The sequence below is a fragment of the Haliotis cracherodii genome, unplaced genomic scaffold (assembly GCF_022045235.1).
Source record: "Haliotis cracherodii isolate W230 unplaced genomic scaffold, xgHalCrac1.p SCAF_17, whole genome shotgun sequence".
Taxonomy (NCBI): Eukaryota; Metazoa; Mollusca; class Gastropoda; order Lepetellida; family Haliotidae; genus Haliotis; species Haliotis cracherodii.
In genome coordinates, this window is record NW_027266272.1 from 16,131,585 (window position 1) to 16,203,673 (window position 72,089).

At 40.2% G+C, this 72,089-nt stretch overlaps 1 protein-coding gene and 1 pseudogene across 1 annotated transcript; both read right to left on the reverse strand.

The window, feature by feature from the left end:
- Positions 1-12,110: 12,110 nt before the first annotated feature.
- On the reverse strand, positions 12,111-40,878 carry LOC139464643 (uncharacterized). Its single transcript, XM_071246167.1, has 14 exons — positions 40,624-40,878; positions 32,935-33,082; positions 28,815-28,948; positions 24,714-24,849; positions 22,084-22,179; positions 21,439-21,569; positions 19,607-19,704; positions 19,121-19,205; positions 18,257-18,328; positions 17,222-17,317; positions 16,361-16,519; positions 15,428-15,523; positions 14,541-14,749; positions 12,111-12,225 (listed from the first exon to the last, which is right to left on the reverse strand). The coding sequence occupies exons 1-14, from the start codon at positions 40,876-40,878 to the stop codon at positions 12,111-12,113; spliced, it is 1,830 nt and encodes a 609-aa protein (XP_071102268.1).
- A 23,393-nt stretch (positions 40,879-64,271) lies between these two features.
- Positions 64,272-69,235, reverse strand: LOC139464644 (uncharacterized; annotated as a pseudogene).
- Positions 69,236-72,089: the final 2,854 nt, after the last annotated feature.

The following is a 72,089-nucleotide window of genomic DNA, read 5'->3' on the forward strand; positions in this document are numbered from 1 at the left end:
TTTTATAAAGGAAGTCTTTGGTACAACAGGATGAAGACGCAAAGAGTTGAAGAGGGAGTTTAACGCCAGTTTGAACAGTTTTTCAGTTATATCAAGATGTGTCAGCTTGATGTGGGATGAAAGTATTCCATACAAGATTGACAAGCCTAGGATCACAATGAATACGAATCTAATATTTTAAGAAAGACGAAGAATTTTCTTATAGTCATTTATTGGAGACACCAGTAAGATTGAGCTCACACTAACACACCAGGGATCGAGAACAATCGGAATCTGGGATTCTAACCCACATAATCTGGCAGCTGGTGTCAAGTTACTTTTTCTAGGCCCTCATCAGGAGATTGTTACATATGTTTCTTAGTTATGTTCCAGCAGGGTTCGATCCCCGGTCGCGTCATACCACAACGCGTTAAAACACGGTACGTGTTGTTACCCTGCCTGGTGCTCGGCATTAAGGGGCTAAATCAAGGACTGGTCGGTCCGGGGTTAGTATACGGCGTCAGAGTCGGGTATATATGTTAAAGCTGCGGCATGGTATCTATGTGAGCACTATAAAATCGCCATTAGTCCGGACCAGTACACAGAGCCACAAACACACACGTGCATGCGCGTCGCTATAAAATTGCAATAATCTTTTTCACCTCACCTCATAGCCATCAGAACTTTCTACCGCCGTCATATAGCTTGAATAGTACTGAGTGCGGCGGTGAACAACAAACAAACAAACAAACAAACAAACATTAGAAATGTTTATATTGACCACAAGTTTTTTTCAATACTGAAATCCCATAAGCCCACAGTACATACAATACAATGCATATGCAACGTATATGACAATACGTGTGCTATAATTACACTCTTCAAAAAAAGAAACGCACGGGTAGTATGTTGTTCATTGAACCTGACTACACAAAAAATCCGGTATATAAATTGAATATATGTTTTTGGAAAATTTTGGTGGTCTGATATTCGACAAACGGAATTGTTTTACTTTAATTTGAAAATTTAAGCTGTGTTGCTTGAGTTACAGTGGCAAATGGACCTGGGTATGCGATGACCATATATTAAGTAGAGACGAACAGAAGTGACTTCGCTTGATTTAATTTGTTAAACGTAAATATGTAAAATATAAGAAAGCTGGTTCATTCAGTGCAATATGTGAGTTTTCATAACTCCATTGTTAAAATCCGACCTGCGACACATACATGTTACAATGTTCGTCACAATATAATGTGCGTATGCATTCTTCGAAAAAGAAACGCACAGGTAGTATGTAGTTCATTGAACCTGACTACACAAAAATTCGGCAAATAAATTGAAGATATATTATTGGAAAATGTTGGTGGCCTGATATTCGACAAACGGTTCGTCAAAACAAGGCAATTGTCGATTTGCGATGTCTTAAACGGCATTGTCTTCACACTTGTTCAAAAATGTCATGGAGGAAAACAGTAAAGCAAAATGCACGTGCAAGTTATGGCATTCGTAACTCGTGGTAGTGGCTATAAAAAGGCAAGCATAAGCCAATAATTTGTCATTCAATTGTCAACATTTTTCATGTTCGAAAATGCCGAGACTGGGAACATCGACATAGGACGTATCCAAGGAGGGAAATCACAGTCTTCTGTTGCACGCCACATCAACGTCCACCACAGCACTATTTGCCGCCTTTGTAACCGATACACACAGTTCAATTCCACTACAGACCGTCCGAGAACCGGCCGACCAAGAGTTATTACCCCTGCACAGGATCGCTACATTCGACTCTTCCACCTACGTCATCGCAATGCCTAAGCTACGGAGACTGCAGGACGCATCCCTGGTTTGAGGAGGATATCGGACCAGACTGTCAGGAACCATCTTCGCGAGGCTGGAATCCGATCCAGAAGACCAGTTATCGTCCCTGTTTTACATCCATCGACAGCGACGCTTGCGTTGGTGCCATACCTTACTGCCTTGGTATTTGAGAAACTGGAGACGAGTGTGGTATAGCGATGAATCACGATTTCTGTCTTCGAGGTGGAAGAACGTGTTTATCGTCGTCGATATGAGCGTTTTGCCCCACTTTGTGTGCGTGAATTTGACAAATTCGATGACGGTCGTGTCATGGTGTTGGGGGCAATATCCTACACCACATGATCTGACTTGGTTGTGGTTCGGTGAAATTAGACAGCAAATAGCTACATGAATAACATTTGTCAACCTCACCTTCCTCCAATCATTGAGATACCTCGAGATAGTGAGTTCAGCGCAACCTTGTGGCCTTATTCGACATGATAATTAACAGTTTTCAATGCCTTTGTACAACGAGAACATGTGACTATGGAGCTCGAAAATTTCATATTTGAATCTATGATATTAAATGAAATATGTCGACTTTATTAAGTACAATAAATTTACTAAATTCTACATGTGCGTTTCTTTTTTTGAAGAGTGTATATGTATTAAGTACATTGTTATTTCCAGTTTCTTTGACTTTTCATGCGAAATGTTTGTCTGCTCTTGTATTAGATAATGTTTTTTTGCGCTTCATTTATCTAACAAATGTGTTGTTTTACGACCCCCTAGACATAATCTTTGTGAAGGAGGAACGCATTATCGCTATCTTGACATTGGGGTCGTCTACGTTGAAACAAACGTCACTAATCCTGCCTTTTGACGTAATTCAGTCATTAACAAACAATCCTGTGATGAAACATTGCAACAGCTCATTCATACTTTCATTACTTACAGACGCTTATACATGCAGCACATGTGTCTGTGACGTTCACTCTTACGGGCGTTAGTTTAGATTAAATGTCTCAATGAGAGCATTACCTGGAAGCTGATAAAACAGATTTTGCTCAGCGGGAGGAAGCTATACAAAAACCCTCGGCTAACATTCACGATTACGTTAAAAGATGATTCAGCAAAACGTCGGATTCCAATACTAATTTTGATAAGATAGCACAGCACAGGATGCACTCCACACCAAAAGCACAATCCGTGAAGATCCGGGGTGGAATAGGCCTTCAGCAGCCCATGCTTGCCGTAAAAGCATCATACAGCTGGAATATTGCTGAGTGCGGCGTTAAACAACAAACGAACACACAAACCAAAAGCACATTTCCTTGTTTCCTGATTTTATATAATTATTTAACTGGGACACTCATCGCATGTTCCAACTATGCTGGTAATAGTTGAATTAACAGTTTATTCAAACAATGTTATATGACATGCTGTTGGTATAAATACGGGATTGCATGAACTGAAAGGAAAATTGATGGTCATGGTTTGTATATTTAACAGCTGTGTAACGTCTTGGATGTGACGCACATGCACACAGTTAGTTTGGTTAACTCTCACTCCAGCACAGTACAACATTGATAGACCCGTGAAGATTCCGGGTTAATTTTGGCTTTTAGCAACCCATGCTTGTCGTAAGAGACGACTAACGGGATCGGGTGGTCGGGTGGTCAGGGTCGCATGTCATCGTGTCCCAATGGCATCCAATGTCACATTTAAATATCAGGTAAAGCCTATCTTGCAGGTGTATAAGACTTTTTTACTTTTTTTTGTGTGAAATATCATGTGACAGCTGTCGGATCTCCCATCCTGAAGGGCTGCAAGAGGTTGGCCCACACGACGCCCATGTTACAAGCACAGATGTTCTTTTTGTTGTTGTACCCGGATGTTCCTATTTCTGGAAATAATCCATGACACCACGAGCTGTGTGGGGGCTGGCATTATCCTATTGGCCATCACGACGGATGGGTTCTGTCCTATAGCTGTAGGTGATGCCGGCACAAATCTGACTGAGCTATCACCACTTCGCTATCTCTTTACCGTTACGCACTGCTGTTACCGTCCATAAGCGCGTCTTCTCTAACGACTTCTGTAAAGTCGTGTGAAATGAGACGAATTGCGGTTCAAGATTATTACACGCATATAGCGTCGTGGATGCACGGGACATAAATAATAAACTATATTGTAGACGAGACAATTGTCCCTTGGGATGGAATTGTGTTCTTGAAAATACACAAATACACTTTTGCCTCCGATGTCCTATTGTTATTTGGACATGCTGAATGTCCTGGCTTAAGTGTATTCTATCATGACAACGGAGAGTGCTTAATTCTAATTGGTTAAAAGAGGTCTCCTATTTGCTACGGAAATCCCTTTTAAGTATATTAAGCCTTTTTACACAAAAAAACGTGTGCCTGAATACATCGATAGCCTACATACCGATTCATTAAAAAAAATGACTGCTGATCGATCACCCATCGGAACTGTAAAACGTATGGATATTTCCTCTGTGTGTGTGTGTGTGTGTGTGTGTGTGTGTGTGTGTGTGTGTGTGTGTGTGTGTGTCAGCTTGTACCGGTCAATGCCGATTTTATTGTGCTAGCCCACTGAGGTACCGTGCCGCAGTTTATCAAGAATACCCCATTCAGACATAGTATACTTGACCTTGTTTTCGCCCCTTACTGCCGAGCGCCATGCAGGATAACAACAAGTACCATGTTTTTAATGTGTTGTGGTTTGACGCGGCCGGAGGTCGAACCCGCTTTCCGGGCAGACGCTCCATCCATTGGACCACGAAGGCAGTCGTTAGGTCCCATTTCGCCATTACTACAACGCTAATTGATTTGCGTAGATTATTAGCAACCTGTTCTCGCCTAATCTTGCCTATTGCTTGTCATTTCTGCGCTTTCATGTGCATCATGAATTGTCTCGTTATGATCATTATGACTACAATCACTATGATAATCTTTCTCTTCTTCCATTGTACGATTCTGACTATCTTACAACCCTGTGTTTATGAATCACTATGTGTTCCAGAAAACATTTTCATGTGAGCTTTGACCTGCTAATTCTTGACCAAAGCAAATACGTTGCGTTTGGGTACATTCAAATGAGTATTATTAACCGCAGTATCCTTGACCACTTTGTGCACTATTCCTCATCCCTCCTGATGCGATTGTCTTAATTTCACAAATTTGTTATTGTAGTTCACGAGGGTAGCCCCCCCTGTAAAGATCCGGGATAGAATTGGCCCCCTCAACCCTGCTTGCCGTAAGAGGTGACTAACAGGATCGAGTGGTCAGACTTGGTTGGTGCATGTCATCGTGTTGCTTAGATCGATGCTCATAATACGAATCGACCCGTGAAGATTCCGGGGTAGAATAGGTCTTCAGCAACCGATGCTTGCCGTAAAAGGTGACTAAGCTTGTCGTAAAAGGCGACTAACGGGATCGGGTGGTCAGGGTCGCTGACTTAGTTGATGCATGTCATTGATCCCAATTGCGTGGGGCGATGCTCGTGATATTAATCACTGGATTGTCTGGTCCAGACTCGATTATTTCCAGACCGCCGTCATATAGCTGAAATATTGCTGAGTGTGGCGTTAAACAACAACCAACCAACCAACCTATCTTTTTTCGGCACAAATATTTTAATTAAATGTACTGAGTTGTGTCCCTTTGACGTGCCAGGCTCCGATGATCGATTCAAATACAGGTTCGCAATAATTATGTTACCTAGCGTGGCAGCACCATACCCGTATAACCAAAGGTAACTTTGGGGCTTTCGTCTCACGACAAACTGACACGCCGTGATATAACTGAAAAAGTGAAAGCGGCGTTAAACCAGACTCACTAACTCACTCACAAGACAGAGGCGAAAAGTCACAGTATTTGGCTAAACACGTTATATGTGTTATATTACAAGGCATCTTGAAAAATGGACTCATACACCGACCTCTGAACCATTTCCATTATAAAGATTATGCAAAATAGCATTTTTTGTTTTAATGCCATGGCATTCATTGACAAGTGCTGTCAACATACATGTAACGATAAGCAAAACATTAAATACTTCTTAATTTTGAGCACAAAATAATTTGGAAACAAATAAACAGGGGAGAATGTAACTGTGTTGAGTAAACAGCGTCCTCTTGACTTTGACTTAACGTCATACAAGTGCATTATGCGTTTTCCAGTTCTACCCTACACCGTGAGTGTAGGGGCCCAGCTCTTGATCCACTGTAAGTGCGTCTTTAACAAATGTAGCCACACTTACTGATAAAATCACTTGACTGTCATTGATCACTTGGCAATGGGTTATTGATCGGTTTAACCTGTTAACGCGGTGTTGATTGGACGAGATGTGTTTTTAACTGTACACTGAGTAGGCCGACCTCAGACCAGACCTCGGCGCAAGTCAACATCAGTCTGGGCGTACAAGGAAGTTAGATTAGATTTAACAAATCATTCGCAGGCCATGCTGTAATTAATGTGTTGATACGTATCGCGAACGGTTTATGTGTGTGTTTATTTATGATATTGTTTCTGTTTTTTTGTTCCAAGACTTTAGATTTATGTCCAAAAAAGACCTCAAATAATACCTGTGTATTACTCCCTCGATCACATCCTCCGCGGGATATAGAGACAATAATGAACACGTGTTGGCGGCGATTTAACATAGCAAATAACTCGAAATAACTGACATACTATGTGTCTGTTGTATGAGTCTGTAGTGTTTGCGTGTGTGTGTGTGTTTGTGTGTTATGTGTGTGTGTGTGTGTGTGATGTATATTTGGGTGTATGTATTTGTGTGTATGTGATGTGTATTTGTGTGTATGTATTTGTGTGTGAGTCTGTGTGTGTGGTGTGCGTGTGTGTGTTTAGTGTGATATTTTTCAGAATATCTGGCATGTTTTGCGACTGAATATTGTCATAAAACCCGAGGCAAAATATCTCTCAAGTGTTTTCTAGAAACAAAGCCTAACACATATAGGCGGCGATCTAATACAGGAAAGAAGATTAATGTCGAGTTCGAATCATTTTTCGGAATTTGAATCAATGCTTTACGTTATCGTTCTAATCTAAAAACATAATGGGCGTGTATGTTTGTGTGGCTAGTGTGTGTGTGTGTGTGTGTGTGTGTGTGTGTGTGTGTGTGTGTGTGTGTGTGTGTGTGTGTGTGTGAGAGAGAGTGTGAGTGTGAGAGAGAGTGATTGTGTGTGTGTGTGACTGTGTGTGATTGTGTGTGTGTGTGTGATTGTGTGTGTGTGTGTTTGTGTTTGATTATGTGTGTGTGTGTTTGCTTGTTTGGGCTTATATGTCACATTATGCCGTTATTGCAAACATTATGAAATGGCCCTGAGGGTGTATTGTTCCAAATGTTGGAACATGCTCCCTCATTATCCAAGTTCGACATCAGTGCTCAATGACCCAGGCTGGCGGGTACACATGACCCCCAACCCAGCAGTGTCCCCGTTTCAATGAGGGCCTTATCACTAGGATTTAGAGTGTTATTCCCGGAGCTGTACACAAAACACACTCTTTCAACGCCCACGAGGTACTTGTTTGTCTTCATTATGGGGACAGACTTAGACAGGCTGATACAACTGAACACATGTATGTTAATGTGTTTGGTCGCGTCGTGTGTGACATGATTTAGAAACGTGTTTATTCAGTTAAATAATAATACAGAGTTCAATCGTATTGGAGAGTCCGGGGATTATTTAAAGAAGAGATAGGGTTTGGGTTCATAGTTCCTATGATTTATTATAGAAATAGTTATCAAAATGAGGAAGATCACGAGTGTATTAAGTATATTTGTAGTTGGGAAACAGTTTCAAGTAATGAATTGGAGAGTAATATATATATAAATTCCAGGGTTTGTTTGTTTGTTTGTTTGAAATGTACCCGGCTTACCCAAGGATGAGAGAGGTGGGTTTAAGGTCGCTAACAGACACGTTAGACATTAGAACAGAAGCTTGATATATATATACGCATAAACAAAATTAACTTTTGTTGTATACTTATCGCCTTGTTTTACAGTGAGTGAGTGGGTGGGTTGTTGAGGGAGTGGTTGAGTGAGTGAGTGGTTGAGTGAGTGAGTGAGTGAATGAGTGAGTGAATGAGTGAGTGAGTGAGTGAGTGAGTGAGTGAGTGAGTGAGTGAGTGAGTGAGTGAGTGAGTGAGGTGATTTGAGAGGAAAAACAAAAGTTACTTACGTTTGGACACTTTCGGGAAACATGCAGGTGTTGAATATCATGGCTTGTAATCAGTACGAATTAGGGATTCGAAACAATGATTATCGAAACACTGCTGAGTTAAGGTAGGCAACTCTGCACACAGAATCACGGCTCTTCACATCGCTTGACCACTTGGGTGCCACACCGTAAGGAGTTCGGATTAGAACAGGTCCTTAGCAAACCTTAGCGGGTTGTAAGAGTCGACTAAATGGATCGGGTGACCAGGCCCGTGACGTGGTTGATTGCGACTCACCGTACCCCGACAGTGTGGGTCCCTGCTCACACTAACAAGCACTGGATTGCCTAGTCCGGAATATTTACAGACCTTCATATAGTGGTGAGAGCGGCTTTAAACAAACAAACAAACAAACAAACACACCTAAGTATGTATCGAAGATTATCAGGAGTATGGTGATGGATGGAACTGCCGATGCCTGTATCGCATGCATCCCCCCCCCCCCCCCCCCCCCCCCCCCCTCCCTACTCGGACACTGCAGTCATGGCAAGTGAATCAATGGTAGCTGTTATCAATGGTAATTAATTCGTTTGCTAAACATGGATTACCATTGAGACCGATATCTTCTGTAGATGAGTTGGGTTTAACGCCGCTTTGAACAGTATATCATTTAGCTCTGTCCATGTGTAATAGGGGGCGGTGGGGAAGCCTTGTGGTTAAAGCGTTCGCTCGTCAAGCCGAAGACCCGGGTTCAATTCTCGACATGGGTACAATGTGTGAAGCCCATTTCTGGTGTCCCTCGCCGGGATATTGATGGAATATTGCTAAAAGCGGTGTAAAACCATACTCACTCACTCATGTGTAACCGAATGTGTTCAAGAAAAGCCCAGTATGATGCTGGTCGTGGACTTTCACCAATTTAAAACAAAAATCGTGTTATTGACAAACCAAGGATCATAATCAGGGATTTCCGGCGCTCGAAAGGCGACTGGTGCGAATGTAAAATAAAATACAGTCATGTACGTGCTCTTCAAGAACTGCAACAAGCTGCTTTGATAATATCAGCAAGCACGTGATTTGTGTCCATACCTTGAGGGTTATCAACGAACAATTTATTTAACACTTTCAGATATAATTTGAAAAAGAGCACATGTCAGTCACCATTGTCTTATGACTAAATGAAGCTCAAATAACGTAGTTCATCAATGCCCGACGATGCGAACATGGTCAAAGGGAGACAACTGGACATGCTACATTATTTGGACACTTGATGTATCGCTTCACAGATAAACAGAAGCTTGAGAGCAAATTCGTGGGTGCTGATAAGATAGTCGTTTCAACATGTCGTTTCGACATTTTCGTGATCTAGGGTATATGGGCACAAATAGAGGTTCAACAAGTTTTACATGAAGGTAAACACAGCGATAGAGGCTGTGTGACAAGTATGAATCTCAGTGTGTGCATTATCATAGCGTAAGGGCGTTGCAAGTTGACATCAGCACCCGCTTCACTGAGCCGGTTCCTGATCAACGAGTCGATCTCTGTGACACTTGGCTGTGTAAAACTACAGCCCTGACTTTGACTTTGTAGCTAGGGCAGGGCATTGCTTACCCTTTTCGTGAAGAATCCGGGGTAGAATACGTCTTCAACAACCCATGCTGGCCGTAAAAGGCGACTATGCTTGTCGTAAAAGGCCACTAACGGGATCGGGTGGTCAGGCTCAGTGACTTGTTTGATCCATGTCATCGATCCCAATTGCGTGGATCGATGCTCATGATATCAATCACTGGATTGTCTTGTCCAGACTCGATTATTTACAGACTGCCGTCATATAGCTGGAATATTGCTGAGTGCGGCGTTAAACAACAAACCAACCAAACCAAGCGAAGACCTGGGCCCACTTGTACAAAGCGATCTTAACGCTAAGATGATCGTAACTCCTTATCTAAATCTTAAGAATCAACACTATCAATCCGACGCCAATTCAAAATTTTCGCTAAGTAATGAATGCTGTTGGTATGTCACATTTTCATTCAAAACTAAGTCATCATCACACTCATCAGCTTCCCGACGCAAGGGAGTTGACTGACTACAAAAGTCCAGTTCCACCCTTCCCGATCTCGCCTTTAACCTCTGGGCTCGATCGTAGCGCCTATAGTGGCTATTACGAGTTATGCCCAGTCGATAATCAACATCTATATTGTAAACAATACCCGGGTCTTACGTCGCGAAGTGCATCAAATCGCGTTAGCAGCTTGATAAGAAACATGAGAGGATTTGGAAAATATCTGTTGACAACGAGTTGACAGTACACGTGCTTTACAATTCCTGCAATCGACCGAAATATGCACGGCAGTTGACGAACCGGATGTCGATGTTGTCACGCGATTTTGATTGGACTATGTAGTTAGTCCAGCCAAAACATAAATCCATAATTCCAGCCAAGTTCGGCAAGGGTGCAAACTGGAATTTGATACTCAGTTAGCTCCCTTGCCTCAGGAGGGAGGTGAGTTGAAATGGGGTTTAACGTCGCGTCCAAGATTATTGCACTTATATAGCGACGTGCATGCATGTGTGTGTGTGCGTGGCTGCTTGTACTAGTCCGGACTGATGCCGATTTATAGTGCTAGCACACTGAGATACCATGCCGCAGTTTTAACATGAATACCCCACTCAGACACAGTATACTGACTCCGAGCCGACCAGTCCTTGTTTTAGCCCCTTAATGCCGAGCGCCAGACAGGGTAACAACAAGTACCTTTGCCTCAGGAAGATGAACAGTCATAAACTACATATCTTCCTGGACTTCAAACTAACTGAGGTATGCATTGCAGCCATCTTGAGGTGTTTCACCATTAATATTGACACGTCACCTGACAGACAGATTTTGTTTAAGTCCATCACTTAAAGGGGTACTGACCTGAATCAATTCCTGGGACTGGTCCTTGCCTTTGTTATTGTTTTCCCCGTGAGAACCCGGATGATATAGCAGAAATCTAGAATGTTCGCGATCTGTGCTGCGCAACTCGTAAGCGCATTGGTCACTTTTATTGATAGTATGAGGGCGTATGGTCACATTGATAAAAAAATGAAATACAGTTTTGGAAATAATAAGGAAATGTAGGTATCTTTTGGGGTAGCATCGGTAATGGTGACGACATTTTTGATAAGTCACTTGCTTGGTAATTGTGCGATTTTCCTTTACACTATTTTGACTTGCAACACAAAGTAAATATTTCACCTGAGCATTGCTTATTTCATCGTGTTTATATTTTCACTTAAGAAAAGACATTTATTAAACGCTTAAATATTCAGTTATTGTACTGAAAATATGTCCATCTGTTTTATTATCATCAGTCAGTCTGTTAAATAAATGGACAGATTTTTTTGTAATTTTTTTTTTTTTTATAATTTGCCTGAGTGAATCACATTTTACACATTGACTGCAACACGCTTATAAAGGAAAAGACACGTGAAAACAACGTCTGTCTCACATCGAAGAACTCCCCAGCGAGGGCGTAGAGGAACAAGAATAATTCTGTTCAATGCTACAGCAAATGAATGAAAACAAAATGAAAATATCATAATTATAGTCTACCAAAGTTATATGTATAATTTTAGGCAGCTTCCTTGTTCGAGGAATGTATCCGTGAATATCCATTTCTCAACTGATCACTTAGTTTGTTTCAATTGTTTCACATACATGTAGGTGTCAAGACTCAAAGGTCAGCTGAGAAAGCCCACGTGACAGCGATTTGCATAATGTCCACGGTTCTTCAAAAAGAATTCATTGAGTAAGATAACAATGAGCAATCAATCACGGTGTTATCGGTTAACCCTTTGAACAATGGATGTTGTTTTAACATCGGCACTTAACACCATGATATGAGTGATCGTTAAATAGACATAATGAAGTTCAACAACAGTTCTTTCAATTTTCAATTTTAAAGAAAAACAAACTCGGTATACTTTCTTTTACCCCTCAGTATATGTACACAATACATTCATAATGACGCTGGACGCAGCACCATTGTACAATCTCCTCTAAACTAGTTAAATATTATTTTATATATACTATAAATATTTTTCCTTCTGTCCTGTGTAAAGCATAAAGTTAAGAATAGTCCATAATCACATATCAGCAAATATAATCTCGATCACACCACCACCACACCGCGAAGTACAATCTCCATTGGTCACATTCCTCACTGCAACGGCCAGTTTTCTGCTGAGGTTAAAGAGTTTCCTGAAAACAGAAACAAAACTGTAAATCACCTTGTTAAATTCCTTCTTGAGATCGTTGTGTTCAAGGATATATTAGGCATGGGGTGTATTTGGTATGGGATATGTTGGTACAGGGCGTGTTGGGTGTAGGGATATGTTGGGTATGGGACATGTGTCGGGTGTGGGGATGTGTTTGGTATGGGATGTGTTGGGTGTGGGGATGTGTTGGGTATGGGACATGTGTTGGGTATGGGACATGTGTTGGGTGTGGGGATGTGTTTGGTATGGGATGTGTTGGGTGTGGGGATGTGTTGGGTATGGGATGTGTTGGGTATGGGGATGTGTTCGGTATTGGGATGTGTTGGGTGTGGGGATGTGTTGGGTGTGGGGATGTGTTGGGTATGGGTGTGTGTTGGGTATAGGATGTGTTGCGTGTGGGATGTGTTGGGTGTGGGGATGTGTTGCGCATGGTATGTGTTGGGTATGGGGATGTGTTCGGTATTGGGATGTGTTGGGTGTGGGGATGTGTTGGGTGTTGGGATGTGTTGGGTATGGGAATGTGTTGGGTATGGGGATGTGTTGAGTGTGGGGATGTGTTGGGTGTTGGGTGTGGTGATGTGTTGGGTATGGGATGTGTTGGGTGTGGTGATGTGTTGGGTATGGGATGTGTTGGGTGTGGGGATGTGTTGGGTATGGCATGTGTTGGGTGTGTTGGGTATGGTATGTGTTCGGTGTTGGATGTGTTGGGAAGGGATGGGTTAGGTGTAGGGATGTGTAGGGATGTGTTGGGTATGGAATGTGTTGCGTATGTTATGTGTTGCGTATGGAATGTGTTGGGTATGGGGATATGTTGGGTATGGGGATATGTTGGGTGTGGGGGTGTGTTGGGTATGGGATGTGTTGGGTGTGGTATGTGTTGGGTGTGGGGACGTGTTGGGTATGATATGTGTTTGGAATGGGGATGTGATGGGTACAGAATATGTTGAGTGCTGGATGTGTTTATTATGGGATGAGTTAGGTGTGGGGATGTGTTGGGTATGGGGGTGTGTTGAGTATGGGGGTGTGTTGGGTGTTGGGTATAGGATGTGTTGCGTGTGGGATGTGTGGGGTATGGGATATGTTGTGTATGGGATGTGTTGGGTGTGGGATGTGTTTGATGTGGGATGTGTTGGGTGTGGGATGTTTTTGGTATGGGATATGTTGCGTGTGGGATATGTTGTGTGTGGGGACCTGTTGGGTATGGGATGGGTTAGGTAGGGGATGTGTTGAGTGTGGGGTGTGTTTGGTGTGGGGATGTGTTGGGTGTGGGTGTGTGTTGGGTGTTAGGTTTGAGGATGTGTTGGGTATAGGATGTGTTGCGTGTGGGATGTGTTGGGTATGGGATATGTTGTGTATGGGATGTGTTGGGTGTGGGATGTGTTGGGTATGGGATGTTTTTGGTATGGGATATGTTGCGTGTGGGATATGTTGTGTGTGCGGACCTGTTGGGTATGGGATGGGTTAGGTAGGAGATGTGTTGAGTGTGGGGTGTGTTTGGTATGTTATGTGTTGGGTATGGGATGTGTTGGATGTTTGATGTGCTGGGTATGGGATGGGTTAGGTGTGGGGATGTATTGGATGTTTTAGGTATGGGATGTGTTGGGTATGGGATGTGTTGGGTATGTTATGTGTTGGGTAGTGGATGTGTTTGGCACGGTATGTGTTTGGTGTGGGGACGTGTTGGGTATGATATGTGTTGGGAATGGGTGTTGGGTACGGAATCTTGGGAGTGGGATGTGTTGATTATCGGATGAGTTAGGCGTGGGGATGTGTTGGGGATGTTGGGTATTGGATCTGTTTGGTAAGGGATGTGTTGGGTATGGGATGTGTTAGGTATTGGATGTGTTGGGTAAGGTATGTGTTGGGTATGGGATGTGTTAGGTATTGGATGTGTTTGGTAAGGGATGTGTTGGGTATGGGATGCGTTAGGTATTTGATGTGTTGGGTAAGGTATGTGTTGGGTATGGGATGTGTTGGGTATGATATGTGTTGGGTATGGTATGCGTGGATATTTGGATTTGTTTGGTATGGGGACATTTTGGGTATGGGGTCACATTTGGTGTGCGGATGTGTTAGATATGAACATACAAATTTAAAATCACGTAGGCAATATTGAAGCCAGATTGTGACTTGAACAACTTGATATAAAAATTGTTTCGTAAAGAACTGTCGACAGAGGACAGTAAATACTCATTATTATCACCGTTGCTTTCAAAACTAGTTGTGGAAAATTGTTTTTAAAACAGGCTGTTAGACAAGGACACCAAATAAAAATCAGGCCATCTAATTAACTTTTACCTCTCTGCGCCAATATCCGACATACTTATACTAGGTTTATTAAATAGTGCAGTCAGATAGAAGGTTGAAATACTACTTAACAACCTACACTGCTTCTCAGCTAAAGGATGCTCTTCCGTTTTGTCGCCTGTCTTGCTGTCCTCTCTGGGTTGCAGATTGTTATCAGCGATGAAATGTTGCAAGAAGGCTCGGCAGGAGTTGTATCCCCGCTAAAAAGATACCATGAAAACAATTTCCTGCAAATATCGCTATCACGGTTATGTCAACATTGTGTGCAACCGTGTGTGTTGGCGTGTTAGTGTGTGTGTTTGTGTGTGTGTGTGAGTGTGTTAGTTTGTGTTTGTGTGCGTTAGTGTGTCTCTGCGTGTATCGATCCACGCAATTGGGAAACGATAACATGCATCAACCAAGTCAGCGAGCCTGACCACTCGATCCCGTTAGACGCCTTTTACGGCAAGCATGGGTTGCTGAAGACCTATTCTATCCCGGATCTTCACGGGTTGTGTGTGTGTTTGTGTGTGTGTGTTTGTTAGTTAGTGTTAGTGTTAGTGTGTGTGTGTGTGCGCGCGCTTGTGTGTTCCAGCTATATGACGGCGTGGCAGTCTGTAAATAATCGTGTTTGGACCTGATAATCCAGCGATTGCAAAAATGAATTATTATCATCGCCAAGCCAGACCATCCGATCTATGATTCGCCAATGACAACAAGCATAATGTTTCTGGGATCAGTCCTAACCCCAACACACCATAGGTTTCGAGCATTAAAATAATGTTTTGCGCCAAATGACACGACTAACATTACCACCGGCTGGTAGATATGTGACGTGGTATATCATGCCACGACTGTATTATGAGGAGTGATTGTTCTATATACAGGGATACACTTACCAAGATCACAAACTCCTTATCTTCTTCCTCAAGGTCGAAGTCTGTGGTGTCCACGTGGCCGGTATTGATGCCAACAGTCCTGTCAATGTCATTCGGCTGTTGGAAACATATGAAGTTTGGTTCAACCACATGAGGAGCTCCCCATATCAAGTTTGCATGTAATTGTTTCCCTTTTTATTGCCTTTTAGCAATTGCTAGCAGTATCGTTTTGGGAAAGGGGGGAGGGGTGTGTTCTGGTGGATGTGCGGTGTTGTGTTGTGTCTGTGCGTGTGTGCGTGTGTGTGTGTGTGCGTGCGTGCGTGCGTGCGTGCGTGCGTGCGTGCGTGCGTGCGCGTGTGTGTGTGGGATGGGATGTGTGGGGTTTGTGGGGGGGAGGGAGTGTGTGTGTGTGTGTGGGGGGGGATACCACTGGTGGCTCTGTCATCTAAGGTGCAGCAGCTTTTAGGCGTGGCAGAAACTCATAATCCATGGTTCGAATCCCGGTTCGCCTTCATTACGTTTGTCAGCACCATAACCGTTCTCGTGGGTTTCCCTAAAGTGGTAAGCGTCTAGGAACTGGACCACTTCTGACGTTCGAATCACATCGTGTTGGCACGCAGAGAGAGAGAGAACTGGAATACTGACTTTCAAAGCAGCGTTAAACCAATCTTACTCACTCACTCATTAGGGAAGTGACATCACACTGTCCTCATATGTTACTTCACACAGCTTTCTCTGCACATGATCCAGTCATTGGACAATCATCCTCCGAACGGGTCTGGGGTATTAATCATAACAGAACGGAGATTAAGACAGGTGGGAGTTGCTTGCATTAAATTATTGTCAATGAGAATTGGCTTTAAAATCTCCCTAAATAAAACTACTTAATAAACATGCCTTCAAAAAGTAAAACTAGTCAACTCATGTGTCCCTTGTGTATTAGCCAACTAATACCTTGACAGTGATTCTCTTGATGTTTGACATTAGTGTGTTCTTAATGCCGCTCATGTAGCTCCGCAGGCTGTTAATATCATTCCTTCTGAAGCCAAGTGATCGGTGTTTGATATGGATGCCATGTTCTTCAATGAAACTCACAACTTCACTGTAATGAATCTGAAATTATTCACATAATATCTCGAGTAAGTGACGATTTACGACAGTGTTCCTTTTAAAAGGCAATAAGACGTCTTTGTATATACATTTGTAGCAGGGTTATGAAGAGTTGTGCCTCTTTTGTGTGTCTCTTGTGGAACCCCTGGTATTGAGAACATGGTGTGATATAGTAAGTGGAAACAGATTCCTGTAGAGAACCATTATTAAAGACGATATGCTCGGATGGGTTCTCATACATCTGTTACACTTGTGGCTTAATATCATGGACCATGGTACCATGGATTCAGCTGATCATTAAATTCAAGGTAACAGTGTGGAAATCCCCTCTTAATAAAGTGACTGCCGGGTGATTGGCAAGAACCTTAATCAGGTGAGTGATAAAAACGTCGACCAGGTTTATTATTAAGATTCAACTTATCATGAAATTCAAGGTAACACTGTGGAGATCACCTCATCCGAACAATAAAGTGACTGCCGGGTGATTGACAAGAACGTTAAACAGGTGAGTGACAAAGTAAGTCCACCTGGTTTATTGTTAAGATTCCACTTATCATGACATTCAAGGTATGTGGAGATCCCCTCTTAATAAAGTGACTGCCGGGTGATTGACAAGAAAGTTAATCAGGTGAGTGACAAGAACGCCGACCAAATGTGTGACTGAGAGGTTGCCTGCGTCCTTACGTACACACTGTAATTGTTTACCTTTCCATTTCCGTCCTGATCCAAAAGAGAAAATACATACTCTGGACTCGCATCCTTTCCAAACAGAATTTCTGCCTGATCCTTCGAGAACGATTCCTGCAATAAAGTTATGCTGCAATGTATCTCATTCTGACCGAGTAATTAGTGCTATGCTGCAATGTATCTCAATACGACCGAATAATTAGTGCGTTGGCTCGACAGACCACCAGTCGCCTCTTACGTCTTGTTTGTGGATCAACGCCGCAGTACGCAACAGTACAGTTAAATCACGCTGGCATGTACAAAATCGAGTCAGAACTAGACAAACAGGTGATTGATGTTAAGAGCAACAGTTCACGTCGTCGGGGTACGATGTCTAGCTTTCAACTTAATCACCTATCTGGTCATCCGAGTCATTCAGTCGCCTCTTACGACAAACTTGATTACTGTGGCCCTTATTTTGAGTTGGTTGTCATGGTATCTATGTTGTTACACTTAGGCCGCCTCCGTGGTCTAGTGGTAGAGCGTCCACCCGCAGAGCGGAAGGTCGTAGGTTCGATCCCCACCCGAGTCGTACCAAAAGACGTTAAAGGATGGTACTTGTTGTTACCCCGCCTGGCGCTCGGCATTAAGGGAATAAAATAAGGACTGGTCGGCTCGGAATCAGTATACTGTGTCTGATTGGGGTATTCATGTTAAACTGCGGCATGGTATCTCAGTGAGCTGTGTTTATTTTAAATGTCAAACACTCTACCTCAGATTGTATGGTGAGTTAGGTAGTTAGCACATTGAAATCTTAGTAAAGGTGAGTAAAGTGTCATATTGGGGCCAGCTGATATCTTGTTGTGACCACAGGTTACCCCATAATTTGTATTGTGTTATGTATAATTTGTCTTGGAAAAGAAGTAAAATCCCATTTCATCTCACCGATTCCCGACATGGGTACAATGTGTAAAAAAACCGTGATATTGCTGGAATATTGCTAAAAGCGGCATAAAACCATTCTCACTGACTAACTGATTCACTGACTGATATTCATGAATTGAACTGACGTACGCTTTTGAGTGCGTTTTCTAACTCTTCCCTGTCAATGACGTTCACTTCATCAGTGTTGCATTCCTCAAGAACCTGAAACATGAGACAATGGTGAAATCTTGAAGATTAACACTGCTTGGAAACTACTTACATAATAAAACACATGTTTTGAGAGTATTTTTATATAGTTTCTTGGTTATCTGTATGTGACATGGAAGCTTTGGTATCAGTTTTAGTAGACAGTGTTGATATGGATTTCTGCGTCTTTATTCTTCTGATATTCCCGGCCGCGTCATACCAAAAGACGTTAAAAGATGGTACTTGTTGTTACCCTGTCTGGCGCTCGGCATTAAGGGGCTAAAACAAGGACTGGTCGGCTCGGAGTCAGTATACTATGTCTGAGTAGGGTATTCATGTGAAACTGCGGCATGGTTTCTCAGTGAGCTAGCACTATAAATCGGCATCAGTCCGGACTAGTACAAGCAGCCACACACACACACACATGCATGCACGTCGCTACATAAGTGCAATAATCTTGGACACGACGTTAAACCCAATTTCACCTCACCTCACCTATTCTTCTAATGACATTAAAATAAAAAGGAAGTGATTGTTTGGTCCAGATTCAATTATTTACATACCGCCGTCATACACCTGGTATAGTGCGGCGTTAAACAACAAACAAACAAACCTCTGGGTCAAGGGTAGACAAGTCGCCTAAGGTGCCGCAATTCGATTGCGTCCCCTAGACGTATAAGGAACACATAGTCGTGAATTTTATCCACCCTAATTATGTTTCTAGGTTTGGCAGCACCATAAACTGCTCGTGGGTTTCACCAAGTGGTGGTACAGGACATCTCGTCATGCATCCCTCCCCCATATTACCTTCAAAAATGAATCCACGGCCACAGTAATCCTCTGGTGAATACGTTTTGATTTCACCATATCCTCCTTCTTGTGGAACCATTTCCTGCAATGTACGTGCATGTATACATTAGCGAAGCAAACACCGATAACGTGGGGTAATAGCCCATCATCACGTAAGGGGATCAGGTATTTTAGGGAGCTGGGGGGATTTAACGTCCATGTTTTTATATATTAGGGTCACACTTTTTGTGTGTATGAAAAGGCTTAATACATTTTAAAGGGATTTCCATAGCAAAAAGGAAACCTCTTTTTAACCAATCAGAATTAAGCACCCACCGATGTCATGGTAGAATACACTTTAGCCAGGACATCCAGCACGTCCAAATAACAATTATAGGACACATAGGCAAAAGTATATTTGTGTATTTTCAAGAACATATGTACAACTCCACCCCAAGGGACAATTGTCTCTTGCGTCCCCGTCTCTTGACACCAGTTACTCACTTGTATAGTTTTGTTTCCTTGCTTGGCCTGAGGGGTTGGACAATTCCGATCTTCCTTTCCAGGTCCGGCCTGAGGTAATCTATTTCGTCGTCTGCGTACTGTGGGAAAGGAGATATGAATGTTAGCAAATATCTGAGCGATTTAAGATGACAAATGTCTTGTTTGACACTGCAAGGCAAGATTGTCTGAAAACTGAATAGTTCTATCTACATTGGACTTCACACACACCGATGTAGGCACAGCACTCTACTATTACACATTAACATCTTCGATTGGGATCTTCAGTATGTATAATGAACCTTGTTTTTTTCATATTTTAGATGGATTTGTCTGAATGTTTGATGTAAAAGAACACTGGCAAAAAAACCTTTTGAATCTTTATAAATGTATCAAATTGTATAACACTATTGTTCATTACGATGCCAACTAAAAAACAAAGGACAAAGAAAGTATCTCTAACCCAGCATTTTGTCATAAAATGAGAATATTTACCTAACGAAACAATTCGGTTCAAATAGAAGGACCTTCAATAATCTAATAAGGTTGAAGCACTGAGTCTATAAAATGCAACGTTACAATACTTTCCTGTACATCTAAGGTAAAATAGTGGCAAGTCTGTAAAGTTAAACAGCTTTGTTAACAGGAAAAGTCCCTGTTTGTGAATAACATCCGGTTGAGCTGAAATATCACGTCCTCCGAGCCGCACAGCAATTCTTCTGTAACCGTTAACTTAACCGTGAACAGTCAATTCTACAATATAGTTTACTATTTATGTCCCGGATAGCGGAAGGTCGGTGGTTCGCTGCGTCATACCAAACTACTTCAAAAGATTGTACTTGTTGTTTGGTATTCTGCCTGGACACACATACATCCTATCCTTAACCTATGATGTCACCTAACAACGAGCGTGATAATGGCCTGTCGTCAAGAAATATGAGGGCATTATTAAGTTACAGTGGCCCGCTCATTTTTAATAACATGCGGGCGGTTTAATGATAATTCTATCCATTTTAGCTATAATATGCAATAATCCTGACCTCATCTATTATTTTGTGGTGTAGTTCAATAGCGGACAGACCCCCTGGCAAATAGGAAGAATCCTACCCCAAAGAGATTCAAATACACAAGCCTGTCATCTTGGTCTTCTATTTGCAAAGACGTTGAGTGGGTCAGATATATCACGGCCTGCCACATGTATGTTTGTGACGTCTTTGACGTTTACCGCGTTTGAAACCCAGGAATACGGAACAGCCAACACATGCATCATAATCCGGCAAAAATGGGACTCGAACATACGATCATAGGATTGCAGTTCGTCCAAGGGATACATATCTGCCCAGCGAATCGGGCGCCTTGGACATCTGGGCAACCTGTATCCCCTGATGAACGTACATACACATTTACTTAAGGATTGACTGTGTATTTATTTCGGTTCATTGAGGTAAGAATCGAAAAGCCGATGTGCAAACTGTATGAATCCGCGGAGCAGATTCTTACAAAAGCGAGCTAGCCTGCACGTTTGCGGTTTCTGGGCCTTCGATCTCAAAGGGTTGTTTGGACAATGAATATGCTTGAATTTCGCAAAATATCCTGTGCATAACGATACACGTGAGCAGAAAGGGAATCCCATCGACTGTAATATTGGGATTCACCGACTTTCCATCGGTGGATGTGGCTTATTATTTTTAACATTCATTGGGAAAGGAATGCAATAACACGTGACCAATTCAGTTAATCAGAATGCAGGGATTTCTGAACACAACGAAATTTTAATCATATGATGTTAAGTTTCTTGCAAAGACAGAGTTAATCAGATCCAAAATGCAACTTACAAGGAGAAACCCAAGTGTTTTGTTGTGTGCTGTTGTCTCTTTGAATCTGTTTTCATACAACATAGGAATATCGTCCAGTGGTTGTAGTCGTTTGAGGAAGTTGTCACCTTTTTCCATGGACAAGAACCAACCTATGCCGAAGGAAGGTGATTACATGCATGTTCAGTTGTTGAGGTATGATCATATTACAGTAAAGTATGGTTATAACGAACTCCAAGGGACTACTAATTTTAGTTCGTTATAACCGTAGTTCGTTATAAGCATATATACAGCATAACTACAGCGAATAGTCGGGACCAAAAAAGTAAGTTCGTTATATCCGTCAGTTCGTTATAAGCGTGTTCGCTATAACCGTAGTTTACTGTACTTGTCTAAACATAGTTGGATATGTTCATTGTAACTAACAAGTTTCATTTGTTTCAGACAAGGATGGCTTAAATGACTAGATGAGAGAAATTCCGATTGAAAGTGTTTGACTCAAAATTTTTGCTTTAGTTTAAGTTCAATTAATTTTTGAACAGTTTACGACTTTTTGACTTCAATGGATGTCGTGTTCTAAGAAGTGTTTGTGGAAAGGATAAAAGACCCACACTAACGATAAAATGCCCATTCTGTGTGACAATACTGTTTATGTTCCCGTCTCACCATCAAAACAATGCACTGGATAATTACAGAGGACTCCTCCATCAATAAACACATCCTCTGTTCCATGAAGAGAATAGACAGTAGGAGCAAATAGGCCTGTAAATAGTAAAAATACATGTGTGAGTGATCCCACGTCGCTGTTCCCTAAAACATGTCTACATATTACAATGAAATAATAAACATCAAAACAATAGTTGGCGATGGAACAGCGCATTATGTTTGAGGACGGTGTTTGTTTATCCATAGTTAGCAATATACATTTCTTGTTGTAATGTCTCAAGTATGGGAAAAGCATTATCATTGCTATGTGTTTCAAATATCTGGTGTGAGGTGAAATGGGGTATAACGTCGCGTCCAAGATTATTGCACTTATATAGCGATGTGCATGTACGTGTGTGTGTTTGTGTGGCTGCTTGTACTAGTCCGGACTGATGCCGATTTATAGTGCTAGCTCACTGAGATACCATGCCGCAGCTTAACATAGATACCCCACTCAGACACAGTATACTGACTCCGAGCCGACCAGTCCTTGTTTTAGCCCCTTAATGCCGAGCGCCAGACAGGGTAACAACAAGTACCATCTTTTAACGTCTTTTGGTATGACGCAGTCGGGGATCGAACCCCGGACCTTCCGCTCCCCGGGCGGACGCTCTACCATTAGACCACGGAGGCGGTCGAATTATTCAAAGAGATCTACATGGTACTGTGAACATGAGAAAATGCTCTGGACCGCCGTTGACAACTCAACAGAGCGATTCCGGGGGAAAAAATCTTTCAATTTCTAAAAAGGAAAATAACCCTAAGAAATTAAAACAACCATAAATGTGATTCTGATCACATAATGATAGAACATACATATGTATATAAGGGGTACCAGAACTATATTTATCTGGACTGTATTGTGTTACTACAAAAATGTAGTTTAAAATAAGACATGTAGCGTGTTATTAGGATTCTAATTGTATTATGAAGTTCAATGAGATATACATGTTTACCTTTCTCTTTACTAAATGTATATCTACTTTTGTATTCACAAGAATGGTAGTCATGTATGACAATGATCTGGACTCTGAAAGAATAAATGACCGATTCAGTAGCTTTTTTTAAGTTGTCTAAATATCACTGCGTGAATTGCATGATACATACTAAAATTGACACGAATTTAGAAAATAACTCCCTTCACAAACAAGACTATTTATAGCTGAATTGCGTCAAAGACATTTTACAATTTTAATCGGAGTTTAAAATTGATAAACAAGAATATCCCTATAGTCCAAGAGATGGGAGCGATTTATTTCACCCAAGAGGTCCATTCAAGTTAATGCTTGTTTCGAAGACAAGAAAGGCTGAATTTTCCAAAAATGTTTGTCTTACAATTCTTATCTTAGGTGCTTTTATTATCCTTAAAATGTATCCAGATGACAACTTTTATGAAAGCCATTGAAAAGATTTATCTCCCTTGTGTCAACATTTAATATATGACCCCGGTCACTAATTTCGTAATAACCTTTTAATTACTTTTAATGAAATGGTACAAAATGATTATCTTAACTTCCAACACAATTTATGCAATGGTGCTTTTTAATGTGAAGGAAGGAAAATGAACGAAAAGTGTCAAAATTGATTATTTTTGCACTTTGTCATGCCAAAAAAGTATTATTGCACCGGAAATATATCTGAACGCTTATTTTTTATGTATGACTGTGTAGGTTGTTGTATTCTCTTTATTTGGACACCAAATATTAAAAGAAAAACTATTAGTTTTGATGAAAACATCCATTTACTTGTCAGAGGTATAATACAAAAAGTGCTGAGTCATGACTTCAGCGCCCCCCAGTGTGAAAATGAACCATCAGACAAACATTTTTGGTACATTCAGCCTTTTTTTGTTGTCTTCGAAACAAGCATTAACTTGTATGGACCTCTTGGGTGAAATAAATCCCTCCCATCTCTTGGACTACTATATTCAAAATAACATTTTTGGCTTTAGATATGTTATGGGAATATAGTCTTTACACGTTTAATATGCATTGAAATATCATAAAGTATAGCAAAGAGAAAATATGTGAGATATATTAAATATTTAATGATATAATAGGATACGAGCGTATACATAGTTTGAGATACCGTAGTTAAGCTTAAGCTTGAAGATCCAGGGTAGAATAGGTCTTCAGCAACCCATGCTTGCCGTAAAAGGTGACTATGCTTGACGTAAAAGGCGACTAACGGGATCGGGTGGTCAGGTTCGCTGACTTGGTTGATGCATGTCATCGATCCCAATTGCGTGGATCGATGCTCATGCTATTAATCACTGGATTGTCTGGTCCAGACTCGATTATTTACAGACCGCCGTCATATAGCTGGAATATTGCTGAGTGCGGCGTTAAACAACAAACCAACCAACCAACCAACTTAAGCTTGATTGTGCTATACATATTTTGAGAGTACGTCAATATATTGTTTGAACAACGCCACGTAAAAATCGTCTGTGACGTCATGATTAACGGTTGGCGTTATTTAAAGTTATTTGCGACAATGTTAACAACGAAACCAACTGCACAACTAGCAATAGTATGCTCGGTGACAACTAATATATGCCCTAAAGGGTTGTATGCCGGTTTTGTACTTACCGGGAATGGACACTGACATGCGCACTGCGATCCTGACTGGCATATCCGGTGTAGTTTTGGGGTGACAGTATTCTGCAGTCATGAGGTTCAGGTTGGTGACAACCACACACACCTCGCGGCCATATTTCTTCCGTACCTGAGACATTCGAGGATTTCAGTGCAACACATGTTTTAGCAATCCCATTCCGAAATAAACGTTTCCTTATACTGTGAAGACAAAATTAACTTACTTTAAAAGCCTGATCGGATACGGCAGTGTTTTAACGGCAGCGTGATTTCGTGAGATTCCGCGATGGTTGGTGAATGAAGTGACTGATTTGTTACGGGCAAGCAACGAGACACATTTTACTGACGATTGTCAGGTGTTAGGTGTTCTAAGTCAAATCTTTATAGCAGTGTCGTACCAGGCGACTAACGCGATCGTGTGGTCAGGCTCGCTGACTTGCTTGATGCATGTCATCGATCCCAATTGCGTGGATCGATGCTCATGATGTCATCACTGGATTGTCTGGTCCAGACTCGTTTTTTTTACAGACTGCTGTCATGTAGCTGGAATATTGCTGAATGTGGCGTTAAACAACAAAAAAAACAAAAAAAAGCTTTTGGAAAAAAAAAAGGAATTGTGACCTTTAATGCCTCTGATTTAATCAAGAATTGTCATTGTTTTGGGCTCGGTGTCCTGATCATGGGGAAACGACCGGCAAAATGCTCATAGTCCGCCACGCCTTATCAAACGAAGCTTAAAGGCTGGTTGTTTTACGCCGCACTCAGCAATATTCCAGCCATATGACGGGAAAATGTACTTGCCTATCTCTATGTCCATGCCTTTGGCACGTGGTATAAAACCTAAGGCGGGGCGCCTAAAACCCCATGTACCCCTCGTGATCCTGCTACAACTTGTATGATACAGTAACATGATCTAAGTGATTGGGGCACGCGTGCAGAAGCCTATGGTTCGGGGTTCGAATCCCAGTTTGTTTGTAGGTTTATCAGCACTATACCCGTGCTCGTAGGTGTCACTGAAGTGGTAAACGTGTGATATAACTTCGGGCTTTCTTCCCGCATTAAACTAACACGCCGTGATAACTGGAGCAGTTTTCGAAGCGGCGTAAAACGAAAGTCACTCACTATTTGTGTGAATGCAAATTATTACTATTAGAGATAAGTTTAATGACCTCATATATGTCACTAAACTAAAATTATGTGTCAACAGGAGTGCGATAAGCAGTCACTGTGTATAGTCTATTTTATTTGTACCAACTCGTTCTTGTAAACTGTACATGAAACGCACATTGTGTTCTTAACAGTGGAACAACCGACAATATATCAACTATTATTTACAAATCAAAATGAAAATATTTCGAGGCATACCGGAATCTAAATAAAGCGAAGAATGCTTTTCGTTGCAACTCCAAAAGTCCAATGAAGATTTCACCTTCAGTCAAGGCTCTTCTTTTCTTTTCTTATATATATTTATTTATTTAAATTAGTCATAGCCGTCTTGACAACTTAAGAAAACATCTAGATTTCCCAAACAATAGACCACATCTGGGTTGTTCGTACACTTTATCATAGGTGAGTGAGACAATATTGAACGTCACAACGACAGTATTTCAGCCATATCGTTATTTTTTCATACGTTATGCAAAAACATGCGGAAATGTCAAACTGACAGTGTATCATTGTCGCCTGTTATTGTCATGTCTCTCTTCCTCAGAAACAGCTGCCTCGATTCCGCTCCGTCTAAGGAATGCATGTGCCTCACACCCACACAAGATGGTTTTGATCACCAGTTCTGCAGTTGATAATGTAGATCAAGGTAGACCTGTCGATATTCTGCTATGGTGATCGCACGAATGCACTTCCGGCAGAATATCTTACCCTTTATCGCAGAATCTCGCGGTATCTCGCACTGATCACGTAATGGACGAGTTTCAAATCTCGCTTTTACTCCCTATGGCTTAAATTATGCGAGTCAACAAACACGGTACACAAGAATACATATACCGCGCTGTACATCGTAATCCAAATTTGTTATACACCGCACTGAGCAATATCCCAGTAAATGGCCTGTATATTATCGAGTCTGGGCAAGACAAACCGGTGATTAATATTACGAGCAACAACTAACGCCATTGGGCTACGCTGACAAGCAATCAACCACATTAAGTTGCCTCGTAAACACGGAGTGCATAATATGAACACCCACCCCTACAATTACATTGACTTGAGGACTCAATGTGAGCTTCCCATATCATTTAACGCTCCTTGTCAAAGGATGTATTGTTCTTTTATTACGAATTTCATTTGAAATAATATACTGAACCACAAAAGAAACGTCACCCCAAGTAACATTGCATGAAAAGCTGTCATTAAAATATCTGGGTAATTGTTGTCAGTTTCTAAAATTTAACATTACCTCGTCCGGAAAAATGAAATTTGATGATAAAAAACAAAGCAGATGACAATTAAACCGTTCGTCCAAACGCATCACGGCAACGGCCATGGTAACCCGATGCACGTGAGTTCCGTGCAAATTGAAATGAACATGCGTTCCCCCATGGTTTGCCCTATAAAAATCCACCCAGATCAGATAACATTCATTCGTTATTGAATTGCTACCACATGCCAAGATTGACAAGAAATCAGCGACACCATGCCCTTGGACGATTGCAAGCTGGACAAACCGCCCGGGAAGTAGCCAATGCATTTCAAGTCTAGGTAAGGACCATATACAGGCTCCAGCAACGGTACCAGACCACCAACACTACAGATGACCGACCACGTAGTGGAAGACCAAGGGTTATCTCCCGACGTCAGGATCGTCAGATTATGCGACACCATCTTCAAGATCGCTTTGTTACTGCTGCGGACACTCCTCAACAGACCATGGAACAGACACGTGAAGATTCCGGGGTAGAATAGGTCTTCAGCAACCCATGCTTGCCGTAAAAGGCGACTAACGGGTGGTCAGGCTCGCTGACTTGGTTGATGCATGTCATCGATTCCAATTGCGTGGATCGATGTTCATGACAATAATCACTGGATTGTCTGGTCCAGACTCGATTATTTCACAGACCGCCGTCATATAGCTGGAATATTGTTGAGTGCGGCGTTAAACAACCAACCAACCAACCATGGAACACACCAGCGACACATTAGAACGGACACCGCGCGTCGACGATTGACGAGCAGACACCTCAACTGTCACCCATTCTGACACCACGCCATCGCCGGGACCGTCAGTGGGCAACACGACACCAGCATTGGCGCCACAAGCAGTGGAGAAGAGTCCTCTTCTCAGACGAGAGCCGTTACTGTATCTTAACAGCAGATGGCAGAGAGCGAGAGAGTCTGGCGACGCCGTGGGGAAAGTTATTCCGATGCTGGTGTTGTTGAGAGAGGTTCGTGGAGTGGACCGAGCATCATGGTGTGGGATGGAATTGGTCTTGCACAGAGGGTCGGCCCTGTGGTCTTCCCGAACATCGTTCGAGGGAGAGGCAATGGTGTCACAGCAGCTCGGTACATTGATCAAGTCTTGAGACCAAACGCCATACCTCGTTTGGTACGTCGCCGCAACCACGAGTTTCAGCATGATAACGCCCGTGCCCACACTACGAGAGCAACAAGAGACTTCCTGGCATCAGAACCATTCAGTGGCCTGCCCTCTGTCCCGATTTAAATCCCATTGAGAACCTGTGGGACAAGATTCAAAGACGGCTGAATGACTTCAGACCAAGGCCGACTACTGCAGTTGAACTGCGTCAGACGTTCCGCAGAGTATGGGCTCAAGTGCCTATGGCCTTCATTAACCGCCTCATCCATTCAATGTATCCACGTTGCACGGCAGTCATCAATGCACATGGCGGACACACGAGATACTGATTTGTGATGCCATTTTCTCAGAGACTAGTGTTGGGTTTCACTTTAAGAACATTTAACACTTTAATTTCAACCTTGATGATCAGTTTTGCCAAGTTTTATCTAATATTTAATATGTCTCAGGGTATGTTTACCGCGTTTGGACAAATAAGATTTCTCCTATATCTATCCATGGTGACGTTTCTTTTGCGGTTAAGTATAGAAATAAAGATGTTCTACCTGCTCAAATGTAATGTCTTCAGACCCCGTTTCTTGACGCAATAAATCACCAAGCCAGTTGTACATGTTGTCTCCTGGATGCCAGCCAAACTTATTCAGGAGGTTTCGGAAACCTGTTACAAGTCCACCCCTGTCTGAAAACAATCGAACGTTGTGTTATATATAAATGTGTTATATATCCGTGTACGTTTAGAAACACACCCGACACATACGTAACTTATTAGTTGTTGGTTGGTTTGTTGTTTAACGCCGCACTCAGCAATATTCAAGCCATATGACGGCGGTCTGTAAATAATCGAGTCTGGACCAGACAATCCAGTGATTGACATCATGAGCACACAATTGGGATCGATGACATGCATCAACCATGTGAGCGAGCCTGACCACCCGATCCCGTTAGTCACCATCCTCAAAATTAGAAATAGGGGGCTCTTATTAGAATATTATTTTGGTGAAAAAAACTGAGTTGAAAGATAAATTTCGTGGTTTAAGCTGACAGCCTGAAATGTTTATATAGGACAGATATATTTTTCCAGAATTTAATTGCCCATAATTGAGGGTGCATATTACACACGAGTGCCAATTATACACGAATAAATAGGTCTTGTGTTCATTGATCAATCGGAAGTGGGTGCTAATTTGGATTGTTCATTAGCCAATATATTAGCAAATATCGCCGTGGGCGCTTATTAGAGCGGAGCGCTTATTACGTCGAATACGATAATTGTACATTTATGTACACGTATACAAATAGACACACACTAGGACAAGATGTGACTAGTTGCATTATATTGTTACAAATACCATAGAGACCGGATACTCTATTCATTATTGAAGAATCATTGTTCATAGAAAGAAATACTGAAACATACATTCACACCTGTCTTAATATATATGTACATAGAGATTACAGTAAATTGAAACATAAATGCTTGTTAAGATGATCCCAAGAATGCTCGATGGGATCCATGTCAGGAGAACATGGCAAAACCTTATGGCACATGTTGGATGTTGGTCTTGCGTTATCATGGATTATAGCTAAAATGGATAGAATTATCATTAAAACGCCCGCATGCTATCAGAAATGAGCGGGCCACTGTAACTTGATAATGCCCTCATATTACTTGACGACGGGCCATTATCACGCCCGTTGTTAGGTGACGTCAAAGGATAGGGATACGTAACGTCACGTTCAATAGTAACGTCATCTGGTTTGTTCTATGACGTTTCCATATTTGTTAAGTGGGTCAGTGACATTCGTGTTGATTGCAGTAAATGTTTCAAAACCGATATTGTTGTTTCTTTTTATTTGATAACAAATTCCATCCATTTTAGCTATAATAACGGTAACGCTCTTTTTCAGGGCATTATCATTTGCAGAAACCCTCGGTCTTTTCAACTGCCCTCCTTCGTCGGGCAGTTAATGGAAAACCTCGGGCTTCTGCAAATGATAATGCCCTGAAAAATAGCGTTACCCTTATAAGACTAAACCCTGTGGCTGTTGTGGGAAGAATGACAGCACAAAAGGGTCGCACAACCTCATCCTGTTACCTCTGCGCAGTAGTGTTGCCTTGAACGTTAACCGGCCTCGTTTTCAAGTCTCAATAGCGAAATTTCGATGCGATATCGCTCCATCAGGTTATGGTACTATCGCAAATGCGCGTAACAAGGTTGAGCAAAATACTCAGAATTGGACACGATTTATGTAGTTAGAATATATTATAAGGTATACCTTACGTAGATACTGACTAATGTATACCTTATGTATTTGCTGGACGTTTCTTCTTTCAGAAAAAAAGATACTGGAACATATATTCACGAACGTCGATTCAAGTATAAAAGATTTTTTCCCCGCAATTACTCCTTGTCGCACCCCACTACCGCACTGTCGACCTGGAGCACATTGATAAATCACTGGCTACTACCGACCCGCATCATGACGATTTCTTGCATATAATATGTGTATGTTTCTTCGATTAATTAAAAAGAACAATAATGTTAATCCTAGTTTTATACTAGAGAATTCAAATTCAAAATGAATTTCTCAAAAATATTATGATTTTGTATTTTGTTCACATTTATATCAAGAAATGTTTTCTCTTTCCATATTTGAAACCTGAACCAAAATGTCCACCACCTGTCTATCAAATGCCTGTTTTCTAACAGGCATAGTTGCCTAAATTGTTGTATATATTATATATGGTTTAATTTCGTGCGATAGGAAAACGTACAAATGATACATTGCAGCTGATAAAAATAAAACTCCATTCTTTTGGTTACCGTGTTAAGGTTGGTTTGTTGGTTTGTTGTTTATCGCCGCACTCAGCAATATTCCAGCTATATATGACGGCGGTCTGTAAATAATCGAGTCTGGCCCAGACAATCATGTGATTAATATCATGAGCATCGATCCACGCAATTGGGATCGATGACATGCATCAGCCAAGTCAGCGAGCCTGACCACCCGATCCCGTTAGTCGCCTTTTACGACAAGCATAGTCACCTTTTACGGCAAGCATGGGTTGCTGAAGACCTATTCTATCCCGGAATCTTCACGGGACGGATGGCATTAAAGGTATTGACTGTGACATTGAAGGTATTGACTGTGACATTGAAGGTATTTACTGTGACAGTGTGTGTGACACTACCAAGTCAACCCGACAGCTTGTGCATAAAATATACAGAGAATTTCACCACACCTATATGATCAAAAGGGTGTTATTTTGAGAAGATTCTTTATGACCTGCGGTGAATGTCAACTTCACCAGAAACCTTATCGTCAAAACATGAAATCCTTGAGTTTAGTTCATGATAATACTTGTAGTACGAAACCACTCGGGTGGTTAGGCTCGCTGGTTGATTGGTTGATGCATGTCATCCTTCCCAATCGCGTGGATCGATGCTCATGATATTAATCACTGGATTGTCAGGTCAAGATTTGTTTGTTTACAGACCGCCGTCATACAGTTGGAATATTGCTGATTGCTTGATACGGGATGTTGTGTACACGAAGATGATGATGTCGGTCATGATGTCGGGAGTCCTCTCTTATGGACGAAGAACAAACTGATCTTGTTCATGCCCTTGTACGTTATCAACGAGGACTGGACGGCTCGGAATCAGTATACTGTCTGAGTGGGTTATTTATTATTAACTCTGGTATGGTACATGTATCTCACTGAGCTAAGTATATTTTAAATGTTAAAAATCTACCCCTGATTACTTATTATGTGGTGAATTAGGTAGATATCCCATTGAAATCTTGATAAAGGTGAGAATAGTGTCATATTGGGGCACTACAAGCGACCACACGCACGCACGCACGCACGCACACACACACACACACACACGTGTGCATGCACGTCTCTATATGAGTGCAGTGATCTTGGACGCGACGTTAAACCCCATTTCACCTCACCTCACCTCACGACTATTTAAATTCTGAATTGACTATTTACCCTTGAATGATAAATAAAACATAAGTATTGATAAATGAAAGAAATAAACAGAAGACTGGTTCGGTGGTTCGATTACCTGCCCGCTACATACCAAAACATGTTAAAAGATGGTACTTGTTACCCTGTCTGGCCCTCGGCATGAAGGGGATAAAACAGAGACTGGTCGGCTTGAAGTCCGTACACATGAGTGGGGTATCAATGCTAAACTCCGGCATTCTACTTGTGTGCTGGCACTATAAAACCGGCATCAGTTCGGACATGTACAAGCACACACACACACACACACACACACACACACACACACACACACACACACACGCGTGCATATGTGCCGGTAAATATGTGCAATAATCTTAAACGTTAAATCCAAAGGATATCTTCATGTCCATTAAAACTGGCTGACACAGGTGGATTTGGTTTCAAGGTAATACGAGTTACCTCCCTTATGTCGACGATTGATTGGTCGGTAAATTTTTAAATGAAAAACAAGGGCGGGTAATTTGCGATCGCAAACCACGGGAATAGACCCATAAAAAAAGATATAAAGGATACTTAGTATATAGATATATAAAGGCGTATTTACAGGTAAATCTCGTTTAAGCTTAGGCTTATAATTATCCGTTACTCGCCGCCGAGACATATGCGTACCTCACGTGACTTACCAAGAAATATTTCGCTCGTATTCCTTCCAATGTGTTCTTGTAGCTGACTGCAATTTAGACCAATGGCGACCAGAACCGCCATGATGGCCCCCGCGCTGGATCCAGACACACGCTTGATGTCTGACATGGCTCCGATTTCTTCTAGATACTGGAATAAAAGATCCCATCCTTTTAAATATGTAAATATTGTAAATCTTGTTTGCTGTTCCCTCTGTGTGGCCGTGTATCCTAAGTCACCAGAGGGATTCATCGGGGATAAAGCCAACAAGGAATATATCTTGCCGTCATGTTCATCATTGTCACAATTTGAAAACAAACTGATGTGAATCTTTTGTTGTCACCGTATGAACAGCAGAAGGACAATTAATGAAGAACTTAGAGCATAAAGGGGCCAAAATGCACTTTGGCCCTTTTTTGCATATCATTACATAAAGAACATCTATGAATTCTTGTCTACTTGTAGAATACTTATTGTATGGGAGTGAGTGAGTTAAATTTTTCATCACAACGGCAATATTTCAGCCATATAGCGATGGGGACAAGGTATTAGATTTAAAATATCTGTCGACAAAGGACAATAAAATAATAGGTATATCACAGTTTTTTAATTAAACAAACTGGATCATAATTTTTTAAAAACCATATAGCTATACATTGTCTTATCAATAAAACATGGCTATAGACCACTAATAACCAAAGTTAGACCACCTTACTGGAGATCATGGGGATTATATATAGATTAGTTTGGTACTTGGAAACCAACAATTTAATCACTAACATGCAATGTGGTGTCCGAAAAAACAGAATTACCATCGACCATTTAGTACGTTTGGATTCGTTTATAAAAAATGCCATTGTAAATAAACAGCACGCGGTATCACTCTTTTTTTTCCTGGGAAAAGGCATATGATACCATATGGTATTTTAAAAGATTACATGATTTTGATTTGAGAGGCCGTTTGCCCCAATTTCTATCTCACTTTTTAACTGACAGGCAATTTCAAGTCCGCGTGGGCTCTACCCTGTCTGATCATTACTTAATAATTTTTTAATTTGACGTTTACAAGATATGCGACTTTTCCATTGGACGAGAGGTCGGTCACATGACCGCGAAATTGACGTTCATAAGTGTATGAACGACACAATTTGACGTTCATACGTTTTTCACGAGACCGTGTTCTTGAAATGACGTAAACACTGACGGACTACTTCCACATTCCTGGGGAAACCCCTGGGAATTCCCTACCACGAAAACATACATTAGCATTATTTCTGATCATTTAGAACCTTTTATCTTGGTCACAGCATTTCAGTATACATTGAGAAACGTAAGAGAGTTTGACTGCATGATTGTTCACGAATTTCCTCGCTACGGCCCATCCTAATGAACAAACGGAAAAATGCACATCCAAACTATCGTCAGTATCGACTCGATCTGTGTCTAGGCTGACAGTGACCGCCTCCAGCAATCTACGAATTTACCTTGGTGTCTGTTTGACGCATCTTTAATCACCTTTCAATAATCGGTCAGTTGATCAATTATGACTAACACATGTAACCGCCACAGGTTCATTAAAAACTTCGGAAATCCTCCCGTTACGTTTATCGTGTCGGCCATTTTGACGTCTTGTACTTGATGTAATTTATGTATTACGACGCGCTGTCATTGTGACTGACTTACTGAGGTAGTTCATTACAGACCTTTCTCATCTAATGGGGATATTATATGAAGACATGTGTTGCGTAAGATGTTTCTGAAGAGCAAGTTCTTCATCCATACGCTCATGTCACCTCTCTTTTGGGGGATCTATTTTATTCCGCGATATAGCTGGTTGTTGTTTGGCTGTCAGTGTAAACATGAAGTCACACGTACTAAATAAAATTGTGTTTAGATCTTGGCCTACGTCCATTGTATGAGCTCCGACGTTCATACGGTTTGGCCCTCACTCTATGAAGGTTCATACTCCAATGAACTCACACAAAGTGAAGGTCAATTCTTAATTGTATGTTTTCATTGATAATTTTTTTTTATTAAAATAGCTACTTACAATTCTGTTAAAGGGCCAATGTCAAGTTTCAAACAGGCCAAAGTCACTTTGCTAGATTTTGGCCCTTTTAGCTCTCATTTCCGTGTGTGGTTGTGACTGGTTGTTCAAATGATTTTGAAAGTTTGGAAATATCATTATTATGTTTCAACTATTTCAACAAAGTAGACATTAGTTTAAATCATGTAAAAGAGCTTCAACCGTATGTGTTTATACTTTCAGTAGAAGTTCTATCAATCTCACATGATGTTAAATCCCATGCAAATGCCTGAGGGTAAAAGGGCCTTACACAACGTAAGTTAAGTTCCTTTTTTGAATGTTTTTTATAGCAACATTTATATGTCTGCTGTCAGAATGTTTTAACGTTTAGGAATTTATCGGTGAATCAAAAATGATCATTAGCAAGTATAAAGTTATTGGGTTTTTTACTTTTCTCAAAACGGACTCCACATGACATTGGCCCTTTTGGCTCTACGCTCTTCAAAACTATGTACATCAAGTGCCAAATGATTACAATAGATGCATTCAAATAATATCGTATTGCATTTCTTCGTTTTGTTCACAAGGATGGGTCAAAGCGAGGATATTCGTGAACAATCATGCAGTCACACACTCTGACGTTTCTCATTGTATGGTAAAACGCTGAGTTCAAGATTAAAGGGTGTAAATTATCAGAAACAACACTTCTGAATGTATTTGTCCCAGGGAATTCCCAGTGGTCCCCCCGGAAATGAGAAAGTAGTCCGTCAGTGTTTGTGTCATTTCAAGAACACGGTCTCGTGCAAAACGCATGAACGTCAAACTGTGTTGTTCATGCAATTATGAACGTCACTTTCACGGTCATATGACCGACCTAAGGTCCAGTGGAAAAGTCTTATTTCGTGTAAACTTCACATTAAATAAATATACGACAGTCAGCTCAAGTTGAGTGAGTGAGTGAGTTTGGTTTTACGCCGCTTTTAGCAATATTCCAGCAATATCACGGCGGGGGACACCAGAAATGGGCTTCACACATTGTACCCATGTCGGGAATCGAACCCGGGTCTTCGGCGTGACGAGCGAACGCTTTAACCACTAGGCTACCCGACCGCCCCTCAAGTTGAGGGTCCCATGATAAGGGTATGAACCATTCGCGATGGATGCTCCAATATAACTTAGCAAATATAACCAATGGTATGAAAAGAGTGAGTTAGTGTGAGTGAGTTAAAATTTATAGTCACGTCGGCAGTATTTAGTATGACTAAGTTGTACAGAAATAACATATAAATATGGACTATAAAATCTTTTCATCACAACGGCAATATTTCAGCCATATAGCGATGGGGACAAGGTATTAGATTTAAAATATCTGTCGACAAAGGACAATAAAATAATAAGGTATATCACAGTTTTTTAATTAAACAAACTGGATCATAATTTTTTAAAAACCATATAGCTATACATTGTCTTATCAATAAAACATGGCTATAGACCACTAATAACCAAAGTTAGACCACCTTACTGGAGATCATGGAGATTATATATAGATTAGTTTGGTACTTGGAAACCAACAATTTAATCACTAACATGCAATGTGGTGTCCGAAAAAACAGAATTACCATCGACCATTTAGTACGTTTGGATTCGTTTATAAAAAATGCCATTGTAAATAAACAGCACGCGGTATCACTCTTTTTTTTCCTGGGAAAAGGCATATGATACCATATGGTATTTTAAAAGATTACATGATTTTGATTTGAGAGGCCGTTTGCCCCAATTTCTATCTCACTTTTTAACTGACAGGCAATTTCAAGTCCGCGTGGGCTCTACCCTGTCTGATCATTACTTAATAATTTTTTAATTTGACGTTTACACGATATGCGACTTTTCCATTGGACGAGAGGTCGGTCACATGACCGCGAAATTGACGTTCATAAGTGTATAAACGACACAATTTGACGTTCATACGTTTTTCACGAGACCGTGTTCTTGAAATGACGTAAACACTGACGGACTACTTCCACATTCCTGGGGAAACCCCTGGGAATTCCCTACCACGAAAACATACATTAGCATTATTTCTGATCATTTAGAACCTTTTATCTTGGTCACAGCATTTCAGTATACATTGAGAAACGTAAGAGAGTTTGACTGCATGATTGTTCACGAATTTCCTCGCTACGGCCCATCCTAATGAACAAACGGAAAAATGCACATCCAAACTATCGTCAGTATCGACTCGATCTGTGTCTAGGCTGACAGTGACCGCCTCCAGCAATCTACGAATTTACCTTGGTGTCTGTTTGACGCATCTTTAATCACCTTTCAATAATCGGTCAGTTGATCAATTATGACTAACACATGTAACCGCCACAGGTTCATTAAAAACTTCGGAAATCCTCCCGTTACGTTTATCGTGTCGGCCATTTTGACGTCTTGTACTTGATGTAATTTATGTATTACGACGCGCTGTCATTGTGACTGACTTACTGAGGTAGTTCATTACAGACCTTTCTCATCTAATGGGGATATTATATGAAGACATGTGTTGCGTAAGATGTTTCTGAAGAGCAAGTTCTTCATCCATACGCTCATGTCACCTCTCTTTTGGGGGATCTATTTTATTCCGCGATATAGCTGGTTGTTGTTTGGCTGTCAGTGTAAACATGAAGTCACACGTACTAAATAAAATTGTGTTTAGATCTTGGCCTACGTCCATTGTATGAGCTCCGACGTTCATACGGTTTGGCCTTCACTCTATGAAGGTTCATACTCCAATGAACTCACACAAAGTGAAGGTCAATTCTTAATTGTATGTTTTCATTGATAATTTTTTTTTATTAAAATAGCTACTTACAATTCTGTTAAAGGGCCAATGTCAAGTTTCAAACAGGCCAAAGTCACTTTGCTAGATTTTGGCCCTTTTAGCTCTCATTTCCGTGTGTGGTTGTGACTGGTTGTTCAAATGATTTTGAAAGTTTGGAAATATCATTATTATGTTTCAACTATTTCAACAAAGTAGACATTAGTTTAAATCATGTAAAAGAGCTTCAACCGTATGTGTTTATACTTTCAGTAGAAGTTCTATCAATCTCACATGATGTTAAATCCCATGCAAATGCCTGAGGGTAAAAGGGCCTTACACAACGTAAGTTAAGTTCCTTTTTTGAATGTTTTTTATAGCAACATTTATATGTCTGCTGTCAGAATGTTTTAACGTTTAGGAATTTATCGGTGAATCAAAAATGATCATTAGCAAGTATAAAGTTATTGGGTTTTTTACTTTTCTCAAAACGGACTCCACATGACATTGGTCCTTTTGGCTCTACGCTCTTCAAAACTATGTACATCAAGTGCCAAATGATTACAATAGATGCATTCAAATAATATCGTATTGCATTTCTTCGTTTTGTTCACAAGGATGGGTCAAAGCGAGGATATTCGTGAACAATCATGCAGTCACACACTCTGACGTTTCTCATTGTATGGTAAAACGCTGAGTTCAAGATTAAAGGGTGTAAATTATCAGAATTAACACTTCTGAATGTATTTGTCCCAGGGAATTCCCAGTGGTCCCCCCGGAAATGAGAAAGTAGTCCGTCAGTGTTTGTGTCATTTCAAGAACACGGTCTCGTGCAAAACGCATGAACGTCAAACTGTGTTGTTCATGCAATTATGAACGTCACTTTCACGGTCATATGACCGACCTAAGGTCCAGTGGAAAAGTCTTATTTCGTGTAAACTTCACATTAAATAAATATACGACAGTCAGCTCAAGTTGAGTGAGTGAGTGAGTTTGGTTTTACGCCGCTTTTAGCAATATTCCAGCAATATCACGGCGGGGGACACCAGAAATGGGCTTCACACATTGTACCCATGTCGGGAATCGAACCCGGGTCTTCGGCGTGACGAGCGAACGCTTTAACCACTAGGCTACCCGACCGCCCCTCAAGTTGAGGGTCCCATGATAAGGGTATGAACCATTCGCGATGGATGCTCCAATATAACTTAGCAAATATAACCAATGGTATGAAAAGAGTGAGTTAGTGTGAGTGAGTTAAAATTTATAGTCACGTCGGCAGTATTTAGTATGACTAAGTTGTACAGGAATAACATATAAATATGGACTATAAAATCTTTTCATCACAACGGCAATATTTCAGCCATATAGCGATGGGGACAAGGTATTAGATTTAAAATATCTGTCGACAAAGGACAATAAAATAATAAGGTATATCACAGTTTTTTTAATAAAACAAACTGGATCATAATTTTTTAAAAACCATATAGCTATACATTGTCTTATCAATAAAACATGGCTATAGACCACTAATAACCAAAGTTAGACCACCTTACTGGAGATCATGGGGATTATATATAGATTAGTTTGGTACTTGGAAACCAACAATTTAATCACTAACATGCAATGTGGTTTCCGAAAAAAACAGAAGTACCATCGACCATTTAGTACGTTTGGATTCGTTTATAAAAAATGTCATTGTAAATAAACAGTCGGCGGTATAACTCTTTTTTTACTGGGAAAAGGCATATGATACCATATGGTATTTTAAAAGATTACATGATTTTGGTTACATGAACAACATATAAATATAGACTATAAAATCTGTCGACAAAGGACAGTAAAATCACTAGACTATCACAGATATAGATGTAAAACTAGCATGTTATCATAAAAAATGAGACTATTCGGAACAATACATTATAAAATTGGGCTAGAGATCACCAGCAACCAAAGTTAGGCCACCATACTAGGGACCATGGGGACTTACGGTACATGTGCTTCCTGCATGGTATCCCAGGAGGATTTTCACCATCCCTATGGCTACTGGTGATTGTTGGATATTTTAAGCCAAGGTATTTAAAAACAACACATATTTTACGATTAAAATCCAGGAAAATGAAACATACTTTTAAGGAAGTGGGACTTCCGCACCCTCTCAGGGTGACAATTATTTTACGATACTTCAACCCCCTTTGAAGGTACAGCCACTAACAATCACAGTTATAGAATCATTCTACCAAATTAAAACACACACTTTTTACAATACATATGAAAAGAACCTTCTTTGCACTGGTAACAAAATTACATGGATCACATATGTAAGTGTACCCAACGATTATTATGAGGTGAGGTGAGGCGAAAAGGTGTATAACGTCGCGTCCAACAATATTATATAGCGACGTGCATGCACGTGTGTGTGTGTGTGTGTGTGTGTGTGTGTGTACTAGTCCGGATTGATGCCGATTTATAGTGCTAGCTCACTGAGATACCATGCGCAGTTCCACATGAATACCCCACTCAGACACAGTATACTGACTCCGAGCCGACCAGTACTTGTTTTAGCCCCTTATTGCCGAGCGCCAGACAGGGTAACAAGTACCATCTATTAACGTCTTTTGGTATAACGCTGCCGGGGATCGAACCCCGAACCGCGGACCTTCCGCTCTCCGGGCGGACGCTCTACCACTAGACCACCGAGGCGTTGCGTTCACGAATAGTAAGAATAAACATCAATAGATAATACAATAAAAACACATAAAAACACATTTGACACCTTGCCTCTCATGTGTGTCAGCGATTAATTACTATAGGGTTTTACTAAGCTAACAGTAAATATTGTCAACTAGAATTGCTTGGTCGTACCTTGACAGCTCCGCAATGCGCCAGACCTTTAACTCCACCACCTTCGAACGCCAGGTTTTCGAAAGGCAAGTCATATTTCCCAGGGTCAATCATTTCGGGATTATTATCAGAACCTACGCTCTGCTTTAAGCTGTCCTGTATTGAGGTCTCTTCCGCCAACCCCGGCTCCAACTGTATCAGATGTTCGATAAATTTGTAGCGTTCTTTCTGGATATTACATTTATCCATTTGCTCTTGCGAAGGCCTATTCCCCATGGTGGTCGCCCTTTTTCAGTCACCTAGTCGGTGAGAGAGATTAAGCACTGTGTCAACAGGTGTCTGAGCGTTGCTAATGTGGTCATAAATGGAGAACTGTATTTGTTCTATGCTGGTTGTCATCAATCTATGTGAGTCTCGTATTACTTTCATGTATTGCGACACATGTAGTAACTATGCTAATTTATGAAGACACATTCACATGAACGGAGTTTGAGGCCATGCAAGTACTGAAGCCACAAAGGTGGACTTACGTATCAGCTGCAAAACTAGATATTTTTGTCATTTAAAAATATGAGCCTGGCTTTTGTTTTGTTGTTTGTTTGTTGTTTAACGCCGCACTCAGCAATATTCCAGCTATATGACGGCGGTCTGTAAATAATCGAGTCTGGACTAGACAGTCCAGTGATTGACAACATGAGCATCGATCCACGCAATTGCGATCCCGTTAGTCACCTCTTACGACAAGAATAGTCGCCTTTTACGTCATGCATGGGTTGCCGAAGACCTATTCTACCCCGGATCTTCACGGGCCATTATTAACTTTGGTGGCAGGCAGTTTCAGACACACGTTTACCAATATATGATTAAACTATTTTAAAATGTTTAATATTCTGAAATATACGTTTATAAATATGAAATTCCCTATTATGGCTTGTTGCCATACATGTTCCCGTGATTTGTCCCAGTAAACATGTGACTCGCCTTTGCATGTGTTTATGATGGGTGCCGCCGGTGGGGCAGGATACGCGGACCTTTTCGCGGAAATTGTCGGAATCGTACAATGGACTCGGCTCTTAGCAGATACTTCTCATGATTGTAGAGGGTCAGTCTATGTATGCCACGTACAAAATCTGTCACTCGTTTCAAATATGCTCATCTGTTGAACAAGGAGAAAGCACCTCGCACCTGTGACTGATGTCATGTTTCTCAATGACCTGACTATACCCATGTGTAATTAATAGTTGTATTGAAAACGTTGTTTTCATGCATATATGTACATCATACTATATGAATGATAATGTACACAATCGTGGGTAAAACGAGAGGAAATGCAAGAGAAACTGTGCCTGTCAAAAGACTTCCTTGTTATGTCGGTTTTGTGGGTAGGACATGCTACACCTGTTGTTATCACTGACTTTTAGGGATCTATTCAAATAACTGTCACCGCTATTGTGCCTTTAACGCCCGCTGGAATCAGTTTCGGCGGATAATCGAGAATGGATATTCCCTGGCGAGAACATCAATACATGAAGATTTATCCTGATTTATTATTTCAGCGCGACGTTTAATATATATCGCTTTTTCCTTTGTCAAGCAAGTGATGAACAGTCGCTTCTTCCCCATCATCATCTTTTCAGGCTTCATCACTATCATCACATTATCAGGCTTCATCCTATCAGGCTGTTGTTTTGTAATTATAGGAAATATTAGATTTTGGAAGCACCTTTGAGTGAGTGAGTGAGTGAATATTGTTTTACACCGCTTTTAGCAATATTCCAGCAATATCACGGCGGGGGACACCAGAAATGGGCTTCACACATTGTACCCATGTCGGGAATCGAACCCGGACCTTCAGCGTGACGAGCGAACGCTTTAACCACAAGGCTACCCGACCGCCCCTTTCAAGCATCTGTAGACGAATTATGCAGTTCCAATCATACAAGAATATGAATCAAGGCAATGACAATAAAACTGAACGATACCTTACTGACTCTTATAAAAGCATTACCAATCAATTTTATGTCATACAAATGGGAATATTATGTTCAGTTGTACTGGATATTTTGCTTTCGTAAAGGTATATCTACAACAATCGGAGTGTGATTATAAATTTGACATAGACTGTAAAACACAAACATTCACAAACTTGTGTCATTTATAAATTCCGTGTATAACATATGTTAGTTATCACGACGTGTCAGTTACATGTAAAAGGACAACGTAATGCAGCAGTTCCAATAAACTGATCTCTGAGTCACAAGTATCTAATATCATAGACATAGACATTTAACGCTTAACTTCACCATCTACATGTACATATATGTTTCTATATATTGCTGTGAACCACGATGCGTCATATAAGAAATAGTGAGTAAGTAAGTAAGTTTTACGTCGCTTTTAGCAATATTCCAGCAATATCTCGGCGGGGAACACCAGAAATGGGCTTCACACATTGTGACCATGTCGGGAATCGAACTCGGGTCTTCGGCGTGTGGAGCGAACGCCTTATCCACTAGGCTACCCGACCGCCCCTAATAACGAATGGGGTACATGAGATAATGTAGATTATGTAATGTATTTAATGAGACTGTCCAACACGTTGTCAGTGGATGCCCAACTTTTGCACAAACACAGTATCTTAAACGACATGATGGTGTAGCTCGATCATTTTATTACGGTTTGACTATGGTCAAAACTGGTGAAAGAAAAGATTCACCTACACGAAACACAATCACTAAACAATGCGCCTCTGAGCAGATCTAACATTACGATCTGGACGAGAACATAGGTTATGGAAACTTGCTCTCGATAGACCAGAATATTTTACTTCCTTAGCTAGACGTGTTCGCTTGGTTCCATACCAATAGACACAAAGGAATGTATTTGTGGAACAGTTGCGAATGATATAGCGAAACACGTTTTCATGTCATGTCAGAAGAATTTAGAAGAAATATCATATTTGATAAAATCATTGATTTGCTTGATGTTAAACTATTTGTGAGAATCTGGACAGACGATGATACCCTTCTGTCTTGGAGGTTTACATAAACGACTTGAAGATGAATTGGACAACAATGTATGGGCAGAAAGCATGATCAATATTGGTAGTGCAGTTAAAAAGTGGGATGAAGTCATCCGAAGCTGCATATACTAAACAATGTTTATATAGTAAGCAAGTGTCCACTTGTAAATAGCACACGTTAATTGTTCACATATTTACACCAAAAATCAATTAGATACATGTTTATATGAATTCGAACTTCTTCCGAGATATATGTAACATACATGTGTGTATGTGTGCACACTTGTCCCTTAAAGAAATAAAGAAGATCTATATATCCATGAAATTATAATTTTATTGATGAAATTGATAAAAGGTATGGCGTACAGTCGTCTTTTCAATGAGTTAATACGCTTGTTTCCCCTTTGATAAACATCCGAAAGGAATATGTGCATTTAGACCTCTGCGTTCCAGCTACACACAACCCGTTAACTGTTCACAAGCTCCTCACAGCGATAGTACGTTCACGGAGCTCTCTATACTATCGCTGCCACCAGTCAAAACTCCCCACTGTGAATAGGTGGCCACAACCATGCTTGGAGTTGAACTCGCAACCGAATGACCGTTATGTTTACAAACAAGTGACGACTGTCGTGACGCCAAATACACTTATCGCTGCATTAAAACATTCTTGTTGTTGATATAGTAAGAATGTAAGGGAGAAATTTGTTGATTTTCCGTTAGTCTGCAATCTCGAACCAATCTGATTATTAAAACAACAAAGTAAATTCATCTGGAAAATATGGTCAGTCGTAAACCTTTTCAAAATGAAATATGATGGCATCCCCAAAGACATAAACAAGAGTATCAACGTTACTGCATTTGGGATTAGAGGGCAAATTTCAAGATTCTTGTAATGGCCGCGCCCACACTGGTGGCAGCGATGTTACCGAGAGTGTAACGAAGGTGTCACGCGCTGGGAAGGAGCTTGAACTGTTCATTGCTAGGGGAGTTTACGCTATTTGACCCATGATACGAGCTAGGTGGCGCGCGCATTTTCCGCCCCTTAGCCATATAACAGGTGTGGACACGGGTTTTTTTATTGTGTGAGAGAGAATTGGCCATAATACGACATATTTTTGGCCTTGTTTTTTTCTGTGTATCTGTGTTTACAAACTGATATTGTGGGCAACATATTCAATGGATTTGATGTTCATACTGATTAATTGTGGGTTGTACTTTACCCGTGAAGATCCAGGGTAGAATAGGTCTTTAGCAACCCATGCTTGCCGTAAAAGGTGACTATGCTTGTCGTAAAAGGCGATTAACGGGATCGGGTGGTCAGGCTCGCCGACGTGGTTGATACATGTCATATCGTTCCTAATTGATGATCGATGCTCATGATATCAATCACTGGATTGTCTGGACCAGACTATTAATTACAGACCGACGTCATATAGGTTGGTTGGATTGTTGTATTACGCCGCACTCAGCAATATTCCAGCTATATGACGGCGGTCTGTAAATAATCGAGCATGGACCAGACAATCCAGTGATTAATATCATGAGCATGGATCCACGCAATTGGGATCGATGACATGCATCAACCAAGTCAGCGAGCCTGACCACCCGATCCCGTTAGTCGCCTTTTACGACAAGCATAGTCGCCTCTTACGGCAAGCATGGGTTGCTGTAGACCTATTCTACCCCGGAATCTTCACGGGTCGGGAAATTCGGACAGCGAGGGGGATGACGATTTTTTCGGGTTAGATGACGTGAATTTGCAAGAAGTGGACAATTTGGACATTGAAGACGCCGAAGAAGAAATTTTTGTGAAAATGTAAGTGAGTATGATGCTTTCTCACTTTTTACAGTCACTGAAACCAACAGGTATGCGGCGCAGTTTATGGCTGATAACATGGACACGTTGAAAGTACATTCACGTGCAAATAACTGGAAATATGTTGACACCTCCGAAATGAGGGCTTTCATTTCTATCTTGTTAGTGATGGGCCTGTCAAAAAAGCCATCTTATGAATCCTACTGGTCACTAATTGAACGTAAAAGGCGACTAACGGGATCGGGTGGTCAAGCTCGCTGACTTGGTTGATGTACAGTGTATGTCATCGATCCCAATTACGTGGATCGATGCTCATGATATTAATCACTGGATTGTCTGGTCCATGCTCGCTTATTTACAGACCGCCGTCATATAGCTGGAATATTGCTGAGTGCGGCGTTAAATAACAAACCAAACCAAAACTTCAGGGAGGTAAGAAAACCAAAAGCTGTTCAGTTGTACAGTCAGCACATGGGAGGCGTGGACCTGGCAGACATGCAGCTGCAGTATAACATGGTGCTCCACAGGTGTTGTAAGTGGTGGAAAAAGGTATTATTGTACTTCATGGAACTCTCTTTTAACAATGCACTTGTCATCTACAAAGCTGCACACCCGGGTAAGAGGGTCAATTCAGAGAAATTTAGACTGGTTATTGCAACCAAGTTCCTGGAGGGATACGAGCGACTTGGAAGTGAAAGACCTGGGCGTCCTGCAGCCAACCTGGAGCGTCCTGCCAGACTTACAGCTTGCCATTTCCCCGGCAAAACACAGGAAAAAACCCAAAAGGTAAGATGCCGTGCAACGATTGTGTAGTATGCTCAAACAGATATGCAAGAAGGCATCAGACCGTTTTCATTTGCAAGAGCTGCAATGTTAACTTATGTGACCTGTTCCATGTTTCGAAAGGTACCATTCAGTGGTAAATCATAAAATTACGTGCTACCCAGGTCTTCATGATTAATATTGTGCCTATCAAATGTATATATATTTGTTGATAATCGTGTTATTTATTTATTTATTTATTTATTTATGGATATATTTTGATGTAAAATACATACTTGTTCAAATGCCCCCAATACTAGCATCACTGTCAAGACACCTGAGTATGCTATGAAAGTAGCCCAAGTAAATACATTTATTCTTCTTCTTATTATTATTATTATTATTTATAGTTTTGGTTTGTTGTTTTACGCCGCACTCAGCAATATTCCAGCTATATGACGGCGGTCTGTAAATTATCGAGTCTGGACCAGACAACCAAGTGATTAATATCATGATCATCGATCCACGCAATTGGGATACGATGATATGCATCAACCAAGTCAGCGAGCCTGACCACCCGATCCCGTTAGTCGCCTTTTACGGCAAGCATGGGTTGCTGAAGACCTATTCTACCCCGGCATCGATGACATGCATCAACCAAGTCATCGAGCCTGACCACCAGATCCCGTTAGTCGCCTTTTACGACAAGCATAGTCGCCTTTTACGGCAAGGGGGTTGCTGAAGACCTATTCTACCCCGGAATCTTCACGGGACCGATGACATGTATCAACCAAGTCAGCTAGCCTGACCACCCGATCCCGTTAGTCGCCTTATACGGCAAGTATGGGTGGCTGAAGACCTATTCTACGCCGGAATCTTCACGGGTCTATTACTTATAGACCGCCGTTATATAGCTGGAATATTGCGGAGTGCAGTGTTAAACAACAAACAAAAAATACATAATTTTTAATTGCTCAGAAGTCAGGAAAAAATACATAAGGCAGGATGTTTTCCCATGTACTTTTCTCCAACAGAACAGACTATGCAACCAGGGAGGTATTTTAATTGATGGTGCAATTTTATTTATAATTGTTGTGTGAAATTGTTCTAAATTCAGTCATTGTATTTTAAGAGCAACACTCATAAAACACACTAAAATATCCTAAATCACCAGCATACCTCACAGTTACATGAATCATATCTATATTCAACTTAAAATAAAAGGCTGATTCTTAAAACAACAAAACTTCAAATGAAAGATACTGAGAAACTTGCCTGCTGCACGTTGACATCTACTACCGTTTCCGGGTCACGGGAGCTTACAAGGTCAAAGGGGTATTAATATTATGTAAATTATATGGTCAAAGTCACCTTGTTATTTCTTATGAGTGGCTGTTACTAAGCCTATGTAGTAGTATGTGTTTATTCTGGCTGTGACAGACGAAATGTGTCAACATTTACTGTTATTTTTTCACAACAAAGGATATCAGCAGACTACCCCTGTCTGTGACATCACATCCGGTAACCTTTGCACTTTTGCTGTCAGATTTCGTGATTTCTATTTTCGTGTCGCTCTCGTCAAATTAAACTGAAAATGACAAATGAAACACTCGTCGAATTCGAAGATCATCAACTTTCCCTCAGGTGTACATATGAAGGCAATATATACTTTGTTGATATAAAAATAGCAATATTTTATGATGAGGTCGGACGAAGCGCGCCATGTTTGATTTTCGTTCGTCTGCTTTCAATTACGACAGGGTATTTGGGTTTGAATATCGAAAATAATCAACCCTAACATTTGAAATTAGTGTTAGTGAATATTTAGGAGTTAGTTATTGTATCCTCCAGATTTGACAACATGACACGTTGTAAAAAGCCTAATATTTCCAAAATTACGTTTTTATTTTGTCTAACCTTTTCATAATATATTTACTGAAATGGTTTATAATTTACCATCGCGCTGTTGTTTCGCGATAAAAAAATCGAGTTTCGTCTCAGTTAAATTTAAGATAAAGGAATATGATTATTGGAATCAGTTTGCACAAATTCAACGATTTAAATACGTTCCTGATATGAAACGCATTCAACATTCAGTGACGCAATTCAGGTAACACTGCAAACACGAAAACGTCGTTTTTTTCCGTATATGGTCATTGGACGGAAAAACGACTAAAAATTCATTAAAATTGATTAATTGGTCAGCGTCTAGAAAGTGTCCAGAAAAGGGTCGAGTTTTTCAAGCGTAAAATGGACGGAAAAACGATGCTTTTTGCTCCGCCTTGTACAACTGTTAACCGCCAATCAGATGGCGCTGGTCCCCCGACGCACGTGATGTCCAAGGCTTCCTTTCGGAAGCTTTAGGTTTCGTATTTCTGGCATGCCTTGCTCTAGTATCTGTCGCGCGCAGTGCAGCGAGATTTGCTGATAAGCTAGTTTTAGGATATGTTACATGTTAATGGAATTCAGACACGCGCCAAGAAGTCAAACCAAACAATGTTACTAAGTTTATTGTGGTAACGGCTATGTACAGTTACCCCTATCGGATAATGGGTTGTGTTTCATTTGGTTATAACAATAACTAATTTTTTAATGTGAAGTTTACAAGATATACGACTTGGACGTGAGGTCGGTCACATGACGTTCTTCACGTGACTGTATTCTTGAAAAGCCGTAAACACTGACTACTTCCACATTCCTGGGGAAAACCCTTGGAATTCCCTGGTACGAATTCATACAGAAGCGTGGTTGCAAGCCCATTTAAGGATACCCTCGCTACAACCCATCCCAGAGAGAAAAAAAACACGAAAAAAAATCCAAACTGTCGCGGTGACAATTTACAGAAATCTATGAATTTACCTTAGTATCTATTTGACACATCTTCACAATCACCTTTCAATGATCGGCCAATTGATCAGTGATGCCAAAGGCTTGAAATAGCCACAGGTTAATTAACAACTTCGAAAATATCTCCCGTCACGTTTATCGTGTCGGCCATTTTGACGTATTGTACTTGATGTAAATGTATTACGACGCTGTCATTGTAATTGACTTACTGAGGTAATTCTGTAAAAGATCTTCTCATCTTATGAGGATATTGTTTGGAATATATTTCTTGTAAACATACTAAAACATATCTTCCTCGCTTTGGGGGGAACTATTTTATTCCGGGGTGGTCCATTAAATCTAGTAGTAAGTCAAGGCACCATGCGTGATCTGTTATTTTATGTGTTTAAATTACGATTTGGGGCGTTAATAAAATACACTGACGCAAGTATATTCTATTCAAATCAATTGGATAATTGAATATGCTTTCTTTTACATATTACATAACATCACTGCACAAAATATGAACAGTTGCAGTAACACACTACGGTAATCGCATTAAACATCATTTTCAACTGTACAGTATTTCAGTATTTCAGTTATATCATGGTGTATCAGACTGCTGTGGGATAAAAATCCGAAGTGGTTCAGGTCATCCAATGGGTGTTCGGGAAAAGGTGAGCGTATCCTGCCACACAAGTGGCACCCGTCACAAACTCATGCAAGGACAAGTCAATTGTTCACGTGAACAAAACACGGAAACACACAATGATGCCCGTCCTCAGTTTTACCGAATTATTTTGTCCGTCAAAAACATGGACGAGTATAAACAATATGTTCATTCACGTAATACATGTCATACATTTGACAAAATGTATTGACTCGGAGCATTATTGTTAATCACAGAGTATGCAGTTGAACTCATCACCCATCCCATTATTGATAACCCCTTCTTGAAGATCTATGAAATCAGAAGCTGCAACACTCTATCTTTTAATTGGCATGTCAGACTTCTATTTCATTACTCAGTTTTATTTGCACGGATTACTATGGAAGGGACATTGTCTTGTTGTCGCATTGTCGCATTGACGCCTTTACAACAACAAGCAAAACCTGTCAAAATTAACAAAAGCGCGACAATTGGCCATTTGTCGCATTGTCGCGTGTTCGCATTGTCGCTCTTTGATAATCCTTTTCTTTATTTTACAAAAGGGCGACATTTTCAAGGTCAAAATATGTCTCGTTGTCGCATTGTCGCCCCATCACAAATGTGTATAAAAGGCGTAAAGTTCAGTTATTGTTACAGTTAGGAAGTTCAACCTGATAAATGTACGTCTTGAAATGAAAACACAAGTCCGTCCGCGAGTCCATAACGTTTTATTATGAGCTCTTCTCTAAAAGTGCTTAGTGTTCAACTCCCAGTTCCAAACACGTAGTACCTCCTCAATAATCCACATACCTCCAGTGCAGTGGTCTTCCGGAAGATCTTACTCTTGACCGTATTAGACAACTGACGAGTGCACGCCTGACCTGTGACCTCGTTGCAACCCTCATGAGGTGTTTGCCGAAGGGAGAGGTGTAGGAAATGTGTGCTCCAGCCCAGCGCAGAGCTCGCGACACACTGTATACTGATGTATACAGTATATTGCAGTTGATATACTGTATACTGCATGTGATACTTATTTGCGGAAATGTTACAACTTTCAAGATTCAAGATTCAATTTGCATATATTTCATATACAACAGACCGCCGTCATATATCACTGGAATACTGCTGAGAGCGGCGTTAAAACAAACTGTTTTCATAATGGAGCGCTGCAGTCATTTAAAATAGAACCGTATACATATGTACATGTAGTACCAACTCACTCTATTTGTTTCGAATATTCAGCAGAAAATATATTTTTAACCAGGTCTTTGGGAAAAGATATCAGATTTTCATAAGCAGCCACATAGGGATGATAAAGGACCCCTCGCTGATTAGGTTCTTGTTTACTTAAGAGCAGAGTTGGCCATGTTAGATGATATAACCAAAATCCGGGAGCTCCGGCGGGGGGCAAGCTGGTCTTGTTAGTGTATGGTATGAGCTGTGACGTTGACCCAAGAGAATAATGTAAAACATGAGATCAACTCAAGTCTATAATGATTGGGAAAGTCTAGATTTCCACAGCTCTAGCCTGAAATTAAGGATTGTTCTATGCTCCATTTTAATTGTATTATTTTCATTTTGTAGACATGGATGGACCAACCAGGAAAGAAACTGATGGAATATTAATATCACATGTTACCACTGATCCAGTTAAATTCATCACACAATAATAAATTAGTATTTGACATTACGGCATTTGATTATTAGGGCATGATCATGTACATGTTCACTGTAGTAATGTACACACCAGTCAACTTGATTATAATTTTTATCAAAGTGTAGCGCGGCATCAACGATTACTTTATGATATCCTCACTTGTCATCGATGTATTGACATCGAACAATGGACGGCAATTCGAAATTCTTATGGATAGCTTCAATAGGGACAGCGCCGGTGTCAGTACAATTTTCCTAGTTAAAATAAGTATCTACAAAATATAATCTGAAGCAGACAAGAACAATATTTTTTTATTAATGCTTACTTTCATGGATAGAATTAAGGCAATCTAGGCTTGCCAAATCGTTCTAGACTTGAGCTGGATTCCTTTTAAATTTATTCTGTATGGTCTGGGAGAAGAACAGGCGTCAGTATCGCATGGAGAACTGGGACAGCCTTAATCAGTGTAATCAGATATGTTGTGGAGTTTCGGTTTTGGGCTGTTTGCTGAATATATAGAATTGCGAGTTATGTATACTCTGTATTCTTTCGTCATGGAAGTCCATATTTCAAGGCATGTATTTGATATTCATAATAACTCCACAAAAGCTACACAATGGCAACGAAACGGTACCAGCATCACAGATACCAATAATACATGAGATACATATAATTACTTTAAAGTTAAAACATGTATCTAAATAGAAAATTAGAAGGATACACTTCCGACATTTTTCGTATTTTGTTTTCGTTTGGAGAGAGAAGTTGTGATTGGTATCTGATGGGTGCAAACAGGTGTTCCCTTCCGCCCAGGCCTTGCGGCAATGCTATAGCCCAAAATGAAACAAGCCTTGTTCAACAGGTTCAGACTCAAATTTCTATCCCACTTGGGCTCCTTTTAAATTTAAATATAATTTCTCGTGTCGATATGTGTCAGAAGAAATGAAATATTACAGCACTGGTGAATAGGTTATATGCGCGTCAGCGTCGATCCTATAATATCCTTTTTATGCAAAATACATATATACTGATGAATTAAGGTAGTAATACTACGCAAATATGTGTCCAGATGCATACATCAGTATCATCTCGTGATCTTAATTCGTGCTTTGAGCCCTTTTTCTACCGGAGATTCTGGGGTGTTACATCACACCAGAAAGCCAGGTCCAAATTCAAGTCATAATTTCATGGTCCGTCTTGTATGTTGGAAACCAATATCGCAATATGGCTAAATATTGCTGAACGTGGTATTAACCCGATTACTCACATAATTATTCCATTGTCTACAGTCATCTACGAACACTGTACTATCTTTAAGGAGGTATATCTGTATCATCCAAATGTCCATACATATATGTCCACATTTATATGTATAAAGCAAGTCGTCCTGCACTCTTCCCTAAAAGATAAATGTTAAGCATTTCCTCTGTATGAATGTATATAATGTAATATCGTTTTAATGTAATGCTGATGCAGTAAACGTACCACAGACCTGATGCTAGAATAACATCTAATTTCTGAAATGAACATATTTTACAGAAAAAAACAGTTGTTTAAACAATACTTATAAAATATAAGAACAAGGAGCCAAGAGCCAAATATTGGGACATATTTGTTTCGGGGTCTTATGACAGACAATCCTGATGCCTTTAAGTATAAAGATAAGTAAGTATAGATGTTGTACATATTCAAATATGTTCGTGATTAACCCAACCTTGAAAAATATTGAAAGATGAGTGGTAACTATTTATGCCATTATTTCAAATTAGAATGAGAGCACATCAGGAAAGCATGGTACTTTAATATACGTATCCTGTTAACCCTTGTTATTCTTTTTTAAGTAAGAGCAGCATGTATATCGAGAGTATAGGTTTGGTGCGTGACTTATCACACAGTACTTTCAGAAAGTGTGCATATTCTGTTTATCGGCAATAAATAACATAAGACGATTCATACGGGTAAATACGATTTACTTCAGAACTAGTAGAGATTATTTAAGGTTAGGGGGAAATGTATGTAATTAATTAAACTTTGGCCCGGTTTGAAGGATTTGGGTCCTGGCTTGGGCTTTGTAGACGGCATTTCCAGGTTTGACGTATCAATGACAAAAATGATGTCAGATGCAATTCTCTGCCTTTTCGGGTGAACAATTGGCTTGCCTTTGGATGTGTTTGTGGCGGGTGCCACTAGTGGATCGGAATGAGCTCGCGTTTTTGCGAGCATCCAATGTCATCATTTATTATGGTGAATCATGAAACATGCTCCTGATGTTGTCGCAATGGTGCAGTTGGCGCTACCGATTGTCATATCACTCTCACTTTCGGATTCTCCAGCAACATTTATTGGGAACAACTCACTAGACACATACCTCTCAAAAATAAGGTCAAATTTACAAATTTTACTTTTCAAGTTGCGAGTGCATGTTCGAATCTCTATAAATGACGTCATGATAGAACAATTTTTATCGTGAAATAAATATCGCTTCCTTCTTTGTTCTTTGTGATTTATCGCGTAGCTATCTTATATCATCAAATGCCAATTTCTAATTGCTTTATCATGACGTATCCGTGTCATGTAGCAATAACATACACAAATATCGTTGACTTCGACGTTGAATAGTGTCATGAAATATGATTATCCTCTTGTTTGCAATATTTCTGGTTGATAAATCTAACATATTCTTACTTTAAGAATAGCGACTATACATTATTATATATCTCTTATCAGGTCTCTGTAACATTTGCAAAATGATACAAATATAAAAATACAACTGAAACTAAATGTAATGTTTTATTATCCTTACGTTGCTGAGTGCAGCATTTAACAACAAACAAAACATAATATCTTTAAGAATTATGTTAACAATTCCGATGCTAAAAATAATCTCACAATCTCCATACCTCTTTCTCTCTATGAAAACATAATAACTTTTTTTTTAATAATCTGAAGGAATAATAATGACAATACTATCATAATTATCATCATTATTTATGTTACTTATCCTCAAGCGAAGTAGTCCTCCACATTATACATTCAGTGTAGAAGCCCATGAACATATGAACAATGTAACATACATTCATGGAAATTAGATGAACAGTTGAAGTTAGCAAATGATATTATTCGGTCGAACGTCTATCAGCCATCTATTCTATTCGTGAAGAACATTTCAAGTGGGACCAACAGAGGGAATTATGACTATCGACTTGCTAATTATTTTTTATATTCATGCCAGCTCAAACGATCTATTGGCTTGATTTATTGTTATGGTATCCACAAAATAAGTAGGATCCGATTTTTTTCCGTTTTTGTTGAAATAAAACTGAATAATATTTGCTGTTTACATATCAAAGTTTGCCAAATTGTTACAAAATGTTTGCCCACAGCAAGGCTACGTATCCCCAACATATTGTGTTAGGAACAGTATCACTGGACTGAGGGAGGGCGGTATTCCTCCTTGTGGGTCACCTGCTTGGCAATATGGGACGGGAAAACTGCAGGGGGCGAGGGCAGTTAAGTTGATGGTACAGACAGATAAGAGAGATCATTTTACAAATGTGAAACCTCAGTCCACAAAGGAAGAGGCGAAAGCTGAAACTTGGTGAGGTTTACAGAACAAAGGCAGTTATTTCTAGTTTCTTACTGACTCTCGAAGATACATTTAATAAAACAATTAATGCGCGTGTGTGTGTGTGTGTGTGTGTGTGTGTGTGTGTGTGTGTGTGTGTGTGTGTGTGTGTGTGTTATGTGTGTGTGTGTGTGTGTGTGTGTGTGTGTGTGTGTTTGTGTGTGTGTGTGTGAGAGAGGTAGAAGAAGAATTGTACACCATAAAAATGGCTACGTATGTAGTTGGGGTAGATATGTTGAATGCCCGGCCAGTATGACCTTTGAATCACTACAGTTTCAGTCATTAAAATGCGTAAAACAGTATTTGAGTGAAAGAAAACACTATAAGTGAGTGAAACAAAAGACCTCAGTACATGCACACCCAGTCCCCTAACCCCAAGTCTGCATGTACGAATACTCATACCCGCCACATCCTCAACCACTTAACTTACTCACACAATCATCTGACAACATGTTCGCCAACCCTCGTATCACAACGCATGCACGCACGCACACACACACACACACACACACACACACACACACACACACACACACACACACACACACACACACACACACACACACACACACACACATATCACATTCTTCTTTACCCACCATTATGTCTACGTCAGCTATCATGGATCCATGCGCATGCTTTCATACATAATCCATCCTCCCACCATTCCCCAACATCCATCGAACTATAACTATATCCGCCCTCATGTATCGGTATTCGTGCTTTCATACATACATACACCCCCCTACCATTCCCCTACATCCATCGCAGTATAACTATGACTATAACCGCCTTCGTGCATCCGCACTTATGTTCACACTGCATTGCATATGCATCGAATTACACGTTTAAAATATCGTAAATATTTTACAACATGTACATATTATATATCAGCAAACAGAGATTATTATAACGCAATAGATTTCATCCGTCAAAACATCACAGAAAGAGGGGCAGCCTGGAATTTTACAATGGCATCTGAATGCACTAAGACGTTCAACTGGTCAGGAGGTGAGAGTTGCGGAAGATTACGGTAAACTTCAGTTACAGATCTCCATTACGAATATTTAAAGTATGAATAAAGATCACAGCTTGCTATGGCGTGTACTTCATGCCTGCAGAATTAGCAATGTCCTTAGCTTTAAATTGTATGTCTAAATGCTTATGTAGACAAAGACCCAAATGTATATAGGCATGACCATAATTATTATATTCTACGCAAATATCACCACATTTAAAAACAAAGCTAGATTGAGTCTTTGAAGGGCATTAAGAACTGATACACACAAGGAAAAATATTTATGGATGTCAACGGAGGAACACTGCGTTTCGGAATATATACTTTCTCCTTCATCAGGTGCATATTATTAAATGCTATGAGGCAGAGAACATATATTTATACCTGTAAGAACAACAAAACTAAAAAGATATCAAAGATGGGAACGCAACAAGGGAAGCCAACAGATAACTGGCATGGCGCTGATTACCCCGCCTCCCGTTTGCCCATTGTCCATTTCCCATTACCAATCATTCATAAGTTAAGGTTCAAATCCCGGACGGGACTCAACCAAAGAAAGTACGAGAATCTGTACTTTACTCAGAAAGTGTTATCCCAATTATAACATTTGTTGTCAAGAAAACACAATAAATGTATATTCGGCTTTGGATTGGTAATGATATCACAGACATATAGGGATATTGATGATGACTTGGAGGAGCTTCGTAACGCACGTCTTCTCAATTCAGGGATTGGTAAATCCAAATATGTGTGTGCGCGTGCGTGCGTGCGTGCGTGCGTAAATGTGGGCCTGTTGGATGTTACATAAAACATTCATCTTGAGCGGGATGGTAGTTCGAGTTGGATTAGCATGTTAACTATATGATCTTCTTTAGGCAGAGAATGCCGCGCATGAATGTATTGATGAAATTCCTAGGTACATGGGACCTTTTCGTCCCCAGGAATACACACAGTGGAGACTTCAATGGGGATAGGGTGTACACAATGTGCTACCTGGTAGATTGTTTGTCATCAGACCGGACAACGTTGGTCTTTGACTGATTGTGGCGTAAAACACACACTAATGTCTTATTCATTTACTAATATCGGAAATTGAATGTTCATCTTAATTGTTATTGTTGAACATGTAATATATTTTTAAAGAAATAAAACAGTGACATAATAACTACAACTTTATGTGAGCGCGAGTAGCTTTTTTGGAATGAGATGAATAAGTCTTATGAAGTTGTAAGCTTCACAACCGTGTAACTATGAATTGACTTTATTGGGTAATCAAAAAAGAGATAAGACCTAAAATAGCCAAATTTCATACGATTTCACTTGTCCACCATCGTGGATGCAAGGCGAAAACATTTCAGCGCGTTTGAAGCCACTGAGAATGCCCCCTGCAGAGTTGGACGGACATTCTGCGGTGGCGCGGCTGAGTTGACCAGAGGCTATCAGCAGTATTTCCTGTCCAGGTTATTTAGGTCAGTTGTTTGTGTGTGTGTGTGTGTGTGTGTGTGTGTGTGTGTGTGTGTGTGTGTGTGCGTGTGCGTGTGTGCGTGTGTGCGTGCGTGCGGGGTGGGGGGGTGGGGGTGAGATTGGGGGGATAGATGATAGATTCAGCAACAAGTAAGGTCATCTTGAGTGGGAGGGTATTCGCAGATGGATTAGCATATGAACTATGATTCTCTTTAGGCAGAAAATGAGGATCCACGATGTTCGACCTGGTGGAAGTGTGTTATCAAACCTCACAGCATTGGTTTTTTTGACTGACTGTAGCGTCAAAACAAACTCATTCATTTACTTGAACTGAATGTTCATCTTAATTGTTATGGATAGTCACGGAGCCATGATCCAGAGTACAGGGTGTCATTAGATAGAAATAAGCTAAGTAATAATAGGATTACCAGAAAAACGGGGTTTTAGACACAAGCCAGTAAACTTCGCTCATTAACATCAGAGTAAGTCAGTGCAAGATTGAAAACTGCCCCATAATTATGTATGACATGCTTGTCGGGTATTGCTACATATATATGTGAAAACAAAGTTATTAAAATGAAGAGCTAAACTGATGAAAGTTAACAATAAACGTGTATACGTGTTATATCGTCACTGCAAAAATAATGATTGTTTGTCTTTAGTATTAACATTCAAATACGTTATATCTGTATTAGCGATATTGTCTTTGTTACACCGGTGAGTCACGCGTTAGCCGTACTATTTCGTAGTATAATTGTATTTCTGAAGACATCACGATACAGTTCTACGATGCATCACGTCTGCACTAGCGCTTGATAACAGCCTTGTGTTTGGGTGTTTCAGTGGTTTAAATCGCTGCTCTTGATATTGTTGATTAAACTTTGATACTATGAACAATATAATGTTATGTGAGAGGATGACTTTAGAACGGTAACATACTAATTGTATATAGGATGACATAAACAGAACAATGAGAAGTTCGTCCAGATTAGTGTATAGGCAACATTTAATAATTAAAAAAATTACATTCAACAACTCCCCTTTTAAGTCCATTTTCCTGACTTATAAGTAAATGCAAGAACATTCGGCCGGAATACAATGTATAGTTCTTGTCCACTTCCATATGACTATATAGCATACAATAAGCTATCGGGTCCCGTTTAGATCGGTTTGGGTGGCAGCCTAAATAGCCATAGAATAGTTTCATCTTGGAATCTCCCATATCACTGGGGATACTCTTCAATTTAAATGGAGTTACTCGTTACGATTCCGAACCTTCACGTGACTGTGTTTATGAACCATTGTAAAAATAGTGGTGACATTAATTCTAGGAAACAATACGCTAAATCGCGCATGCACAGAACGGAAAATTTGGTCATGGCATTAAGTAATCCGCATGCGCAGAACGATTGATTTCAGTACTTCCGCTAAGCGCTTCGAGTGCAGCGTCAAACGCGGGCCTGTAATCTAACACGCGGGGACTGACCAATGAAAACTGAGAAGTAGAAATAGCGGTAGACGCTGTTGCTTGATTGACAATGTCAATCAAGAAAGGGAGGAGCTTAACGCTATCGTTCTCTCCCAGTAAATTCCGATGTCAAATAACGACGTTATTTGGACGGAAAAACGATGGTTTGAAAACGTCCAAATAACGTCGTTTTTCCGTCCAATGACCATATACGGAAAAAAACGACGTTTTCGTGTTTGCAGTGTAAGTTCAAGAAGTTTTACAAATTTTGTGTTCGCTTTGGTCTTAATCTTGGTATGATTGTAAACATCAGGATATTTTATATATTAATGTGTATTCTTCTATCAGGAATAAATGTGCGAAATATTTCTTTAGTTGGCCCTTGTTTAATGAAGCACTGACCGTTTGAAATCACCCATCCTCTTTACAGCGCCATATGCTAAAATTCATCCAGCAGGCAGGGCTAATTGTGGAAACAATTCAGCAGGCTAAAGGTAAACTGTTAACTAACCAATTGTTTGGTTTAACCATACAAAACCGTGCTCGTCGGTTTCACCGAACTGGTAAACGTCTGAGACAGGCATCACTTCGGCTTTCACGCCGTGATATAACTGGAATACTGTTAAAAGCGGCGTTAAACCCAACTCACTCACTGAATGTACAAGCATATTATAAGCAAGATGCTGTCATGTGGCTTTGATGCGGTAGTATTTTACTTAATGGGTTTGTTGTTGACAGTACTTAATGTAATATGAGACTTTTGGCAACATTATGAAAACAAATAAAATACACTTTCCATTAACATTGAAATGGCCCTTATTTCCGACAGTCAGATAAATACAAATTGTTAATATTTTATGTGGAGAAATGATACATTTCATGATGAATGTTATTTAAATCTACAGTATAGCATATTTAGAATGTACTGTGCAGGGAATATATGCAGCAGATATTGTGGTAAAATGTTCATATCGGTCATAATAAGTCCCGTTATTGATCGTGTTGATGCAATTGTTTGATTGGGGATTACATTTTGAACAAATCGAATTATGTTTAAACAATATTTGATAATATTGCATTACCGTATGTTGAATGTCATTAGACATAATTAGGTGGGATTTAGGGATATTATCCAGAAATGGTTTTCAAAGTCAAAACATTCACTTGATGTCATGATCAATTGTCACATGCTAATGGTTCATCAGCATCAATTTCTGCTAAAACTGTACATTTTATTTGTCATTATCATGTTGGGAAATATGTTGCTTCGAGTTGGTTGGTTGGTTGGTTGGTTTGTTGTTTAACGCCGCACTCAGCAATATTCCAGCGAGCCTGACCACCCGATCCCGTTAGTCGCCTATTACGACAAGCATAGTCGCCTTTTACGGCAAGCATGGGTTGCTGAAGACCTATAATTCTATCCCGCAATCTTCACGGGTGCTTTGAGAACGCAGCAGTTTGTGACTTGAGCCAGTTGTCTGAAGAGTCAAATGAAATTCTTTTGTTAGGTCTAGTAAGTTCAGCTAATATTTTCTCAATTGCAATTCAGTTCTAGGAAGACATACATGTATATGTCTTGAAAAGTATCAACATTTTTGATAATGTATGTTTGTATTTACCTGACCACAGACATTACAACAAGCTCAATCTCTTGGATGTTTGACCTATTCTGTCGCCTTTTGAATCTTCGATCAATCAATTTGTAGATTTTGAAGTAATCGTATGTTCATATAGTATCATTCTAGATGCTTGAATGCTATTTAAATGGTAATAATACCAATGTTTTGTTATTTTCTTAAATAATATAATGTGGATATATTGGTTTGTTATACACTCACAAACTGTGGTGGGAACCATATGGCATCTTCCAAATCCTGCCCTGTCTGGCAACATGAATTACAGATCAGAAAAATCAAGACTGAGCAAAACCTCTCCTACTATGAAGCTAAGAAGATGGTTGCAGGTTCTACTGCAACCACTTCTTCTATCTCTTACTCTGCTGCTGTCTCTCGTCCTCCTGTCACCACTGCCTCTATCGACTGCCAGACTGACCTGACATGGGTCAAGTCTGTTCAGCCACTTCCTACTGCTTCACTGGTTAAACCAGCTGTGACACCTACGTCTGTGACCCCTCCTAAACAAAAAACTGTAAAAATGTTGAGTCTCAGACTCCTAAAGCAACATCAGAATCAGTTAAACTGTCAAACAGGGAAAAGAAATTATTGAAAAAGAAGCAGCTGAGGGAACAGCTTCAGACACCAAAGGCCACCTCTCCTTTAGAGGTCCCAGTAGAGGTCCATAACCCCTTCGGCCTCTGGACATGGAGGTAACTCCATCTCCACATGATACCGATAGGAGTACCACAAAGTCTTCCTCACGTTCGCGTGACATTTCTCTCGTGGAAGCACCACCATGAATCCACAAAATATAATACAATGGAATTGCAGAGGTCTTAAGAAGAATTTTAATGAAATACAACTTTTAATTCAAGTTTTTAAACCGTCAGCTTTTTGCCTCCAAGAAACATATCCAAAAAACACAGACCTATTTGATATCCGTCAGTACAGTTCTTGCCACTCGTTTTCCCCACCTGGTGATAAAGCTACAGGAGGTGCCTCTATCCTGGTGAAGCAGGGCACTATCCATAGCCCTGTTCCACTCAATACTACGCTACAAGCCGTTGCTGTCCGTGTTAATTACTTTGAACATAGTGTTTACATTATGTTCATTGTATCTTCCACCTTCCTCAACTATCCGTCAATCAGATCTTCAGACTTTGTACGATCAGCTCCCGAAGCCCTGTATCATCATGGGCGATTTAAACGGTCATAATCCACTATGGGGGAGTACTGACATAAATAAAAAGGGAAAGATTCAAATATTTTAAATGAATTCGAATGGTTGGTCCATGATGACCTTTGTCGAAGTGACCATTTCCCAACAACTATAAATCCGTCTGACGAACCACCTTCAAGGTGGAACTTTACTAAGGCCGATTGGTCTTTATTCCAAACACTATGTTCTGAAAAACTAAAACCTGAAAGTTTCAGGAATGTTCCTGAGCCTATACAACTTTTTTTCAGATAAATTAAATGATATTGGAGACGAAAGCATTCCTAAGCCCTCTGCCAACCCCCATATACGTAAACCATGGTTCGATAATACTTGTAAACAAGCTAGGAAAAATAGGAAGAAAGCTGAAAAATATTTCTGACGACATCCTACCGTCCACAATTTGAATAACGTTAAAATCACGGGCGCTAAAGCGAGACGTACGTTTAAACAGAATAAACGTCAATCATGGAGGAACTATGTTTCAAAAATTAATTCCCGTACACCTATGTCCAAGGTGTGGAACATGATTTAAAAGATTCAGGGAAAAGGGTCAAAATCTGGAGTTCACCATCTTAAAGATGGTAATACACTTTTAACTACTAAATCTGGAATAGGCAACAAACTTTGTGACTCTTTGGCAAATTATTCCTCATCATCAAACTATAATCCTCAATTCCAGAGGTTTCAAAAACAGCAGGAAAAGAAAACAGTAAATTTTAACTCTGATAATGGTGAGGACTATAACAAAACATTTTCACTCCATGAATTATATACTGCCCTAGGACAATCTCATGACACTGCAGCAGGAGCAGACAACATCCACTATCACCTCCTGAAACACTCGCCCGATTCATGTATGGAAACTTTATTTAATATATTTGATGAAGCGATGACAAGCGAGTGCTTCAACCTCAAGGCTACCCAACCGCCCGAGGACAAATAAGAACAACTTCAGTATGAATATTTTATTTCTTCAGACAATATTGTTGAAAAACAACAGTGAAAGCTTATCACATTAATTTACTTAATCTAATTAATGAAATAAGTTGTGATATATTAAGCTTATATTCATCTGCACTACATGTCTGTTGGTATCTTGTAGTGCATCAGACTGCCCATGTCCTAAAAGCAAAATGAGATCATTGTCAAACACTTAAATTTCATGATTTGGTTGGTTGGTTTGTTGCTTTACGCCGCACTCAGCAATATTCCAGCTGTATGACGGCAGGCTGTAAATAATCGAGTCTGGACCAGACATTCCAGTGATTAACATCATGAGCATCGATCCACTCAGCGAGCCTGACCATCCGATCCCGTTGGTCGCCCTTTACGGCAAGCATGGGTTGCTGAAGACCTATTCTTCCGCGGATCTTCACGGGTCGAATAAAAAGAAATTGTAACTTCTTGTCCATGACAACCTTCATAATGTCTGTTCGTTGAAAACTTCATCTGGGTTTGTTCTTACTATTTTCAGATTTAATGTTGTTGCAAAATAGCCAGGCTCAGCCCATGATGCATCAATTCTAACCAACAGCTCCATTCGAGAAGAACCGGGGTAGAATAGGTCTTCAGCAACCCATGCTTGTCGTAATAGGCGACTAAAGGGATCGGGTGGTCAGGCTCGCTGACTTGGTTGATGCAGGTCATCGATCCCAATTGCGTGGATCGATGCTCATGATATCAATCACTGGATTGTTTGGTCCAGACTCGATTATTTTATACAGACCGTCGTTATATAGCTGGAATATTGCTGAGTGCGGCGTAAAACAACAAAACCAAACCAAAAACCATTCGAGACCAGTTTAATGGGAATTGCCCGGATGGATTTCTTCTTGGAAACTGGGTAAATATTAGCAATACTATTTTTGGTATCTCATACAATTGTGAGGTTTCATTTATAAACGTTATTTGAATGAATTGAAAATATTTTATTTATAAATATGTTATTGAAATGAGTCTGAACTTAAAAAACGCTTTAACATACATCACAATATCTTCAGTTGATTGAAACAGTGATTTTGAAATGTAGTTCAACTTACATCAACTAGTGTTTGGATAATGTTACAGTTATGGATGCAGACAATGGCTCCTGACACCTATATACTTGACCCCAAACCAAGACTTGAAGAGCGTTACAACTCTTCACACTGCCGAACACTATTGAGAGGACATTTGGAGTTCTAGGATCAGGTTGCAAAAATACTCATAAATTGAATTTAATATGCAGTTCATTTATACTTTTGATTATTGTAATGTTTCAATGATTTTAAATTGATTGATAATGAAGTTGAATATTCATATGTAGTTTTTTCAGTATGATGTCTGTTCATTTCATAAAAAATAAATTAATTTCAAGTAATTCAGAAACACAACTACTATTCTACTGGTTTTTATGTTTTACAGGTGTCTTAACAAATCTACGTGGTGCCTTCCATTTTCAACCAGCAAGAACTGTAAAGCGATTATGGCTGCATTTACGTTGCATAATTTCTGCATGGAACAGAAAGTGTCATTGCCACAACTGCTAGAAGAAGATCAGGAAGCCCACGTCATCTATCAGGGAATGTTCAAGATGGACATCAAGCCAGAACACAGCTAATAGTCATTATTTCTCAAACTCATGAACTCTCTCTGATTCATAATTCTTAAGAACATAACAATAATGACAAGAATAAGTTCCTATTTTGGATGTAAATGATTTAATACAACTGATAAAAACATTTGAATTTCAAACTGTGTGTACTTGTACAATTTTCTTTCATAATTTAACAGATCTTTTATTTTAATATATGTACACTGTCCATGCATTATTGTATAAATGGATTGTCTAACACTATTACAATACTACTGATATGACATCAATGTATGTGAGCAATTGACATCTTAGTTTGTTTGTTTGTTGTTTAACGCCGCACTCAGCAATATTCCAGCTATATGACAGCGGTCTGTAAATAATCGAGTCTGGACCAGACAATCCAGTGATTAATACCATGAGCATCGATCCACGCAATTGGGATCGATGACATGCATCAACCAAGTCAGCGAGCCTGACCACCCGATCCCGTTAGTCGCCTTTTACGACAAGCTTAGTCACCTTTTACGGCAAGCATGGGTTGCTGAAGACCTATTCTACCCCGGAATCTTCATGGGTATTTCTTTGAACTGAAGAAGTACAAGTAAAATGCAAGTGTACATGTAATCAGAAAGGTTTGTACCCAGCCTCCAGTTATTGCATTGTTATCATATCATGTTGTCTCCTCTCCCCCCACACACTATTTTGGTTAACATTTTATGATGTGAATTGTTGGTTTCATGACATCAGTGTCTAGTGGCATATTACTTTCCAATCTTATTTAAACATCACGAATTGTTGTCACAATCAATAGTAGAGGCTATTTTAGTTTAAATAACATCTTTTACTGTCCTTCGTCGACAGAATTTTACAGTTTACATATATATTATTAAAGTCAATTTTTGTCTCGTCACGATATGGCTGCAATATTGCCGATGTGACGTTAAATATTAACTCACTCACTCACCCACTTAAATAACATCACAGATGTACACATCTGCTAAATACTCATCAAAATGGACCAAGTATCAAAACTGCATGCTGCACCGCTTTACCTTTTGTTTTTTCAGATTATCTCCCTTGGAATAATGCATGTGAAAAACATTAAAACTTATATCTTAAATAATATTCCATATTTTGTCAGTTTCGTTTAAACATAAATAACCTAAATTTTTAAATATATATATTTTACTTTACTTATGTTTAAATGTATAATACCAGAATCTAAAAGGATATGAACATTTTAGACACATTCAAGATGTGGATAAAAGAAGGTTTCTAGTGAAGTTTGATAATTGGGGAAACACAATTGGAGGGGATTTGAGTAGTGTCAGGAAAAAAATCAAAAGATAAACTTCCAAATCTTCTCTCCTCCAGAGCTTATCTACGTTTTTCCAAGAATTAATCTGTAGCCTTTCTCTCACCAAAGCCAACCTCTCTCTCTCTCCATCTCGACCCTCGAAGATTCCGGGGTAGAATAGGTCTTCAGCAACCCATGCTTGCCGTAGAAGGTGACTAACGGGATCGGGTGGTCAGGTTCGCTGACTTGGTTGATGCATGTCATCGTATCCCAAATGCAAGGATCGATGATCATGAAATTAATCACTGGATTGTCTGGTCCAGACTCGATTATTTACAGACCGCCGTCATATATTGCTGAGTGCGGCGGTAAAAAACAACCAACTCTCTCCATCTCATACTTGTGTTGCTGGATTGAAACAAGCTCCCTTATTGCAGATAACTTGTTGGTATCCAGATCAACAATTGTAAGGACTTGGTCCGCATGTTGCGTGGGTCGCTTCACAATCTTCTTCCCTGGAATATGATAATGGTTGGTTTGTTGTTTAACGCCGCACTCAGCAATATTCCAGCTATATCAGGCTCATCATGACAAGGGCACCAAAACTCTGATTATCGATGTACTACACGAACTGGCGTGCAGAAACGTAAATTTGTCCAGTGCTGACATCTAGGGTGGGTACATCGTGCCCAGGTTGTAATGATCAGTGAGACATTAGCTTGATCCTCATCAGGTACAAATTTGTTACATTAAATTTTGCAGCAGAGTTCGTCATCACTTGTCACATCACTATCATACTTATCAAAACTATCGTCCTGATGCGCGTTGAACCGTGAAGTTTAGGCGACTAACGGGATCGGGTGGTCAGGCTCGCTGACTTGGTTGATACATGTCATCGGTCCAAATTGCGTGGATCGATGCTCATGATATCAATCACTGGATTGTCTGGTCCAGACTCAATTATTTACTGACCGTCGTCATATAGCTGGAATATTGCTGAGTGCGGCGTTAAACAAACAACAAACAAACCAACCTGAAAGGAGTTCTTCCCGCATCCTTTTGCCCTTGAATACCAAATACGGTGGTATAGAACTACTAGACGCATTGCCGCAACCTATAACAGTTGTACTTGGTCTTGATGTTGTCACTGCAGCTGGAGTACTCTGACTCGATGCAACAACTGATGGTGGGGTATGATGCTCCACAAGTCCCTTTTCATCAACATTATAAACGCAATGAGGGCATGTCTACAGGTTGTACTTATCCATGATGTGTCCAAGCTCATTATAGTAATTCTTTCCAACATATATTGCTAGGTCTGTGGTAATAGTATTAACTTCAGCCCTTGTATAGCCATACCCAAAATTTGCAATGGCTTCAATATGTGAAACAAGTCCCTGTTCTTCTTCCATGGACTAAAGGGGTTCTCTACCAGTGGTACTACGTTCAATAGAAACTTTCCCACAAATCCTGTCATGCAGTGTAGCAAATGGAACAGCAAAGGTAGTGGCAGCTTTCCTAATTGCCATTCCATCTAAAACAGCATTATATGCCTTGTCTAGGTCTGCAGACAAATATTGCCTATATTGGCCTCTTCTAGTTGGTTCACCATTGGTCAAAACCTGAAAAAATAAAGGTTTATAATTTATCACCAAAACTCCAGATACAGAAGTTGTCCAGAAGCATAACGTTTTCAATAACAAATGACCTTAGTGTTTCCATAGTTTTAAATTTTGGCGATCACATCACGTGTCATTTACATCATGAAAGTTAACAAGCAGACGACAGCTGTGCCTTGAGTCATCTATGCAATGTAATATCTAAAAACAATTAATGAAACATATTGGAGCATAACAATATAATACAGTTTAAAACACGGGCTATAGGCCACCAGTAACCAAAGCTAGGCCACCTCGCTGGGGATCATGGGCACTTACCGTAGGATTTACGTCATCACTTTAGCTACTGGTGGTTGTGTATAATATTAGCCAATATTAAAAATTGTCAGCAATGATCTGAGTTGGCTTAAAAACACTGGTTGATGATAGTAACATCGATTATGATAGGATTATTTGTCACACAGGGGGGACAATATTTTTACGCTCCGTTAACCTCCTGGATAGAGCCTTCTATTATGTCAGTTGATAATAGCATCACACCAAATTTAAAAACAAGCATTTAATAATTCACCACCATATTTAAAATTTATTTTATAGACCAATTTCTTTCAAATAGCCGATAGTGAGATGCCCGCTGACACGGGAAAAGAGATCTTTCAGATTTACGCTTTGATAATGTGAATCCCTGCGACTGCAAAGTCTACAAAATCAAGCAAAATATACTTGAATATGAACTAATACAGGGGAACATACATAGAATCTAGAGTAGTTAGCCAAAGTTTTATGTTAGGTACTTTTGTTTGACTTACTTCTTCCGAACACTGATGTCATTCCACTTCTCCCGAACAGACCCGTGAAGATTCCGGGGTAGAATAGGTCTTCAGCAACCTATGCTTGACGTAAAAGGTGACTAACGGGATCGGGAGGAGAGGCTCGCTGACTTGGTTGATGCGTGGTTCGAGGCTCATGATATCAATCACTTGATTGTCTGGTACAGACTCGATTATTTACAGACCGCCGTCCTACAGCTGGAATATTGCTGAGTGCGGCGTTAAACAACAAACCAAATCTTCCGAACATCTGTTGCTGATCCGCTTCTAGCTGTATTCGCATTGCTCCTGTAAATGATAGCCGGTGTGGGAATTTAATATTGAATCGAACATATTCATTATTTCAAAGGTATGGTGCTTGTTGGGGCACCTAGTTGACTTATTATTCTATCAGATAATAAAGACATATGCTACCTTTCAGATTATTGGTGACGGTAGAGCTGAATGAAGAATTCAGTGTCGTGTGGTGAAGCCACAGCCACCTCAACAAGGACAACGATCTCGCTTGCTCAAAAATTACTGCGACGAACGCGTTTGACGCCGTCAGAGGTCTCCGATGCGGCCATATTTCGACAATTCGTCGTCTGCTTAAACATGACCAAGGCAGGCCACTCTCAGGGAAACTTGCGTATCTTTAGGGCTGAAGCTTTACTTAAGAACTTACAATCGCGGGAGCGGGTGGTCAGGCTCGCTGACTTCCTTGATGCATGTCATCGTATTCAAATTGCATGGATGGATGCTCATGATGTTTATCACTGGATTGTCTGGTCTAGACTAGATTATTTTCTACTATATATACTACCGTCTTATAACTGGATTATTGCTGAGTGCGGCGTTTAACAACAAATAAGCAAACATATGCACAATCCATGTTTGCCGTAAAATGTGACTATGCTTGTCGTAAAAGGCGATTAACGGGATCGGGTGGTCAGGCTCGCTGACTTGGTTGATGCATGTCATCGATCCCAATTGCGTGGAACGATGCTCATGATATTAATCACTGGATTGTCTAGTCCAGACTCGATTATTTTAAGACCGCCGTCACATAACTGGAATATTGCTGGGTGCGGCGTTAGACAATAAACAAACCAAATAAAACCCCGGGTCCACACGGGGGAAGAGCGATTAGCGTTACCCAGCACTCACCACAGGGAGGTTGCTCTTCATGAGTGTCCAATATCAAGAGGTAGACAGGTATTCATAAGTAATCCGTATTCTTTCTCACTCTTCATGCTCAGTCAACATCAGTATCAGAATCATGAATTTCATCTTCCTCATCAACGACTGACAAGGGTACTTCTTCATTAAAGTTCACATCTCTGTACCATTTTTTTTACTAAGTCAAAGTCGTTGCCATGAAGACTCAAAAAATATCTTTTAAAAAAAATCCCAAACTATCAAAAGGCACAGTTCACCACTAGACCTATCTTTGTGCCAAGTTTGGTGAAGGATTGAGTACAATTACGAACTAAATATGAGTCATCGTTCAATCTGTACAGATGGATCCAAGGATGATGGCAATGTTTCAAGTGCCACTGTCGTTGGATCGAAAATCCTAACCATATCTTCCAGGACACATGATAATAGTTTTATTTATATTGCCGAAGCCAAGGCTATCCACATTGCTTTGCAATACATTCAGCGCCAATCTAAATATAAGCAATTCATTATCTTCTCCAATTCCCCTTCTTGTTTTCAAGCACTTAAAAATATATCGTCAAATCATCCATTTATACTTGCAATTTTAGAATTATACAAAGACCTCACTACTGGCCAGTTTGACATTGTCTTTTGTTGATGCTTCTGCTAAAGCAGCTCTTGATAAGTCGGTCTCTCCACTTCTGATACATCAATCTGATTTTAATCCATCCATCAAAGTGTGTATCAGACAGTTGATGCAAACAAAGTGGAACACCCAAGTAGGTATAAACAAAATTCATCAAATTAAACAAACTTTAGGTTATACCTACTTCGGATGTCAATCAAGGTGTGATGAAGTTGTACTGCGACGATGTCGAATTGGCCATACCCGTTTTATTCATGAATATTTATTAAAAGGAGAGGATCCCCCGTTTTGCCTCCCTTGTGATGAGAGAATCACAGTCAGACATGTTTTGCTTGACTATAGATTTTTCTCTCATAAGGGGAGTGAGTGAGTGAGTATGGTTTTACGCCGCTTTTAGGAATATTCCAGCAATATCACGGCGGGGAACACCAGAAATGGGCTTCACACAATGTACCCATGTCGTGAATCGAACCCGGGTCTTCGGCGTGACGAGCAAACGCTTTGACCACTAGGCTACCCGACCGCCCCCTCTCATAAGGAATAACTATTATCATTCAACATCTATAAAGGATCTTTTCTATAATATCAGTGCTCATGTAATTCTCGGTTTTTTAAAAGCAATACTATTGATGATAAATTTTGAATTGTTTTAGAATAGTTGGATATTATAGTCAACTGAGATGTATGGAGGGAGTGCCACTGAGGGGATTAAAGTAGTGTAAAATATTGCACCCCTGACAGTGGCACGTGAGTCTATCATTGAAGTATTGAATATCAACCAGTTTTTTAATTCCTTGATTGTGCTTATTTTTTTTTTGATATTGGTTAACATTTTGTGACCAAAGTGATGGCATATATCATGCTTGTAATCATGCAGGAAGCAAAAGCACTGATTCCAAGTTAGGTGGTCTAGCTTTGGTTGCCAGTGGTCTATAGCCTGCTTTTACTTATTCAGAACTAGCTGACTGAAAACTTCTTTGTTTTACTATCGCTCAGATATGTTTTATGTCTACACTGTAATATTTACCTTAATGTGTCACTGTCCTTTACCGACAGGAATTGTATGATAATAAACTTGTACTCATCGTAATATGGCTGCAATTATGTACAATTTGAACTCACTCACTCTCGACATTGGCCAAGAAGTTCTTGATCAACATTTTGATAAGATAACCTGTGTTGCACCTGCTGAGAAAAACAATCCTGTCCGACTACTTACAGACAAAATCAATGAAGGAAGATCATTTCCAGTACTGCTCCCTTAGGACCCCTACGTTCCATGATGATCGTGAAGAGAGAATAACACTGGCACGTTGTCTACACGCATGTCTCATGAATGCTGAGGGGGCGGACGGGTAGCCTAGTGGTTAAAGCGTTCGCTCGTCACGCCAAAGACCCGGGTTCGATTACCGACATGGGTACAATGTGTGAAGCCCATTTCTGGTGTCCCCCTGCCGTGATATTGCGCTTTGGAGGAAGAAAAACCAGATGGATGGCTGCTTGGTGATTCAGGGTATAAACATTGATGATAATCAACATACGTTCTCTTGCCTATATATCCATAATGACTTGTCTATATGAAAGTAGGCAATCCATAAATCAGATTCCTTATATATTATCTCACTCTGAAACCTTTCCAATCAACCATTTTGCTTTATCTAGTTCATCAAATTGAATTATTTGTATAACATATGTGAGTGGTGAATGCAAGAGAAAATAGGAAAAAAATAAAGATGTTAAAGAGTTACTTTCATTCCCCTGTATATGTTTACAATGACATGTAAGAAGTAAAACAATGGTTCTGAAAAGGTTTGTTATATGCAAATTAAACATGATATGAAAATAAATAATACATCATGCTGTTACAGGTATGCATGTAAACCACATCTACTGACCCCAGTATTGAACCCAGCCAACTCCAGTGAGGAGAGGTATAATAGGGCCTGCATTGGTACCCGCAACACCATAGAGAGGGCCTTTGGAGTATGCAAATCAAGATTTAGGTAAGTATATACATGTTATTTTGGGGTTTCTTTATGAAAGTATTCCTGAACGTCTAGTGTTAATTTAAAGTAATCACTAATGTAGCCGACCCGGGAACATTCCGGGGTAGAATAGGTCTTCAGCAACCCATGCTTGCCGTTAAAGGTGACTATGCTTGTCGTGAAAGGCGACTAACGGGATCGGGTGGCCAGGCTTGCTGACTTGGTTGATGCATGTCATCGATCCCAATTT

Coding starts and splice junctions, on each gene's coding strand:
- LOC139464643 (XM_071246167.1), bottom strand. CDS start 40,878: ATGGGGAATAGGCCTTCGCAAGAGCAAATGGATAAATGTAATATCCAG. Junction 33,083..40,623: donor CGCATTGCGGAGCTGTCAAG/GTACGACCAAGC, acceptor CTTTTATTCCAG/TATCTAGAAGAAATCGGAGC. Junction 19,705..21,438: donor AAACACTTGGGTTTCTCCTT/GTAAGTTGCATT, acceptor CCTTTCCCACAG/TACGCAGACGACGAAATAGA.